The 72,089-nt window shown below is 36.9% G+C and overlaps 1 protein-coding gene across 1 annotated transcript; it reads left to right on the plus strand.

Moving 5' to 3' along the window:
* Nucleotides 1-17,143: 17,143 nt before the first annotated feature.
* On the plus strand, nucleotides 17,144-20,397 carry LOC109439433 (uncharacterized). Its single transcript, XM_074317345.1, is given in 3 exon segments — nucleotides 17,144-17,230; nucleotides 17,636-18,206; nucleotides 18,209-20,397. Coding segments are annotated over 3 exon segments (2,847 nt in total).
* The last annotated feature ends 51,692 nt before the right edge of the window (nucleotides 20,398-72,089 follow it).

Here is a 72,089-nt window from a genome sequence, read left to right on the forward strand (position 1 = left end):
AGGGTGTCAGATGGGAACATGTCTTATTAGGGAGACCACTTCATGCTTGGTAGATGCTTGACCACTGCACTGTACACCTGAAGCTGAAATTGAATAATAGTGTATGTCAACTATAATTTAATATATATAGTCATGGGATATCGAGTATAACACAGGGAATAGAGTCAATGGAATTGTAATAGATATATATGATGTCAGAGGGGCAATAGATTGAGGGAGGGGGGTTATCACTTTGTGAAGGGTGAAACATCTAATTAGCGCATTGTTTTGTACACCTGAAACTAATGAAAAAATAAAAAAAATACATGTGGTAAAGACTAATAAAATTTATAAAAGAAAAAGGACAAATCCACAATTATAGTCAGATATTTCAACAACGCTTTCTCAATCATTGATAGAACAAATAGAAAGAAAAAAAGAAGGGTGGATAATTGAACAAACTATCAACTAATTTGACCCAATTGACATATATTGAACATTCCACTCAATAATAGATATTCTTTTTAATTGCATATGGGACACTTACTAATCAATGATATCAAACACTGTTTTTTTTCCAATTTATTTTTTATTAGTTTCAGGTTTAGAAAACAATGTAATAGTTAGACATTTAAATCCCTTGTAAAGTGATAACCCACCCCCCAAGCTACTACCTCTCTGACAACTTATATAGCTGTTACAATATCATTCACTATCTTCCCTATGTTGTACTCCACATCCTGTGACTATATATATACCTTTATATTTAGTTATAGTTGACATTCAGTATTATTCTAATTCAGCTTCAGGTGTCTAGTGCATTGGACACAGTCTATGAAGTAATCCTCCTGTTAAGTCCAGTGCCCATCTGGCACCTTACATGATCTTTACAACATTGTTAATTATATTCCCCACACTGTATTAACTACCAATTTGTATTTCTTAATACCTTCACCTTTTTCACCCTGCCCTCAACCCCATTCCCTTCTATCACCCTGATAGATCTAGTACCTATCTGGCACCATACCTAGTTATTACAATATTATTGACTATATTCCATATGCTATACCCTATATCCCCATGACTACTGTGTAACAACAAATTTGTATTTCTTAATCCCTTCTCCTTTCACCCAACTTTAACTCCATCCCATCTTAAAGAAGTCCCTCTAGGATTCCTTGTAATACCTGTTTGGTGGTGATGAACTCCTTTAGCTTTTTCTTGTCTGGGAAGCTCTTTATCTGTCCTTCAATTCTAAATGATAGCTTTGCTGGGTAGAGTAATCTTGGTTATAGGTCCTTGTTTTTCATCACTTTGAATATTTCCTGACACTCCCTTCTTGCCTGCAAAATTTCTGTTGAGAAATCAGCTGCTAGTCTTATGGGGGCTCCCTTGTAGGTAAATAACTGCATTTCTTTTGCTGCTTTTAAGATTCTCTCTTTGTCTTTAACATTTGGCATTTTAATTATGATGTGTCTTGGTGTTGGCCCCTTTGGGTTCTTCTTGTTTGGGACTCTCTGTGCTACCTAGGCTTGTATATCTATTTCCTTTTCCAGGTTAGGGAAGTTTTCTGTCATTATTTTTTCAAATAGGTTTCCAATTCCTTGCTCTCTCTCTTCTCCTTCTGGTACCCCTATAAAGTGAATGTTGGTACGCTTGATATTGTCCCAGAGGGCACTTAAACTCGCCTCAGTTTTTTGGATTCTTTTTTCTTTTTGCTATTCTGGTTGGGTGTTTTCTCATACCTTACCTTTTACATCATTGGTTGGATCCTCTGCTTCATCTAATCTACTGTTGATTCCTTGTAATACAGTTTTCATTTCTGTTATTGTATCCTTGATTTCTGACTGGTTCTTTTTCATGGTTTCCACCTCTATTTTTATGCTTCTTATCTCTCTGTTGTTGAAGTTCTCCCTGAGATGAGTAAGCATTCCTATAAGCAGTGTTTGGAACTCTGCATCTGATAGATTGCTTATCTCTACTTCACTTAGTTTTTTTTCTGGAGCTTTGTTTTGTTCTTTTATTTGGGACATGTTTCTTTGTCTCCCCATTTTGGCTGCCTCCCTGTGTTTGTTTCTATGTATTAGGTAGGGATGCTATGTCTTCTGGTCTTAGTAGAGTGACCTAATGTAGTAGGTGTGCTGTGAGGTTCAGTGGCACAGTATTTCTTGTCACCTGAGCCACACACTCCAAGTGTGTCCCGTGTGTGGGTTGTGTGTGTTCTCCTCTTGTAGTTGAGCCTTGGTTAATAATTGCACATAAATAGGAGGGACTGACCCTTGGGCTCACTCATTGTGAGTACTGGCCTTGACTACAATGGAAGAGTTTTTGGGCAGAGGCTGATCCTACAGAGCAGGATCTGCCTCAGCAGGACTCTGGTGGCTGCCCAATCTGCCCCTTGGGTGTGTCATACTTGGAGGAGCCTGGGTAATGCTCCAACTCATTTTGAATCTGGCCAATGGGGGCGCCAGCCCTAGGACCACCTTGGAAGGGATACGTTGTAGGTCAAGTGAGCCATAGCCCGTGCCCCACCTGGGGCCACCTGGCAGGAGCCACAAAGAAATCCACAGATGGCTGCTGCCCGTTTTGTGCTTGAAAGCGCCTTGAGAGGCCAAGCCACAAACCAAGGCCTGCTGCCACTAGTGCCGGCTTAGGGCTGCTCAGCCAAAGGTACAGGACACACTCAAGCCAGATGCTGCTCGTTTGGGTTCTGTGAACTTTTGAGCCACCCTAGGAAAGTCTGCAGCTTGAGCCAAGGCAGGCGGTCTGCAGGAAAAAGACTGGGTGTGCCTGAAAGTTGGGCCGGGCTGGGTTTTGAATCGCCAGGGCATGGCAAACGTGAGTGGCCACCTGTGTCTGCATGCTGAGATGTGGGAGGGCTCAGCAAAGAAAAAATGGCCTCCACCAGCTCCTCTGTCCAGGAGAAAGCCGTCTCTCCAGCCCCCGTCCTAAGCCAAACAACTCAATTCCCCACCATTTGTGCCTGTCGCCTTTCCAGCTGCTTCCCCAGTACCGGAGCTCAGAGCGAGTGATTCTGTTGGTGGACTAGTCTGCACGCAATCCCTTTAAGAGGAGTGCCTGAAAGTGCAGCCACACTCAGTCTCAGTCACAATCTCTGCTGGTTTTCACAACCAGAAATTATGGGGACTTCTCTCCCCAGCACTGGAATCCTGGGCTGGGGTGGGGATGGGACCTCTTGCTTCTCTGGGGGGTGGGGAAGGGCCCTCCACAGCTGAAATATCCCTCCCGATTTTTAATGGTCACACAGTGGTGTGGGACCACCTCGTTCTGCGTCTCTGCGCTTCCTAGTACCAGTCTAGAGGTAGCTTCTCCTGCGCGTCCTTAGTTGAAAGGCTTCAGTTCAGCTTGATTTTAGGCAATTCTCAATAATGGTTGTTTTGTAGACTAGTTGTAATTTTGCTGTTGTTGTGAGAGAAGGTAAGCACAGCATTTACATACTGTGCAATCTTGGTTGTCTGTCCCTTCAAACACAGTTTTTTTAAAGATCAATAAAATTAATATAAGCTAGCCAAAATGATCAAAGGAAAAAAAACGAATGATACAGATTACCAATATCCAGAATGAAAGAAGAAACATCATGAGAAATCCTATAGGGATTAAAAATATAATGGGATTATAATTAACAACTTTATGCCAATAAATTTAATAATTTAGATGAAGTAGCCAATGTCTTGAAAAGCACTAATACTACTCTAGATTGGAAAAGAAGAAATGAAAAACCAGCAATGTAATTGAACATTTTAATAGTCCAAAAAAGAAAAGCAATATATTCATATCAAAAACAGAAAAAATTTTTTCAACAAAATTCTTTATCAAATAATAAAAATGCTCAGCAAACTGAAAAAAGATGGAAACTTCCCCAGTATGAAAAAGGACAACTATACAGCTAATACTCTACTAATGGTAAAGACTGAATGCTTTCTCCCTAATTTTGGCAAAAAGGCAAAGATGTCTGTTCTTATCATTTCTATTCAGAGTTGTACGGTATGTTCTTACTAGTACATTAAGGGCAAAGAAAATAAATACAAGGCATCCACTTTGAAAAAGAAGAAAATGCTTTATATTCACAGGCAACATGTGCATCCATGCAGAAAAGCCTGAGATATACATAAAAGCTTGCAGAACTAAAAAAGTGAATTCGACAAAGTTTCAATATAAAGGTCAATATACAAAAATCAACTCTATTTCTGTATGCAATCAACAAACAATTGAAACTAAGAGGGTATGAGGGATCAAATATATGGTGATGGAAGGAGAACTGACTCTGGGTGGTGAACACACAATGTAATACATAGATGATGTATTACAGAACTGTACACCTTAAACCTATGTAACTTTATTAACAATTGTCACCCCAATAAACTTTAATAAAAAGAAGAAAAGACATTAATTAAGACCTAAGTGAATGGATACATAAACCATGCTCATGTTTTGAAATATTAACGTATCAGTTTTCCCCAAACTGATCTATAGATTTAATGCAATCCCAATCAAAGTCCCAGCAAGCCTCTTTGTAAAATTTCACTAGCTGATTCTAAAATTTATATGTAAATACAAATGAACTAAAATTGCCAAAAATACTTTATAAAAGAACATAGAAGACTTACATAATCTGAATATAAGAATTCTTGTAAAGCCATAGTAATTAAGACACTTAATGCTGGCATAATGATAGACATATGTATCAGAATAGGAAGTCCATAAATAGACCCAGACATTCAGTAGTAAAAAGGTAGTATTTTCAACAAATAGTGCTGGGACAGTTGACTAGCTGTAGTGGAAAAGGAAAAATGATTCTTGACCATTACTTCACATCACATACGATTTTAACTCAAAAATTGAACATAAACTTAAATGTAAGACGTAAAACAAACTTCTTTCTGCAATTTTTCTTCTGCAACATAGAAAAAAAATCTATGTGACTTTAGACTTAACAAAGATTTCTTAAATATGATACCAAAAGCAGAAATTATAAAATAAAGATCAATAAATAGGACTTTATCAGAATAGAAAAAAACTTTGCTCTTTAAAAGACATTGCTAGGTCAGTGAGAAGGAAAAATATTTTCAAATTATATATATAACAAAGTTCTTATGCCTAGAACATATAAAGGACTCATAATTTAACAATAATCAGCAAAAATCCAAATCAAAATATGGGCAAAAGATTTGAACTGACACTTCTCCCAAGAAAATTTATGCTGGCAAATAGTACATGAAAAAAAAAAGTTCAACATTTTTAGTTATTTGGGGAATGCCTGTTAAAATCACAACAGCTACCACTACACACTAACCAAAATAGCTAAAATTTTTAAAACTGATCATTCCAAGTTTTGTTAAGGACATGGAGAAAAAGGGACTCTCATAAACTGCTGATAAAAGTGTACAATGGTATAACCATTGGGAAAACAATTTGGCCACTTCTTAATAAGTAAAATATATACTTACCCTATGACTCTGCCATTCCACTCCTCGCTGTCTATCCAGGAGTAATGAAAGCATATGTGTGCCCACACAAAGACTTTTACACAAATGAGCTAATATCTGGAAAATAATAAAAATTATAAACAAATTTTTGTATATCCATGAATTCAAACCTCAGCAATGAAAGAAAATGAACTGTTACTGTATGCAACAACATGGATGAATATTAAAATAATTACACTCGGTGAAAGAAGACAGGCTAAAAAGAAAATACATAGTGTATGATTTCATTTATATGATATTTTAGAAATTGCAAACCAATCTTTAGAGATAGATGTCAGACCATTGGTTGTCTGAGAAGTTTGGAGGAAGGAGGAAAAATGGATTTCAAAGGAGCACAAGGAATGTTTGAAGATGAAAGACGTATGCATTATTTTGATTGTGGTGATGGTTTCGCAGATGCTTACATCTGTCAGACTCATGAAATCAAACACTTTAAATACTACAATTTAATGCACATCAGTCATATCTCAACAAATCAGTAGAAGTAAAGGAAAAAATTAAATCTCACAAAGAAAATTTCTAAGATCCTGTGGATTCCAGTCATAATCCAGAGAGCCATTCAAAAAAAATTTTTTAACACAATTAAAGTTTACTTTGACAGCCTGCCTCAAACCCAGTCCCATTCAAAGGAAACCACTATTGTTAAAATGATATGCATGCTTCTACCCTTTTTAGTCAATCCCTTTACAGACATACATACTCACAAAACTTTTTTACACAAATTAGAACCATTCCTGTATCTATTGTTCTACAAACTTGCTTTTTCACTCAAAATTATGTATCGGAAGACAAAATTGCTGCACTCGTTTTAGCAGATGCATAGTATTAAATCATGTAGATACATTTCACTTAATAATATCCTATTGACAGATTCAGAAAAGAATTTGAAAACATCTTTGCACATATGTCTTTGATCATTGATTTATTTATTTTAAAAAGGCTCTTTTAATACCTATTATCAAAAAAAGTATTAATGTTCATTCAACAAACAATTACATAGGTACTTCTCTGCCCAGTACTGATAAACAGAAAAGAATCATATGTAGACAGTGTCCCGAAGGACATCTCATTTTAGAGGAGGAGATCGACAGATGAACACACTGTCACAATGTAATAAAATAAACACTGATAAAACCAATCCCAGGGTCTGTGACAAAACAGGTAGAGGTATTCAGCCTTGGGGGATCGGAATAAATTACTCTTGTACCTGTCCTTCCTCTCCAAATTACTATACCATTCTTGTTCCTTCCTTTCTGTCTTTCACATTTCCCTAAGGCATACCTAGTCTGACTCTGAGCAGTGGAGCCTCAATTACAGCTGCTGGCCAATGGACAGAAGTTACATTTGGCACAATATCCTATATCCTTCTGGTCCACTGCCTGAGCCCAACCCCACCCACAGAGGACAATAAAGACCTGAGTTCAGAGTCACGCTGAATAGAGAGCTCTGGACTCCATAGAACCCACTGCCAGTCCTGCTGCATTTCAAGAGCCATGAAGTCCCTATTGCTCACTCTTGCAATTTTTTTGCTCCTGGCCCAGTTGGTCTCAGGTAAATAGAATCTTGGGGAAGAAGAAACACAGACCTAGAACAGGGTCCTGCACATGGGGTCCCTTTGATCAGACTGGCCATGGGAGTGGGGGGAGGGCTCTCCCTGGGAGGGGGCCAAGTTTGCCTTACTTCTTCAAAACACCTCTGTTCTAAGAGACCCCAAGGCTCTCACAGTAGAGCAGTGTCTATAACAGGAGCTGAGGGACGATGATGAGAAGCCGAGGACAGAGATGATCCTGACACCCCAAACTTCCCTCTGTCCTATCACTCAGGGCCAGTTCCGTCCAGCCCTGCCTCATTTCACTGTGTGTGGCACCAGGTATTACCTACTGAAGCAGCAATTCTATACTACTGCTTCTCCCAATTTCTTGGTCTTACAGACAAGGGATCCCCCTACACACACACAGTTTTTTCCTTGGATGTGGTGAACCAAACAGGAAAGGCTATTTCTAAATATCTGTATGCCTAAGGTGGAAAAGGGAAGGAACACTGGGAAAAGATTCAGAGCAGCTAGAAGTCCTATGTCATATCTCAGCCCTACTTCTGTAAACATTCCTTTTTTAAAATGAATTCTTTAGTTTATGAAATTAAGACAGGAACACTGCAAGTACTTGGGAAATAGAAAAATTGGCTACAATTTTCTTACCGCTTATATTTTCTAAGTTTTGACCAAGTTATATGCATGTTTCTAAATTTATTTTTTAATGTAAAATTTTATCAGAAAAAATTGAAGATCTTTAAATACTCCTTGAAAATACTGTTTTCAATAGATGCTTGTTACTATATTTTTGTACCAATATTTACTTGGAAGGACCTCTATTGCGTCATTTAAATTATTTTTCCAATATGTCTGTATTATAAATAGTGTTATAATCTAGTTCATAAATCATTGTGCGATTTGTGATACATAAGCAAATTTTAGAAGCTCCATTTCCAGGTTACAGCATATTATTTCTTCTAAGGGAATTGCCATGCATGTTCAAATGGTTAGCCTTAGTTTATTAGTGTTTTCTTACTAATTTGTTTGTTTTACCTGATAAGTATATTAACTTCGATATTTGATATTACTGTAAATATTGTGTGCTGGATTTTAATACCTTTATTGATATATAAATTCATATCTATGTCACAAGGTGATACTTTTTAAGGAAACTGGCATACATTTTGAAATGATTACTCTTAGTATATTAGTGCTTTCTTACTATGTATGTTTTGGTTGGATAAAAAAATAAATGGCTCAACATAGAGCAAAGTGAGGAAGAGCTGAAATATCTCTTTGAGGCCTTCTATGTGTTAAACCATGTGATGGGAGATGTTACATATGTATATAACATATATGTATGTATGTATATAGGCACACCCTGCAGAATTCCTCTCTGATTGATATAGCCTGTCTAAAATGCCTCTTGTATATTTTATTCCTAAAATTACAAAAAAGTGCATATGTCTCAATGTCACATATATAATCAATTTTTATATAGAGAGTTTATAGGTACTTGTCTATAGCTAAACACAGCATTTTGAATAATGCAATATGTAAGGCAAGCATAGAGTTATATTACAAATATAATTTGCAAGATCTCGGAAACATGGAAAGACATTTTGAAAATCCTACCAAGTGTCAACAAAAGCCATGTGTGTTTTGGGTGATGTGAGCAGCATTACAACGATTTAAGCATTTCACATTTTAAAAGGATAACTTGTGTGTACTATTTAGATGTTTTAAGTGTGTTGTTGGTTATATTTTAGGAAATTAGTTGGGGATTTTGTGTTGATATAGTTTTTTTTCCCCATTTAAAAAAGTGAGAAATAGGATTTTGGTGAAAGTTTGCATAAAGAATTCTGATTTCAGGAATGGTAAGTCCACACACATATCCATATATCTTTATATTTATATATACATAAAATCTCATTTATTCCACACAGGTGGTTTTTACTATTCAGACAAATATATCAAAGCAACTGGTAAAGACTTGAATAATCGATGCTCAAAAACTTGCTATTTTTAATTTATTTTGATAAATATCTTTGGCTTAATGATCTACATAATTCCTTTATACAGGAAGTTGGTTTTTGAGAAGGTGTGAAAACAAAAATGGATATTGCAAGAAGAACTGCAGAATTGGAGAGTTTCAGAAATATTTTCCTACATGGAAATGTGACAAATATACGGTGTGCTGTGTTCCGGAAGCCGACATTAAACCCTTAAGTTCCAGTAATAAAATCTCTATGACAACTGTTAAGAAGAAACAACTATCAACTACTAAGAAACTAAAAACTATAGTTATGGTGACCACTGCTTCTATTGTTTAAACATTCCAGCCTCTGTCGCCTGACATAGGATTCCTGGTTCATTAAAGCAAAGGGGCTTATTCTGGGGTCAGTCTTCTCTCAATAACCTCCTTCCTACTGTCTCTACACTCCACAGTGTTTGGAAGGGCATCACATCTCCATAGCACCAGTTCCAGGGTAAGGATGCAAATAACATAGCCAGGCACAGGTGAGGCTTAGTCCTTAACACCCATTAGTGACTGATGGACAGAATTAGTATCATCACTGAAGACACTTTCCAGCCCCACAGGCCCATAATCTAACTGTAGCCGTGATTATCAAACTTTATTTTGCATCAAAACATTTTTAGGGACTGCTAAAACAGAGATTACTGGTCCTCACTTCTGTTTCTGACTCCGTGATAGGGACAGAGAATCAGCATTACTCATAAGCTCCCAGGTGATCCTGGTATTGCTAGTGAAAGAAACACACATTGAGAACCATTGGCCTACAAAAGAGAATGACTGAAGGCCTCCTCCTACAGATAAGCATTCCCTACATATTTTTGAAGTGGTTAGTGAGATAAGAGCATTCCTACAGAGTGCCTTGGTATTCATTTTCTTGTTGGCTTTCTTACAACAACTTTAGGATATAGGTATGGTGACCTCACTTCAGAGAAGAGAAATATTGATTTGTAGCCATTAGAACTGAGACAGACTTAATTGACTATTAAGAGCACCCCTTCAGTGCACTGTGATATTATCCAGTTTTCTTCTCTACCTGGAAATCTATATTCATATAACTTGCCAACCTAGACAGCTCAGAAGGGAGACCAAGAGCTCTGGAGTGTTAACTAAATACTGGGATAGGCACTCATGGTTAGCCACAAGACTTTTCCCTTAAGAGCTCTGTCCACACAAATCAGAGAAGGCAATCAGAATAAAAATCACCTTCATTTATTCTATCTTCCCCAGGAGACAGGTCTCTGCCTTCTTCAAGAAACACACCTATGACCTGTAATTCTCTGGCAGAAGAGATTTGAGGAGTGGGTAGACCAGATGAATAGGACTTCATTGACTTTTATACTCCTGGCTTTCACTGTAGGTATAACTGGTGAACTCTCACAGGAAGGTGGGACGACAGAGGTGGGTCACTTCAGCAGACGAGGAGAGTAGAAAAAAATCACAAGCTTTGGAGTCAGACATATACGAGGTCCCACCATGTATTATTCAGTCTTGGACTTTTGGACTTTGAACAATTGATTTCCCATCTTTGAGCCTTAGTTTCTGAATTGGAAGAATAGAGAAAATATTTACTGCTATTCAGGCTAGTTTGAGGGTTGCTAGAGTAGTACATTCAAATTTACTCACATCGTAGGGACTTAGCTAGCAGGTTGCTGATTCCTGGATGAAGAGCAGAAAGGCACATTTTACAAGAGCCCTGCCCACTGGGCCATGGCTACTCTACAAGGGTAGTGGTGTTATAACCCATGTTTCACTTGGGGGAACCTCATTACTAAGCAGAGAAGAATGTAACAGAGGTTAGGATTATAGGATCTCTTTGAACAGCCAGATGGAGTTATACAGGCTCCTGGTAGAACTCACTGTGCTTTCTTGTCACTAATCACCTTGATCACTACCTTGAAAACATCTCAGGGCTATGAGCACTGTAATTACAAATAAGGAGTATAATCTTAGTGCTGCAGCCTGAAACTTTACCCTCCTGTCTTCTTGTCTCCTTCATCCCATGCTTGAAGTGAGGTGGCAAATAAACTTTCCCTGTTTGAGGCTTTGGGGGAGAAAAGCAACCTTGAGTGTATGAGAAAGCCACAATGGGGCAAACACATTGATGCACTAGCTCATTAAACAAAAGCATATAACACGGTTAAAGCCGATGAAACTGGAGCAAAGCATATATAGGTTCTCCCTTTACTACCTTTATTTAACATGTGGTTTCTTCCAAAATTTCTTCATTGGTAAGACAAGTATTATCACACATCTGCCTCCTAAATAAGTCTCAAAATTAAAATATGTCACATTAAACACCAAGCACAGTCTCTGACACCTATGAAACACTAAGAATATGGGCTTTAAAAAGGTACATGAGGTATAGGTTATTACCATTTAAAATATGAAAAGTCTGAATTTAATGGTAGAGGGAGAAGAATCTTGAACAAGAACAGACAACAGGCAATTTTCTCTGCTCCCAAGGCCTCTTATCACTAACCCATTTCATGCTAATCTTGAAGATATCTTCAAAGCTGACTTCTAAGTTCTTAGTTTTTCATCTTGCATAGCCATACAGTCCTCAAGAATGAGTTCTCTATGCACATTCATCTGTGTACAGTCAGGCTCCAATGTCTTTAAATAAATCTTTACTTTACATTAAATGAGAATATAATTTCAGTGCTCATTGGTATTTGACTCTAATATGATACTCAAAAGTTTCATTCCAAACCTTGTGGTAACCATAAAGTTAAAAATCTATAGTAGAGGGCCGGCCTGGTAGCTCAGGTAGTTGGAGCTCCGTGCTCCTAACTCCAAAAGCTGCCGGTTCAATTCCCACATGGGCCAGTGGGCTCTCAACCACAAGGTTGCCAGTTCAACTCTTCGAGTCCCACAAGGGATGGTGGGCTGCGCCCCCTGCAACGAGCAATGGCGACTGGACCTGGAGCTGAGCTGCGCTCTCCATAACTAAGACTGAAAGGACAACAACTTGAAGCTGAATGGCACCCTCCACAACTAAGATTGAAAGGATAACAACTTGACTTGGAAAAAAGTCCTGGAAGTACACACTGTTCCCCAATAAAGTCCTGTTCCCCTTCCCCAATAAAATCTTTAAAAAAAAAAAAATCTACAGGAGAAAAATATACAAAATATAAAGAGTAAGAAATCAAAGCATACTGCTACAGAAACCATCAAATCTCAAAAGAAGACAAGAGAGGAAGAAAGGAACCAAGGATCTGCAAAATACCAAGAAAGCGATTAACAAAACGGAAATGACAAGTACCTACTTATCAATAATTATTCAGCCTTAAAAAAGGAGGAAATACTGCAATTTGCAACAATATAGGTGAACCTGGGGGCCATTATGCTAAGTGAACTAAGCCAGACACAGAAAGGGAAATAGCACATGATCTCACTTATATTGAGAATCACTTATCTGTGGAATCTAAAAAAAAATTTGAAATCACAGTAACAGAGATTAGAATGGTGGTTACCAGAAGGTGAAAGTGGAGGAGAAGGGAAGATACTGATCAAAGGGTACAAACATTCAGTTGTAAGATTAATATAATAACTGGACCTAATGTACAGCATGATGACAATAGTTAATAATAAGATAGTTTATACTTGAAATTTGCTAATAAAATAGATCTTGAGTGTTCTCACCACACACATAAAATTGTAACTACCATATTTCCACAAAAATAATACCTAGCCAGACAATCAGCTCTAATGTGTCTTTTGGAGCAAAAATCAATATAAGACCAGGTACTATATTATATTATATTATATTATATTATATTATATTATATTATATTATATTATATTATATTGTATTGTATTATATAACCCAGTCTTACATTATAGTAAAATAAGACCAGGTCTTATATTAATTTTTGCTCCAAAAGAGACTAGAGCTGATTGTCCAGCTAGGCCTAATTTTCGGGGAAACGGTATGTGAAGAGATGGCTATGTTAATTAGTTTGATTTTGGTAATAATTTCACAATGTAACATATATCAAAACATCATTTCGTATACCTTAAATATATGCAATGTTTATCAATCATACCTCAATAAAAGTGAAAAAATAAAATATTCTGAACTAAATTATATCAGAGATATAACATATCAACTGAACACTTCTTAAAGGGAAATTTATTGCCATCCAATCTATACATTTAAAAAGGAGATAAATTGAAAATAAATTATTAGATGTTCATGTTGAAACAGTAGAGAAAGATTAGCACATCAAACTCAAATACCACAAATAAGATAAGTAGTAAAGAAAAAGAGAAGAGATCAATAAAACACAAAACAATGCACAAAGAAGTTAATTCAGAATGGCCAATAGACATGCAGGACAAATATATAAAACTACATGAATATATGGTCTTTATTAGACTAAACTATAAGTTGTATGATATTCCTTAGGTCACTCTGTCTTGCTACAATGTCACCAAAGAAAAACAGATCTGCAATCAAAAGTGCACAAAATCCAATCTGTTATTAACTGTTCCTGGCCAAATGCTCTATCCCATTACATTTTATGATGTAACTATTTCATAAGGAGTTATTAATTCTAAGCCATAAATGTATGTGATGAAACATTTTCAAATATCATGGAATGAAATAAAACAAGAAGTAAAAATCTGTTGAAATATCCCCCAAAGGAAAAATTTTCTGAAGTTTGCTATTTCAATAGTTATCTTCATATCCAAATAGTAACCCCATTTCTTTATTTATGAAGTGGAAATTTTACCTAGAACCCCTTGATTTGACTTGTTAGGTTTTAACTTTCCTACATACATCCCCACACCCCCTATTCTTCTTCCCACTTCGTGTTAGTAATGTTATTCTTTAGTTCTCTTACCAGTTGGCTTTATAATATGACCCATATTTCTCTAGTAATCATTTTTGCCTTAAGTGCTATGTTGTTTAATGTTAGAAGTAGATCAGTTTCCTTCAGTTGCTATTAGCATGTTATATCTTTTACCATCTTTTCACTTTCGATCTTTCTCTGTATTTTCTTTACATATATCTGTTGTAAACATCATCTAAATTTTCATCCAGTCTGACTATTAGCTACAAAGTAAATCCATGAGTTTTCCTTATTTCTGAATAATACATGGAACATAGAATATTTCAATTCTACTCAACCCTCTCAATCTATTTCCTGTTTTCAGAATTTTGAGTATGCTTTAAGTGTGTTTTTAAAAATCACAAAAACATTTCTATTTAATCCTGATAGTTCTTAATTTGACTTATCCAATTTTATCACATTCTTTATTGCTTTTTCACCACAGAAAAATATGGTTATTTTTTTCAACTGAAGTATGCCCTTTAGAATTTCCTTTCATCTTTTCAAGAGATCTGCTGATGTCTATATCTCTGGAAATTTTTCTTATTGAAAAGTATCTGAAAAGGCTGTATTTATGTTTTACTCTTAATATGTATTTTGATAGGTATGGATTTTCAGGTTGCATTTACTTTGTAAAATATTTTGAAGAAGTTATTTTACTGGATTATGGCTTCTGTTGTTCCTGGTGAAAAAAAATCACCTGTCAGTGTAACACATAGTCTGTCAAAGGTAAGCATCTTGTTTTTCCCTCCAGCTGTTTTCAGTTTTTCTTTCTTTGGATTTTATTTAGGAGATCACTATTCTTATTTATTATATGCAGTAGTGTTACTTAGAGCATTTGTGGAAAAGTGTAAGATCTACTATCTTTACAAATTCATGTATCTTTTTTACAATTCCTTTCCCCAATTTTCTCTGTCCTCCCCTTTGAAAACCAGATACTATTCAGATGTCTGATTATCAGTTATTAGCTTTCTTCAAATGACACTCTATATCTCGTATATTTTGCTCACACTTTCCACTTGGATTTACATTTGAAATATCACCTCACAATATCTTTAAACATGCATGTTATTTTAGAAGTCGTATTTCTAATTTCCAGAAGTTTGTTTTTCTCCTTGTTCCTTTTACAAAGCATCATATTTTTTTTTTATGGATAGACTATACTCTTGAATCTGTTTAAAAATATGAATTATAGTTTATTTATTTGTCACTGTTTATTGACTTACTCCCAAATAATAGTTCTGATGTGATGTTTTTTCATTTATTTTCTGTCATATTGCAGATTTCTCTCAAGTAGCTGCTCATCCTAGATTTCTAGTTCATAATTACTATACACAATAAGGCTAATTTTAAACCATTTTTAAGTGTGCAAGCTTGACCTTGGTTAGATTTTGATTTACAATGTTTGAACTATGAAGACAGAAAAAATATATATGCTGCAATGCATGGTACTAACGTTTGCTTCTGACATTTTCTCTTCAAGAGAAGTCATGAGCAAAAAGAGGGAGTAACTAAAAAAATGAAAATATGACTTCCAGGAATATTTGTGCCAATTTAGGAGATTAGTAAAGCAAAAGTATAGATGACAACACTGTAGCCTGTGTAGCACAACCAGTTCACAGTATGGAAGAAAGAATGAAGGCTCTAGAGATTAAAGTATAGTTAAGCTACATCCTAATCTAACGCATCTGTAAGATAATAGATGAGGTCAAAACATGACACATATAGTGAACTACATATATAAATACAACATCATACTATTAAATAATAATAACCATTCAATATTTTGTTTGGTGGCATTTTTTTCTGGGACATATATTTGGCTATCTTCTGTTTACTATATGTGTTTCTTGTATTTATCTTACAGTATCCTGCCATGGAAACTAGCTAAATCACTTTCATATACAAACTTTAAAGAGGATTCAATTGTCTTTGTCAATTATTTGCTAGAACAAAACAAAATAGTAACAACAACAAAAAGCCTGGGTGGGATAGAGACCAGGGGTATGAACCAGGAGATAGGTAGCCTGCATGAAAATGTTTTACCTCTGAATACTTTCTCACCGACACTGATAGTGTGTCATGGCCATATACTGTATCCTAGGATGGTAGGCTCTTCCAGGGCAAGCAGGTTTATATTACTGGTCAAAATTCCTCAGCTGACTCAAATTGTCAGTAATGGCACTGGTCACCTGTCAATAAAGCTCTTCTATGTTCTACATCTTTAGCCTTCTCCTTTCATGGTATAAGAGACTGTTAGCATAAGGACTGCCACTTTACGGTTAAGATAGGGTTAACAGCCCTGGCAGCCCTGGGCTCAAATTAGCATGAGAACTGCTACTTTAAAGTCAGAGTAAGATTAACAGCCTTGAGCTTAAAATAACCTAATGGCCTAATTGTTAGTTCCAGGATGTGGGCATAGAGACCAGATGTTTTATCTCCTGATATGGAGGCTTTTGTAGTGTATCTGTAGTAAACTCTTTGAAGCATAGCTCAACCTGAACTCCCTAAGACTTTGAAAAATTACTGACTGCCTTAGCTATGTGAGAATTGTAGTTCATTTTGTACTCCCTAAGACTTTGGAAAATTACTGAGTGCCTTAGAAATGCTATAAAAACCCTTAGCTTTGTAGGCTGGGGGTCCTTGTTAAAACCCGCTGCGTCGGGCAGAGACTGGGACCCCAGCTAGCTGGAAATAAACCTCGCTGTGTGACTTGCATTATCATGTGTGTGTCCTCTGTCTGTCTGAGGGGTGAAAGATTCCAGGACTTAACATTCGGGGGCTCGTCCGGGATCACCCCCCCTCAGGGAAACAGACAACTCCCGATACCGAGGTTTACATAGGGAACTGCGGTAAGAGGTTTGGCCACCTCTGACCGGAGGGAGACTGAAACAGGTCTCTGCCCGGTCCTACTTAGGGGGGGCTGAAACAGGCCCTCGGCCAGAGGCTGAAACAGGTCTCTGCTTGGTTTGGTTTTTATTGAGAATTCTCACAGGAAGGGAAGGAGCGGAAGCTCCAATTCTGGAAGTCGTGGGAGACGTCCCCGACGAAAAGGTGGTCCGCAGTGGACGCCGTTCGGACGGGCCCTGGGTAAGGATCCTGAGTGTGGTGTGATTGAAACGGCGCCTGTGGATGTGGTGTGGTTGACCGGCCGGTGGGTGTTGAAGTGTCCTGTGTGAGGTTGTGTATTTGCTGGCACTGTTTTCGGTCCTTTCTTTCGTCTTTTCCTGGTTTCTCTCTCTTTGTAACCATCATGGGACAGGCTCAAGTAACACCTAAGACTCTGTTCCTGAACCATTTTCCTGAGATCCGCGCCAAAGCTCGTGATTATGACGTGGAAGTGAAAAAAGATAAGTTTAATACCTTCTGCTCTGCAGAGTGGCCTACTTTTAATGTGGGCTGGCCCCCCCAGGGGACTTTTTCTCGGACATCGTTAAGAAGGTCCGAGAGATTGTTAATCGGCACCACCCGGACCAATATCCCTATATTCTGGTATGGCAAGCCTTAGTAGAGAGTCCTCCCTCCTGGCTTAAACCCTTTGTCCCCGATAAGCCGGACGATCCCCTTAAGGTCCTGACTGTTTCGGGACCCTCTTGCCAGCCGGCAGGGCCCACGGCTAGCCCAGAACCCCCGGAAAGCCGGACCAAAAACCCATCCTACAGGAAGGGTCAAGCATATATCCTTCTTTGATATACCTAGATTTTGAAGAGAACCCCCCCGTTATGCGCCTGTGGCGCCCCTCCAGCCTGAGGCCGCCGACGCTTCTGAGCTTCCCCATTCTACGGCTCTCTCTACCCCGGCTCCCCCTGCCCCAGCCCAAGGACCGGCAAGAGGATTAAAGTCTCGTAGACACCGGGAAGAAGCCCCAGAGGAGGAGCCGTCCTCCTCCACCTCCGCAGGGGCGCCAATTCTCCCTGTGCGAGCCCTAGGAAGGACTGGTCCAGATGGGGAGCGTGCATACCAGTATTGGCCCTTTTCAAGCAGTGATTTGTCCAACTGGAAGGCCCAAAACCCTTCCTTTTCTGAGGACCCGAAAGGTTTAACTGACCTGTTCGAGTCTGTCATGCACACGCACAGTCCCACTTGGGATGATTGCCAGCAGCTTCTTAAGACTTTATTCACCACCGAAGAGCGCGAGCGGATCCTCACCGAGGCCAGAAAGAATGTCCCCGGTGACAACGGACGGCCAATGACTCTACCAAACCTGATCGACGAGCGCTTTCCCCTGAACAGACCGGATTGGGATTATGCAAACGCGGAAGGTAGGGAGCGTCTCTGAGTTTACCGCCAGACTCTTATGGCAGGTCTCCGAGCGGCGGCCGCCGACCCACCAATCTGGCCAAAGTAAAGGCTATAGTGCAAGGGGAAAATGAAAGCCCGGCCGTGTTTTTGGAGAGCCTCTATGATGCTTATAGGCAGTACACCCCATTGGATCCCCTGGCAGAGGAGAACCAGTCGGCTGTAATTATGTCCTTTATAAACCAGGCCGCCCCGGATATAAGAAAGAAATTATATAAACAGGAGGGACTAGGAGAGATGTCTATTCGGGACTTGATGAAAGTAGCGGAAAGAGTTTTCAACACTCGAGAGACTCTCGAAGAAAGGGAAGATAGAATTAGGAAAGAAAATCAGGAATTACAGGAACGAATCAGGAAGGAAGACAGAGAACATCAGAGTAGGGAGAATGGGAGGCAGCAGAGGGAGATGGCCAAGATCTTGTTGGCAGGCGTACAAGGCACAGTCAGGGAAAGACCGAATCCGGCCGGGCCAGCCCGACCGTGGAGACCGCGGCCCCAACAGGATAGGAGACAATGTGCCTACTGTAAAGAATATGGACATTGGAAGAGGGAATGCCCCAAGCTCCAGGGCCAGACGGGGCAAGACGCACGAGTTCTGCTGGCGGGAATGGACAGTAATTAGAGGGGACGGGACTCGGCTCCCCTCCCTGATTCTTGGGTAACTGCATATGAGGAGGGGAAGCCAGTAGGGTTCATGGTAGATACAGGAGCTCAGTACTCAGTTTTGAACAAGCATACGGAGCCCTTATCTCAGAAAACCAGTTTGGTGCAGGGGGCAACTGGGTCTAAGGCTTATCGGTGGACCAGTAAGCACCAAGTGGACTTAGGCCGCCACCAAGTTACCCACTCCTTCCTGGTTATCCCTGAATGCCCTGCCCCCTTATTGGGGTGTAATCTCCTGACTAAGATCAAGGCCCAAATCCATTTTGAGCCGGATAGCATCAAGGTATTAGATGGCCAGGGACAGCCCCTCCATATTTTGACCCTGTCTCTTGCGGATGAACATCGCCTGTTTGCCCTGCAAGACAAACCCTCCAACCTTCCCCCTTCTGGATGGCCCCATGAGATGGACTATTGGGTTAAAACATACCCTCAGACGTGGGCAGAAATAGTGGGTGTAGGTCGAGTGGTCCGCCAAGCACCAGTAGTGGTCGAACTTAAAGCCTCGGCTCAGCCTGTCCGGATCCGCCAGTACCCCATGTCCTCCGAGGCGTGAAAAGGGATTGCCCCACACATTAATCGTCTCCTAGAAGCTGGAATACTAAAACCTTGCCATTCTGCTTGGAACACCCCACTCCTCCCCATTAAGAAACCGGGGGGAAACGATTATAGGCCAGTCCAGGACCTGAGGGAAGTGAATAAGAGGGTTGAAGACATCCACCCCACGGTCCCTAACCCATATACCTTACTAAGTCATTTACCCCCTTCACATATTTGGTATTCTACCTTAGACCTAAAAGATGCAATTTTTAGCATAGCCCTGGCACCTAGCAGCCAACACATTTTTGCCTTCGAATGGCATGATGCCAATTCGGGAACCCCCGGGCAGCTGACCTGGACTAGACTACCGCAAGGCTTCAAGAACTCTCCAACTCTGTTTAATGAAGCCCTAAATCAGGATTTGGACTCGTTTCGCCAGAGCCATACTTCAGTTACGCTCCTGCAGTATGTAGATGACTTGCTCCTGGCGGCCCCCTCCGAAGCCGAATGCCGGCAGGCCACTGGAGACTTCCTCCAAGAGCTGGGGCAGCTGGGCTATCGGGCCAGTGCAAAGAAGGCCCAAATAAGCAAGCAAACAGTCATCTATCTAGGATATAAGCTCCAGGAAGGAACTAGGTGGCTGACAGAGGCCATTAAAGAGACTATTCTTAGACTTCCAGTCCCAACATCAGCCCGAGAGGTCCGCGAGTTTTTAGGGACAACAGGATATTGCCGGCTGTGGATTCTGGGGTATGCTGAAATAGCTAAGCCTCTGTATGAGGCAACCAAGGAGAAGGTCCCTTGGGCCTGGGGGTCAGACCAACAGAAGGCATATGATGAACTCAAGGTCACCCTCTTAAGAGCCCCGGCCCTGGCATTGCCAGACCCCCTGAAGCCCTTCACTCTCTTTGTTGATGAGAGAAAGGGAATAGCGAAAGGGGTACTAATGCAGCGCCTAGGGCTTTGGAAGATCTGACACCTTTCACAAAAATTAACTCAGAACAGATGATATACCTACAAGCAAAATGCAAAGGTACAAAAATCCTAGAAAATAATGTAAGACAAAATCTAGGTGACCGTAGGTTTGGTGATATCTTTTTAGCTATAACACCAAACATGACCAATGAAAGAAAAACTTGATAAGTTGGTCTTCAGTAAAATTAAAAACTGCTGCTCTGTGAAAAACACTGTGGAGAGAATGAAAAAAAATAAGCTATAGACTAGAATAATATACTTGGCAAAACATACATCTGATAAAAAGACTTGTATCCAATATATATAAAAAAACTCTTAAAACTCAACAATAAGAAAACAGAGGAGTGACATCAGCCAGATAGCCAATTAAGATTCCCCCCTCTCATATCCCTTCGAAACAATAGTAATTTGGCATCTATGCATGTTCAAAAGTGCTGTTGTGGTAGCTTAGAATCCAAGTAAGACACTGTGAAACCCTGGTACAATCCAAGACTGAGGACAGCTGTTTTGAATATGCAGGCCCATACTCAGGTGATTGGCTCAATGACTGTGGTCCCAGCTACAAACCAAGAAAAAGCAGTGTACTCCTAGCGACTCAATTATAGCCCTATATGGTTTGATCCTATCACCAGTGCCATGTACCAAGGAGCCAGGAGAATTCATACCCACTGTGCAAAGGGTAATAGGTATACAGCACTCAGTTCTGGCTGTGGACTCAGAAGTGGCTTGAGAATCAGCATCAGCCCCTATTGCCACAGTCTAGGAACCCCAGGATCAAGCCTGCTAAACTCAATCAGACAGTAGACTCTGAAAGGGCCCTGTTCCTGGGTTCCAGCCCATCCTCGATGTCCATGACATGATCCTTGACAGTCCTGCTGTCACAGAGACCAAGCAGGAGACACTCCTGTCTTTGCCCCCTGGAAATCCTGAAAGGGCTTAATACTTATTTCTAGTCCCCCTGCTCACAGCCACAGTCTGAGGGTCCAGGGTCCCAATGGGAAGCACTCCTATTTGCATCCCCAGAGATCTTGAAAAACCCTATACTTAGTTCCAAACCCTCTCACTTACAGTCCATTTAAAGTCCTGCTGGCAGAGACCAGAAGGAGATATGCCTTAGGAGATCCAGAAAGGGCTCTATATTTGGCTTCAGCCATTCCAGCAATGGTCAGGGAGCGGTCCAGCCCCACCAGGATGTGGTGGAAACCATGCTCATCCATGCCTCTAGAGCCAGGTCTGCAGACTTCAGTATTGTCTGTGGAACTTGAAATAACCCTGAGACTCAGTTCCAGCCCCTCTTACCACAGTCCAGGGCTAATACTGTTTAAATAGAGAAACATTCAGGGACCAAGCAGGGCCTTCCCAGGGATCTGGCAGGAGCCACATTCATCAGGGTACCTGATAACAGCCCCACTGAGGATTCAACTGTGGACACTTGTCCAGTGCCACCATACAGAACAAGGTACTGGAGGAAGTCCCATCTACCCAAGACCAAGATAGGAGCCATGCCTGCCTGAGCCTCTGGTAAGAAGCATGCTAACTGTGGGCCCTTCCCACTGCAGAGCCAGTGACAGGCTCAAAATCTACTCCAACTCAGCACAACTGCAATTCAGAGGTAATCCCATCAGCCCCGGGAACTGAGAGTAGGTTTGTACTTGCTGAAACCAGTCTATAAAGACTAAAAGAGGTGTTTGTTCCTTCAAATGCACAGACACCATTACAACATTACATGGATCATGAAGAATCAGGCAAACATGACAACACAAAAGGAAACTAATAAAGTTCCAGTAACTGACCTCAAAGAAATGGGGATCTATGATTTGCCTGACAAAGAGTTCAAAATAATTATTTTAAAGAAATTCAATGAAATGCACAAGAACACAGATAACTGAACAAAATCAGGAAAACAATGCATAAACAAAATGAAAAGTTTAAAAAAGAAATAGATACCATAAAAAACCCCAGAAATCCAGAACAGAAGAATACAATGACAGAACTAAAAACTTCAATAGAGAGCCTCAATAATAGACTTGATAATGCAGACAAAAGAGTCGGCAAACTCAAAGATAGAACATTTGAAATTAGCCATTTTGAGGAACAAAGAGAAAAAAATTAAAAGAGTAAACAAACCCTACATGAATTATGGGACACCATCAACTGAACAAATATTCACATCATGGGAGTTCCAGAAAGAGGTGGACATTTTATTTAAAGAAATAATAGCTGAAAACTTCCAAAATCTGGGGAGACAGATTGATGTCTAAGTACAGGAAGCTCAAAGGAACCCAAACAACATCAGCCCAAAGTAGATTACTGCAAGACACTTTATATCAAACTGCTAAAAGTCAAAGACAAAGAGAGACTTTTCAAGGCAGTATAAGAAAAATTATTAATCAGAACTAAGGGAATCCCCAAAAAACTATCAGTGGATTTCTCTGTAGAAACTGAGAAAGCCAGGAGAAAATGAGATGATATATTCAAAGTGATGGGGGGAAAAAACTGCTAGGAAGGACTATTATAACTAGCAAAACTGCCCTTCAGAAATGAAGGAGAGATAAAGGCATTCTCAGACAAAAAAAAAAAGCTAAGGGAGTTCAAAACCACCAGACACAATGTAATATATCAATGATATATTATAGAACTATACACTTGAAATCTATATAATTTTACTAATCAATGCCACCCAAAAAAATTTAGTAAAAATTAAAACAAAAAGAAATGCTAAAAGGAGTTCTTCAAGTTGAAAGGAAAGGATGCAAAGTAACAACATGAAAAAATTAAATTAAAGTATAAAACTCACTGGTAAAGGTAAACATATAGTCAAATTCAGAATAATACTGTAATGGTAATGTGTAAATCACTTTTTTCTTAGTATCAAAGTTTTAAAAATATCAAACATCACTATAGCTACAATAATTTGTTCATGTCTGAACAATATAAAAAGATGTAAAGTATGACATGAATAGCATAATGCAGGGGGAAAAGAAGTGAAAGTGTAGTTTTTGCATATGATTAAAAGTAAGATACTATCAGTTAAAAAAGACTGTTATATCTACAAGAGAAATCAAGTAAGCCTCATGTTAACCACAAAGAAAAAAATCTATGGTGGATACAAAAAAGATAAAAGAATTAAAGAATACCCACCACAAAAAAGGAAATCACAAAGGTAGACAAAAAGAGAATAAGAAAGGAACTAAGGACCAATAAACACTCAGAAAACAATTAACAAAATGGGAATAGTAAATCTTTATCTATCAATAATTACTTAATATAAATAGAAGAAATTCCCCAAGTATAAGATGCAGAGTGGCTAAATGGACTCATTTTAGCTTTAGGAACACATATAGGCTGAAAATGAATGGATGGGATAAGAAATTCCATGCAAATGGTAACGACTCAAAATCAGTCATAAGAGACAAAAAGATTACTACATAGTGAAAAAAGGATCAACTAATCAAGAGGATATAACAATTGTTAATATATATACACCCAATAGGAGCAACTAAATATTTAAAGCAAATAAACTAACCAAAAAAAACAAGAATGAGGATTCAAACACACAAAATTAAAAATGAAAGACATTACAACTGATACCACAGAAATGAAAAGGATCTGAAGAAACTACTGTGAATAATCACATGCCAATAAATTGGATAACCTTGATTTATCTATTGACAAATAGATAAATCAAAAAACAAAACAAAACAAAAAACAGGGGCAGTCAGATGGCTCAGTTGGTTAGAGTGCAAGCTCTTAACAACAAGGTTGTGGGTTCAATTCCCTCATGGGATGGTGGGCTGCGCTGCCTGCAGCTAAGATGGAAAACGGTGACTGGACTTGGAGCTGAGCTGCGCTCTCCACAACTAGACTGGAGGACAACGACTTGACTTGGAGCTGATGGGCCCTGGAGAAACACACTGTTCCACAACATTCCCAATTAAAAAACAAACAAGCAAAACAAAAAAACATACAACCATCAAGACCAAATCATGAAGAAATAGAAAACTCAAACAACCAATAATGTCTAAGGAGATTGAATCAGTAATCAAAACCCTCCCTATAGAGAAAAACACAGGAACAGATGGTTTTACTGGTGATTTCAACCAAATATTTAAAGAAGAATTAATGTCAATCCTTCTCAAACCCTTCCCAAAAATTAAAGAGGGGATGCTTCATTATATGTAGCCAGCATTAGACATCACAAAAGCCAGACAGAGGCATCACAAAAGAAAGCCAAACAAAAAATACAAAACAAACCAAAAAACTACAAGCAAATATCCCTGATGAATATAGACATAAAAATTCTCAACAAAATACTATCAAATAAAATCCAACAGTACATCGGTGAGGATAAGAAATTAGAACCCTTGCACACTGTTGGTGGGGAAGCAAAATGGTTCAGCCACTATGGAAAACAGTATGAACTCTCCTCAAAACAACAACAAAAAGAAATAGAGCTAGTATATAATCCAGCAATCTCACTTCTGTGTATTTGTCCAAAAGAACTGAAATAAAAATCTCAAAGAGATAATAACGTTCCCTTGTTCATTAAGCAGTATTCACAATAGCTAAGATATAGAAACATTGCCAAGACCAATGCCCATCAACAGATCAATGCATAAAGAAAATGTGATACACACATACAATGGAACCCTATTCAGACTTAAAAAGAAGGAAATTCTACCATATGCAACAACATGGTGAACCCTGAGAATATTAAGCTAAGTGAAATAAGTTAATCACAAAAAGACAAAACTGCATGTTTCCACTTATATGAGGTATCTAAAACAGTAAAAATCATAGAATCAAAGAGTGGAATGGTGGCTACCAAGAGCTGAGCAATGGGGAAATGGAGAGTTATTAATCAGCAGGCATAAAGTTTCAGTTAAGCAAGACAAATAAGTTGTAGAGATCTGCTGAACAACATCACACCTATATAATATTATATTGTATACTTTTGTAACAATACAACAATATTGTATGTACACTTAAACATTTCTTAAGAGAGTAGATCTCATGTTAAGTCTTTTTACCACAATCAAATACTTTCATAAGAAGAAAGCAGAGTTAAATGTTTATTGATATTTTTTGCTTTTTAGTAGTTTCAGGTGTACAAAACTGTAATAGCTATACATTTACGCCCTTCACAAAGTGATCACACCCATCCCCCAACTACCCCACTGACATCGTATATAGCTGTATAGTCACAGGACGTGGAGTACAGCATAGGGAATAGAGTCAATGGAGTTAAATATTTAAATGAAAGAAATCAAATAGTAAAAGTTCCACTTAAAATATTAAAAAATTCTACATGTCAAAAATCATAAATTGTAAAATAGTCTGATATTAGAGTAGGAATAGAAAAGTAGAACTATGAAAATAGATGAGACTCCAGAAACAAGCCCTAGTGAACATACAAATTAATAATGATTAAGGTGGCATTCTTAACTGGTGAGGAAAGAATAGATTGTTTGGCAAACTGACCACTTAATGGTAAATCAATGAAGTCTGATCCATACCTCACATCATATACACAACTTAATCCAATTAGATTAAACATTGAAATGTGAAAAATAAATTTATAGAAGAGCTAGGTCCAAAAATCATACTATATAGAGCTATATACTATACTATGTATAGCTACATTAATAAAGAAATTATGATGTTTGTTTAGGCTACACATATACATCGGAATAGAGAGTACAGAAATAAACCCACATATTCAATAGGAAAAAGATAATATTATCAGCAATGGTGATGGGACAATTGCATAGCCCTAAGTGAAAAACATTACTTGACTCTTACCTCGCATCACTTAAAAATTAACTCAAAAACTAAATATAGATTTAAGTAAAAGAGATAAAACTTCTCTCTACAAGTTTTCTTCTGAAAAACATAAACGTATGTTTTTGGGTTTAACAACAGTTTCTTAACTATAACACAAAAAGTCTCAAACTATAAAATTTACAAATCAATAAATTGAATTTCAGCAAAATAAAAAAAACTATCATTAAAATACACTGTTATGGAAATAAAAAGACAACCCACAGACTGAGAAAAAATATTTGCAAGTCATATACCCAACAAAATTCTTGTATTTAGACTATATAAAAGAAACTGAGAATTCAATAAGGAGAATGAAAACCTAATCAAAATATGAGGAAAATATTTAAAGAGGCACTTCACCAAGTAAGATATATGGGTGGCAAATATTAATTGAAAAGAGGATCGATATATTTCATCACTAGAAATAATGCATATTAAAATCACAATGAAATACCCCTACACACTCACTAAAATGGCCAAGGCTAAAAATAATAATAATAATGATAATAATAATAATTTAAAAACTGTACATGCAAAGTGTTGGTGATTGTATGGAGAAAAATAAACTCTCATATATTGCTGGTGGGAATGCAAAATGGTACAGCTATTTGGAAAACAATTTGGTAGTTTCTTAATAAGTAAAATATATACCACCCCTGTGACTCAGTCATTCCACACCTAGGTGTTTACCAAAGAGTAATGAAAGCATTTGTCCACTCAAAGACTTACACACAAATGATCAATGGCAGCATTATTTGTAACAGCTAGTATCTGGAAGCAATCAAAATGTTCATTAAGCGGTATTTGAATAAATGGCTTGTTATTATATCTATGAAAAAAACAGTCACAATAACAGGAATAAATACATACCACAACAGGGATCAATCTCAAAATAATTACTCTGGATGAAAAAAGCCAGGCAGAAAAGGATGCATACTATATGACTTCATTTCTAGAACATTCCAGAAGATGCAAGCAAAGCTCTAGGGACACAGTGCATCAGGGTTGCCAGGGTATCATGAAGGTGAGGAGAGAAAGGAGTGGCTACCAAAGGGGCACGATGAACTTTTTGAGGGTGAAGGATATATGCATTATTTTGATTCTGATGAAGGTTTCACAAGCGCATAATTTGTCAAACTCATGCAAACTCATCCACTCTAATGGATTTTCATGTACATCAATCGTCTCACTAATTTTAAAAAAGGAAAATGAAAACTCCTCACAAAGAATAAAATCTCTAGGACCTTATGGCTTCCAGTCACAATCCACTGGGCCACTCAAAAAGATACTTTAACAACACAAAATCTCTTTGAATGCCTGCCTCAAACTCATTCAGAAAACAGCTACTATTAGCATGACATCTGCCTTGCACTCTTTTAGTTAATGCACTTACTTACATACAAGACATATGACTCCCTCCCATAAATTAGAATCATTACTAAAGATGTTGCACTACAATGCTGCTTTTGCACTCTTTTTCACAAATGCACAGCATTGAGTCATATGGATGTACTTTTCTTTATGATGCTTTATTGCTGGACTCAAATGAGGACTTAAAGACATCTTTATACCTCTGATTTACTTCTACAATACTTTCTAACTTGCCTGATTATCAACAAAATATTAACTTTTTCATTTAACAAACAATCACTTAGGTACTCCTCTATATCCAGAATTAATATACAAAAAAGAATAATATGCAGTCAGTGCTCAAAAATACATTGTATTTTAGGGGGAGACACATACAGGCAAACAGACTGTCACAGGCAGTAAGATAAATACTTTTAGAACCAACACAAGAGATTGTGGGAAACAGATAGCACAACCCCAGCCTTCGAGAAATCAGCTAAATTCTTCTTGAATCTTTCTCTCTAAATTATCATACACTACAGCAGCGCTTTTTGCACCTTCTCTTACAAGTCTTTCTCTTTCCCCTAAGGCATGCCTAGAACAGGCTTGTTGAGTAGTGATGCCTCAATTAAAGAGCTGCTGGCCAATGGACTGAAGTTACATTTGGCACAATATCCTATATCCTTCTGGTCCACTGCCTGAGCCCAACCCCACTCACAAGGACAATAAAGACCTGAGTTCAGAGTCACGCTGAATAGAGAGTTCTGGACTCCATAGAACCCACTGCCAGTCTGCTGTATTTCAAGAGCCATGAAGTCCCTATTGCTCACTCTTGCAATTTTTTTGCTCCTGGCCCAGTTGGTCTCAGGTAAATAGAATCTTGGGGAAGAAGAAACACAGACCTAGAACAGGGTCCTGCACATGGGGTCCCTATTATCAGACTGGCCATAGGAGTGGGGGGAGAGCTCTCACTGGGAGGGGGCCGAGGTTTACCTTACTTCTTCAAAACACCTCTGTTCTAAGAGACCCCAAGGCTCTCACAGTAGAGCAGTGTCTATAACAGGAGCTGAGGGACGATGATGAGAAGCCGAGGACAGAGATGATCCTGACACCCCAAACTTCCCTCTGTCCTATCACTCAGGGCCAGTTCCGTCCAGCCCTGCCTCATTTCACTGTGTGTGGCACCAGGTATTACCTACTGAAGCAGCAATTCTATACTACTGCTTCTCCCAATTTCTTGGTCTTACAGACAAGGGATCCCCCTACACACACACTGTTTCTTCCTTGGATGTGGTGAACCAAACAGGAAAGGTTATTTCTAAATATCTATAGAACTGTAAGGTGGAAAAGGGAAGAAAAATATTCGGAGTGAATGGGGAGAAAAGATTCAAGACTTAGAAGTCCCATGTCAGATTTCAGCTCTACCTGTGTAAGCATTCCTTCTTTTTAATTAATTCTTTAGTTTATTTTACAAAATTAAAGCAGGAACACTGAAAGAAAGTGGCCACCATTTCATCACTGCTTACATTTTTTAAATTGTGACCAACTGATGTACAAGTTTATAATCTTCCCTTTTTAATTTAAGATTGTATCAGGAATTGTTCAAGGTCTCTAAAAACTCCTTGAAAATATAATTTGCAGTAGGTGCTTATTATTTGTCTTATTTTTGTACCAATATTAACTGAAAAGTCCCTTATTATGTGTCATTTGAATTACTTTTGCACCGTATCAATATTCTGAATAATATTGTACAACCTTGTTAGTATATCATTGTAAGATTCTCTGTTTATATAGGTAAATTTAAGAAGTTCCAGTGCATGGTCAAAGGTGGTAAAGGAAACTAGCATATAATGCCAAATGTTAGTGTGTTACTATTTTTAAACTTTCTATTTCATCTTTCTTGCAAATGTTTTCTAACTTATTAGTTACTTTTTTTAAACTTTATTTACTTATTTAAAAAAAATTTTTTTAATTATTGGGGTGACAATTATTAGTAAAATTACATAGATTTCAGGTGTATAATTCTGTATTACATCATCTATAAATCTCATTGTGTGTTCACCACCCAGAGTCAGTTCCCCTTCCATCACCATATATTTGATCCCCCTTACCCTCATCTCCCACCCCCTACCCCCCTACCCCCTGGTTTATTAGTTACTTCTAAAAAATTTTATTGACCCCCCCATGCAGAATTCTGAGTTTAGGAGTGACAGGCCTATATGTACATAAATATTATGTATGCAAAATTTCATTTCATCCTCAGAGGAGGATTAAACAGCTGATAACAGGTAATAGGAGTGGTAATAGAACTCAAAAATGATTCATTGCTCTATTCACTTTCTCTCTTCTACATCACATTATTCTTTTAATTTGTTGCACTTATCACAATCTGTAGTTATTTTGTTTATTCATTTACTTGTTTATTTCTTCCTTCCCTCCCCAGTATAAGATTTTCAGACCTAGTCTTTCTGTTCATTGTCTATTCCCATCTTCTTGCAGAGTTCTTGACGTAGTAGGCACTCATTATATATTTGTTGGTTGAATAGAGGGATGACGTAAGCAATGTAGAACAAGGTAAGAAAGAGTTCCAACATCTCTTTAGGGCCTTCTACGTGTTACACCATGTGACAAGAGCATTTTTTAATATATTTATATAATACATACACATACACAGCCACATCCTGCAGAATGTTTCCCTAATGAATATATTACTAGAATTATCCAAGTTTAATCCACTCAGGATTACTCATTATTCACCAAGGCTTTTGGTTTTTTATTTCCCAAATTTTGTAGAATGTATTCATAGCTCAATATTATATAGGCATACCTATATATGTATATCTACATATAGATACAAATGAAAAAATTATATTTGTATGTAACAAGACAAAATATAAGACAAATCTAGAGTTACATTTTAAATAGAATTTGTAGGACCTCAGAAACATGTACAGATAATTTGAAAATCTTACCAAGCTTCAACAAAAGCCATGTGTGTTTAGGTAATAGTGAGATACTTTGAGCATTTCAAATTTTAAAACGATACCTTTTTTAACTTCAATTTAGGTGTTAATATGTGTTTCAACGACATTTTCTGAACTTGGTTGGGAGTTTCATACTCATAAGTAATAATGTGTTATATATTTTCCCATGTAAAATAATGGGAAATAGACACCTGGCATGTGTTTATATGCAGAATTTTCCTTTCAGAAAGCCTCATAAATATATAAAAAATCCTGTGTGTATATGTTTATAAAATCTCATTTAACCCGCAGAGCAAGTCTTCATGATTAGAAAAAGTATAAGAAAGCAACTGGTAAGGGACTTGAATAATCAGTGTTCAAAGAACTATTGTGATTTTTATCTTTCATGACATATCTCTGGTCTAAATGATGTACATAATTCCTTTATACAGGTGGCTGGTATGTGAAAAAGTGTGCAAACGGAGGTGGAAATTGCAGGAGCAAGTGCAGAACTGGAGAGATGCACTTAGAGTCTGCTACTTCCATGTGCAACAAGGAAAAACTGTGCTGTATTCTGTCCGGAAAAGAGCTTCACCCTCTTCTCTGTGCTGAGAACTTAAAGACAACATCGGCAGCAGCAACTACGGCGAGCGCGGTGGGGACGACCCGCTGACGAGGAAACGCGTGGTGTTCAGTATTGCTACTGTGATTAGCTCTTGAATATTCCAGCCTCCTCCTGACATTAGATCCCAGGTTCATTAAAGCAAAGGGCCTTACTTTAGTGTCGGTCTTCTCGCTCCTTCCCACTCTCTCTCCTCTCAACAGTGTTTGGAAGGGCACCACATCTCCATAGCACCTGCAGTTCCAGGATAGCGATGCAAATAAGATAGCCAGGCACAGGTGAGGGTTCGTCCAAAATATCCATTAAGGACAAATGGACAGAAGTGGTGTCATCCTTGAAGACATTTTCCAGACCACAGGCCCACTGTCTGCCTGGGCAGTCATTATCAAAATTGACAGTGCGTGGGAGACCCCTGGACGGACAGCTAAAACAGATTTCCAGGCCTCATCTCCAGTTTCTGATTCTGTGGGAGAGCCTGAGAATTTGCATTGCTCACAAGCACCAGCTGATGCTGATGTATCTTGTCCCGGGAACACACTTTGGGAACCACTAGCCTATCATACAAATGACTGAAGGCCCGCTTCTACAGATTGAAGGCATTCCCTATGTATTTTTAAGTGGTTAGTGATACAAAAGCATTCTGACAAAGTGTTTAGAGAGTCATTTTTCTTATTACATTTCCAATAACAACCTCAGAATGTAGGTACTATGACCTCACTTCAGAGAAGAAGCTTCCTGTGTGAGCATTAGAACTGGAACAAATTTCACTGACTACTGCGAGCATTCTGTCACTACACCCCGATGTCCAATTTCCTCCTCTCCCTGGAAATCCTCTATCACAGATTACAATTTAGATAGGATGAGAGATCAATATCTCTATAGTGTTTGACCTGAAGACTGAGATAGACACTCACCTTAAGCTGTAAGATATTTCCCTTAAGAGCCCTTCCAGTAGGAGAATATGGTGCATTACAGTCGTCCGCCTATGCCTCAGGCCCACTTCCTTGGTACTTGGAAGGTTGGGGAGATTAGGAAATATGGTTGCCTTCACTTTCTGGACACCAAAAGTGGCCGTGTTTGTCTTTATTGATCTCCGTTTGCCCACTTATGAAATGATAGGATTGGATTGAATGTCTCTCTCCTCAACCTTGTCATGCTGCTATCCTTCTTATTCTAAAACTATGAGCTTAGCTTATGCCTTGTGGGGCCAACTTCACCTTTGACCTCATTCGAGGCCAAAGATTTAGTGTAGAGACCTAACAGTGGGAGAAAACATTTGTGTCTGCTATAAAACACAAGTCCATGAATGCCATCACAGAACCCTTTTCCTTCTTCTCTTGATCCCACATCGAGCTACTAATAGGTCTGTGTGCATCTCCCAACTCTAATATGTGGCATGACTTCTATTTCCATTGCTAGTGTAAAGATTCAGCCCTCAGGACTTGCCCTGGGGTTATTGCAGTAGCCTTCCCATCGATCGTTCTGCATTCCTTTCACACACATACTCAGTCATCCTCTACACTGATCGCCAGAGGAATTTTACTGACACAAAGCTAATGATTACACTCCTTTCTGGGTTCATGCCACATCATCCCAGCCAACATTTCAGTTCAGCCTTTGTTGTTCATGTTCAGACCCTAGATTATATTTGTACTTTTGTCTCCTATCCCTCTCCCGCAGGACACCCTACACTTCTGCCTCATACACTTTAGTGTGATTGATTTGAACTCACTGGATGGCTTTGGGATTTGAGATTTTATACATGCCTTTCTCTCTCAACTTACCCCATCCAGGAAAATACTTTGTTGTCTTCCAGAGGACGTTGATAACCACACTGTTTCCCCCAAAACAGAACTACCACCACCTCTTATTTTCTATTATGGTGGCATATCCAGAATTTGTCATCTTGTCACATCATATTCTGTGTGTCTACTTATATGACTTCTCTACTGAACATGGAAATTTTATTCAAGGAAAAAACCTTTTTCTAATTCTCCTTCTCCTATCATCCCCTAACTAGATTCTATATTAATACTTGTCCATAAATCAAAGTTGTTGTTGAGGGCCTCAAAGATTTCTGGATGTTGCTGAATTCTCTCTTTCTTATATTCTAGATCTTCTCCAGGACACAGGCCTCTACCTCCTTGAAGAAGCACATCTATGATCTATGTCATTATCTAGCAGAAGAGATTTGAGGAGGGGGTAGACCAGATGAATAGGACTTCATTGACTTTTATACTCATGGCTATCACTGTAGGTATAACTGGTGAACTCTCACAGGAAGGTGGGAGGACAGAGGTGGGTCACTTCAGCAGACGAGGAGAGTAGAAAAAAATCACGAGCTTTGGAGTCAGACATATATGAGGTCCCACCATGTATTATTCAGTCTTGGACTTTGGTACTTTGAACAATTGATTTCCCATCTTTGAGCCTTAGTTTCTGAACTGGAAGAATAGAGAAAATGTTTACTGCCACTCAGGCTACTTTGAAGGTTGCTAGAGTAGTACATTCAAATTTACTCACATTGTAGGGACTTAGCTAGCAGGTTGCTGATTCCTGGATGAAGAGCAGAAAGGCACATTTTACAAGAGCCCTGCCCACTGGGCCATGGCTGCTCTACAAGGGTAGTGGTGTTATAACCCATGTTTCACTTGGGGGAACCTCATTACTATGCAGAGAAGAATGTAACAGAGATTAGGATTATAGGATCTCTTTGAACAGCCAGATGGAGTTATACAGGCTCCTGGTAGAACTCACTGTGCTTTCTTCTCACTAATCACCTTGATCACTACCTTGAAAACATCTCAGGGCTATGAGCACTGTAATTACAAATAAGGAGTATAATCTTAGTGCTGCAGCCTGAAACTTTACCCTCCTGTCTTCTTGTCTCCTTCATCCCATGCTTGAAGTGAGGTGGCAAATAAACTTTCCCTGTTTGAGGCTTTGGGGGAGAAAAGCAACCTTGAGTGTATGAGAAAGCCACAATGGGGCAAACACATTGATGCACTAGCTCATTAAACAAAGCATATAATAACATGGCGAAACCGCGGAAACTGGAGCAAAGCATACATAGGTTCTTGCTTTACTACCTTTACTTATCATATGGTTTCTACCAAAATTTCCTCATTGGTAAGACAAGCATAACCACACACCTACCTCCTAGAATAAGATTCAAAATTAAAATAAGGCACGTCAAACACTGAGCACAGTCTCTGACACCTATGAAATGCTAAGAATGTGGGCTTTAAAAAGGTACATGAGGTATAGGTTATTCCCAATTAAAATATGAAAAGTCTGAATTTAATGTGTGGGGGGAGAAGAATCTAGAACAAGAACAGACAACATTAGGAAAGAATTTTTTTCTGCTCCCAAGGTCAAATACCTCTAACCCATCTCATGCTTATCTTGAAGATACCTTCAAAGCTGACTTCTAACTTCTTAGCTTTTCATCTTGCATAGCCATATAGCCCTCAAAAATGAGTTATCCAAACTATGCACATTCATCTGTGTGCAGTCAGGCTCCAATGTCTTTGAATAAATCTTTGTTTTAAACAAATTAAATAAGAATTCAATTTCAATGTTCATTGGTGTTTGACTCTAATATGATATTCAAAAGTTTGATTCCAAGACTTATGCTAACCATAAAGTAAAAAAATCTAGAGTAGAAATATATATGAACCATAAAGAGAAAGGAATCAAAGCATATCACTACAGAAAACCATCAAATCTCAAAAGAAGACAGCAAGAGAGGAAGAAAAAAAATCAAGGATCTGCGAAATACCCAGAAAGCAATTAACAAAATGGAAATGATAAGTCCTTACTTACCAATAATTATTCAGCCTTAAGAAAGAAGGAAATCCTGCCATTTGCAACAATATAGATGAACCTGGAGGACACTATGCTAAGACAACAAAGCAGACACAGAAAAGGAAGTATCACATGATCTCACTTATATGTGGAATCTTAAAAAAATAAAAAAGTTGAAATCACAGTAACAGAGATTAGAATGGTGGTTACCAGAAGGTGAAAGTGGAGGAAAACAGAAGATACTGATCAAAGGGTACAAAGATTCAGTTGTAAGATTAATATAATAACTGGAGACCTAATGAACAGCATAGTGACTATAATTAATATATTTTATACTTGAAATTTCTTAGTAAAGTAGATCTTGAGTGATGTCACCACACACATAAAATTGTAACTGTGTAAAGAGATGGGTATGTTGATTAGATTGATTTTGGTAATCATTTCACAATGTATACATATATCAAAACATCATGCTGTATACCTTAAATATATGCGATGTTTATTTATCAATCATACCTCAATAAAAGTGAAAAAATAAAATATTCTGAACTAAATTATATCAGAGATATATCAACTGAACAGTTCTTTTCTTTGTTGTTTTTTGTTTGTTTTTTTATTTTTTGGAAATTAATTTTACCTTTAATGTAATTTTTCTTTTTTTTCTTTTCTTTTTTAATTAAAGTTTATTGGGGTGACAATTGTTAGTAAAGTTACACAGATTTCAGGTGTACAATTCTGTAATACATTATATTTCACATTGTGTGTTCACCACCCAGAGTCAGTTCTCTTTCCATCACCATATATTAGACACCGTTTACCCTCTTCTAGAGCCCCCCACTTCCTTCCCCCTCTGGTAACCCCTAAACTATTGTCTATGTCTATGAGTTTTTGTTCCTTCATTTGTTTGTCTTGTTCTTTTGTTGTTTTCAATTTTATATACCACATATCAGTGAAATCATACAGTTCTCAATGGGAACTTTAGGCCATTCAATCTATACATTTAAAAAGGAGATAAATTGAAAATAAATTATTAGAGGTTCATATTGAAACAGTTCAAATACCGCAAATAAGATAAATAGTAAAGAAGAAAAGAAATCCATAAAACACAAAACAATGCACAAAGAAGTTAATTCAGAATGGCCAATGGACATGCAGGACAGATATATAAAACTACATGAATATATGGTCTTTATTAGACTAAACTATAAGTTGTATGATATTCCTTAGGTCACCCTGTCTTGCTACAATGTCACCAAAGAAAAACAGATCTGCAATCAAAAGTGCACAAAATCCAATCTGTTATTAACTGTTCCTAGCCAAATGCTCTATCCCATTACATTTTATGATGTAACTATTTCATAAGGAGTTATTAATTCTAAGCCATAAATGTATGTGATGAAACATTTTCAAATATCATGGAATGAAATAAAACAAGAAGTAAAAATCTGTTGAAATATCCCCCAAAGGAAAAATTTTCTGAAGTTTGCTATTTCAATAGTTCTCTTCATATCCAAACAGTAACCCCATTTCTTTATTTATGAAGTGGAAATTTTACCTAGAACCCCTTGATTTGACTTGTTAGGTTTTAATTTTCTTACTACATCCCCACACCCCTAGTCTTCTTCCCACTTCGTGTTAGTAATGTTGTTCTTTAGTTCTCTGGCTAGTTGGCTTTACAATATTACCCATATTTCTCTAGTAATAATTTTTGCCTTAAGGGCTATGTTGTTTAATGTTAGAAGTAGATCAGTTTCCTATAGTTGGTATTAGCGTGTTATATCTTTTACCATCTTTTCACTTTTGATCTTTCTCTGTATTTTATCTTTACATATATCTGTTGTAAACATCATCTAAATTTTCATCCAGCCTGACTATTAACTATAAAGTAAATCCATGAGTTTTCCTTATTTCTGAATAATACATGGAACATAGAATTCCTCAAGTCTACTCAGCCCTCACAATCTATTTCCTGTTTTCAGAATTTTGAGTATGCTTTAAGTGTGTTTTTAAAAATCACAAAAACATTTCTATTTAATCCTGATAGTTCTTAATTTGACTTATCCAATTTTATCACATTCTTTATTGCTTTTTCACCACAGAAAAATGTGGGCATTTTTTTCAACTAAAGTATGCCCTTTAGAATTTCCTTTCGTCTTTTCATGAGATCTGCTGATGTCTGTATCTCGGAATTTTTCTTATTGAAAAATATCTGAAAAAGCTGTATTTATGTTTTATTCTTAATATATATTTTGATAGGTATGGATTTTCAGATTGCATTTACTCTTTAAAATAGATTTAAGAAGTTATTTCACTGGATTATGGTTTGTGTTGTTCTTGGTGAAAAAAAATCACCTGTCAGTGTAACACATAGTCTGTCAAAGGTAAGCATCTTGTTTTTTCCTCTGGCTGTTTTCAGTTTTCTCGTTCTTTGGATTTTATCTAGGAGATCACTATTCTTATTTATTATATGCAGTAGTGTTACTTAGAGCATTTGTGGAAAAGTATAAGATCTATTATCTTTACAAATTCATGTAACTTTTTAATAATTCCTTTCCTCAATTTTCTCTGTCCTCCCTTTGAAAACCAGATATTATTCAGATGTCTGAATATCAGTTATTAGCTTTCTTCAATTGACACTCTATGTCTCATATATTTTGCTCATACTTTCCACTTGGATTTACACTTGAAATATCACCTCACAATATCTTTAAATGCATGTTATTTTAAAAATCATATTTCTAATTTCCAGAAGTTTGTTCTTTCTCTTGTTCCTTTTACATAGCATCGTATTTTTTTATAGATAGAATATACTCTGGAATCTATTCAAACTATGAATTATGGTTTATTTATTTGTCACTGTTTATTGACTTATTCCCAAATAATAGTTCGATATGATGTTTTTTTCATTTACTTTCAGTCATATTGCAGATTTTTCTCAAGTAGCTGCTCATCCTAGATTTCTAATTCATAATATATACAATAAGGCTAATTTTAAACCATTTTTAAGTGTGCAAGCTTGACCTTGGTTAGATTTTGAATTACAATGTTTAAACTATGAAGACAGAAAATATATATATGCTGCAATGCATGGTACTAAAGTTTGCTCTGACATTCTCTCTTCAAAAGAAGTCATGAGCAAAAAGAGGGAGGAATTAAAAAAATGAAAATATGACTTCCAGGATTTTTTGGCCAAGTCAGGAGATTAGTAAAGGAAAAGTATAGATGACAGCACTGTAGCTTATATAGCAATAACCAGTTCACAGTTTAGAAGAAAGAATGAAGGTTCTAGAGAAAAGTATAGTTAAGATTATCTTCATCTAACATATCTGTAACATAATAGATGAGGTCAAAAGTCAACCAATAGAGTCGGCTACATGTATAAATATAGCATCATACTATTAAATAATAGTAACCATTCAATATTTTATTTTATTTGGTGGCATTTTTTTTCTGGGACATATATTTGGCTATCTTCTGTTTATTATATGTATTTCTTGTATTTATCTTACAGTATCCTGCCATGGAAACTAAGCTAAATCACTCTCATATACAAACTTTAAAGGGGATTCAATTGTCTTTGCCAATTATTTACTAGAACAAAACAAAATAGTAACAACAACAGAAAACCTGGGTGGGATAGAGACCAGGGGTATGAACCAAGAGATAGGTAGCCTGCATGAAAATGTTTTAACTCTGAATACTTTCTCACCAACACTGATAGTGTGCCATGGCCATATACTGTATCCTAGGATGGTAGGATCTTTGAGGAGCCCCTGCATGTTCCAGGGCAAGCAGGTTTATATTACTGGTCAAAATTCCTCAGCTGACTCAAATTGTCAGTAATGGCACTGGTCACCTGTCTACATCTTTAGCCTTCTCCTTTCACGGGTGGTGGTATGAACATGCAGTCCCTCACCTGAGCCTGGCATGTTTCACAATGCTCAGGATATGCCTGCAGGATGCCAGGACAATTAGATCTTGATGTTCTGAGAAAAAGATCATTAGTTTGGCCCTGTAGGCATGCCACCTTTCTTGGAGAACTCGGTGTGCTATTTGACATGGAGGTATAGGCCAACAGGTACACACAGACACACACATACACACAAACACACATGCTGCCGAAGTCATTTAAGGCCACGTTTGGAGCAGTAATGAGGTGTATTGTCCCTTCCAGCCAAAGCTGTATCAGTAGGAACTTCATGGGAAGCCTGAAATCCCACCCTTACCCAATAGTAATGGGAGCTCCTCCCATCACCCATGCCCACAGAGACCAAGTGGAGAATCTGGACTTCCATCCCTACCAAATAGAAATAAGGTTCTGTCAATGACCTGATTTAAAAAAAATTAATGAAGATCCAGGATCTCATGATATAATACCAAAAATGCCTAGGTTTCTATCTAAAAAAATCACTCATAACACTAATAAACAGGAAGATCTCAAATTGAATGAGAAAAGAGAATCAATGAATATCAACACAGAGACAATACAGATGTTTGAATTATGTGTCAAGGTTTTTAAAGTAGCCATTATAGAAATAATTCAACAAACAATAATTAACACACTTGAACAATTTTGAAAAGAAAAAAAAGACTGCAAATAGAGAGGCTCAGAGAAGAAATAAGGGATATGAAGAATCAAATGGAAATTTTAGAACTAAAAATTAAATAGCCAAAATAAATAACTCAATAGATAGGTTCAACAGAAGAATGGAGGAGACAGAGGAAAGAATCAGCAAATTTGAAGATGTAGCAGAAGAAATTACTCAGCCTGAACAATATAGAAAAAAAATCGACTGAAAACAATGAACCAAGCTTCAGTAACCTGTTAGATTATAACCAAAAATATAACATTTATGTTACTGGACTCCCAGGGGGGAAAAAAAAGGAAAAAATTTTGTGGCTGTAAAATGACTCAAGCTGAAAATGGCTAAAAGTCTCTTGGTTTGAAAAAAGACAAATCTACAGATTCAAGAAAATGACTAAAGTATTTAAATGACTAAAGTATTTTGGGGAATAAACCCCTCCCCAAAATATGCACCTCATACAAATCAAATTCACTTTTTGAAAATAAATACAGAGAAAGAAATCTCTAAAACCAAGAGAGAGAACACACTGATACCTATACAAGAAAAACAACACAAAGGACAACAGATTTTTCATAAGAAACTATGGAGACAAGGCAAGAAGGAAGTAGGCCAACATGTTTAAAGTGCTGAAAGAACATAAAGTCTCAATCCAGATATCTATAGCCAAGAAAATATCTTTCGAGAGTGAAGAACAAATAAACACATTTTCAGTTGAAGTCTGAAAACAGAAAAAAAATGGCCACAAGTAGATCTTCCTAAAAGATTGGCTAAAGGAAGTTCTCCATACAGAAAGGAAGTGGAAAAAAAGGAATCTTGGAATATTAGTAAGGTAAGGAAAACAGAACAACAGAAAGAACAAAAATATAGGTAAATACAGGTAACCCCCGTAAAACATGGCACTTCTATAACATGGTTTCGCTCTAACACAGTTCGAGAATTGGGGAAAATCTCGTACAACACGGCATCCTAGAACACGGTTTCAGTCTAACATGGTTTGAGAATTAGAGAAATCCCTGAACAACGCAGAATGTAATAAGAGCTTTTAAGAGCAAAAAATATCTCGTTCGAAATTAGGGAAATCCCCGAACAACATGGAACGCAATAAAAGCTTAGTAGTGATAACGAAGAAAACATTATTTAATACACATTAATATGTTATACTTTTGGTGAAAATTGCTTTAATAAAGATATTTCTCTTAATTATAAAAATATAGTGGTATATTTTTTTAATTTTTGGAACCTAACCCCCGTTTTTGTACTAGTTCTTTGTTTCGTATAACACGGATTCATATAACATGGCTTTTTTTTCTGTATAGGATGATTTTACTTAAAAATCATATTACATATACATTTTTGAAAAAAGGAAAATAACATGCTCAACTGTTGGTGGTTGTTTTCTGGGTAGTAGGAATATAGGTGATTTTTATTTTCTTATTTTTATTTATCCATACTTTTTTTGTACAATGACCACATATTACTTTTATAATAATAAAAGAGTAGTTATAATTATTTTTAAAATTTTTTCTATCCATCCTAGTCTGACCAGTTCAAATTTTGTCCCTTCCTGAAGTCTTCTGTAGCCATCATCCTGGCTGAAGGTAAGTGCTGTCTCCATTGACACTTTAGGACTGTTTGTAAGCTCTTAGCACACCTTATTTTTATTTAAGAAATTGCTACAGAACATGGCATTTTTTAGGAACCTAACAACCGTGTTATATGGAGGTTACCTGTACAACAGACTTTCTACTTTTCAGTTTTCTAAATTATGTTTGACAGTTGAAGCAAAAATTATAACATTCTATTGTAGTTCTCAACATAAGTAGAAAAAATATTTTAGTCAATTATATTTTAAATAGGGAAGGTCAAAGAAACATAGGATAATAAGATTTCTAAACCTCACCTGAATGGGTAAAATTATGCATCAGTAGACTGATTAGTTATGGATATAAATGTAATACTGAAAGCAACCACTGCAAAAGCTATCTAAGGGATATAATCAAAAATACTATAGAGTTATATGAGTTCTTTCTATTTTTTTAACATTAACCCCTTATCAGAGGTATTGTTTGCAAATATCATCTCCCATTTGGTCCATTGCCTTTTTATTTTGTTGATGTTTTTTTTTGTTGTGCAGAAGCTTTTTAGTTTAATAAATTAATAGTCCCATTAATTTATTTTTGCTTTTATTTCCCTTGTGATGAATCAAAATGGAATTCTAAATAATGTCCAAGTAACTCTTAAAATGACAGAAAACACAAACACAGAGAAACAAAAAACAAAGGGAACAAAATAATATAAAATATTTAAACCTTATCATATCACTAATTACATTTTTAAAATTTTTTTAAATTTATTGGGGTGACACTAATTACATTTAAATAGCTACATTTAAATTTATATGATCTAAATACACAAATTAAAACATGGAGATTGTCAGAGTATATTAAACAACAACCCAAATATATGCTATCTATAAGAAACTCACATCAAATACAATGACCTAAGTAGGTGGTAAATAACAGAATGGGAAAAGATATACCATACAAACATTAATCAAAAGATATAAATACTATATTAATATTGGATAAAGTAGACTTCAGAGCAAAGAACATTATCAGGATTATAGAAGTTATTAAATAATGATAAAAGGGCAAATAAACCAAGAAGACAGAACAATCTTAATGTGTATGCTCCAAACAACAAAGCTACAAAATATGTGAAGAAATAATTACAAGAGTTGAAAAGGAAAAATAGACATACACACAACTATATTTGTGGACATCACCACACTTCTCAGCAATTGACAGAATAAGCAAGAAAATAATCAACATCAATAGAGGAATTTTAACAACACCATCAACCACAGGACCCAAGTGGAATTTATAGGGCACTCCACACAACTATAGCAGAGTAAATATTTCTTTCAAGCTCCCATGGACCATATGCCAAGATAGAATATGTCCTAGGCCATAAAACAAGCCTTGGCTAATTTAAAAGAATTGGAAATCATACTGAGTTTGTTCTCTGTGTGATTGACCACAACGGACTCAGACTAGACATCATTAACAAAACTAAAACAGAAAAATCTCCAAACACTTGGAAACTATACAACACTCTTGTAGGTTAAAGAGAAAATCTGAAGGGAAATAAAATACACACTAAATTGAATGAAAATGAAAATTCAACATGCTCAGAATTTGTGCTAAATTAGTGCTGAGGAGGTAATTTAGGACACTAAGTGCTTATATTAGAAAAGAGAAAAAGTGTCTAATAATTAATCTGATCTCTCACCTGAAGAAATGAGAAAAAATAATTGATATAAAGTGATTAATAATGCTCTCAGTATCCTTTTTAATGTTTGTAAGATCTGTAATAATAAGCCTTCTTTAATTCCTGAAACTATAAATTTTTTCTTGGTAAGTCTTGCTAGGGTAATGTTAATCCTATTAATTTGCTGAAAATACCAAATTTCTCTTCTGTTTATTTTCTTTATTATTCTTGTTGTCTATTTCACTGACACTTAGTCATATGTTTATTATTTCCTTTCATTCAGCTTACCTTGGATGTAATTTACTTGCCTCTTTCTTCATTCTTTAGGTGGAAAAATAATATCCTTATTTTAAAGCTCTTCTTTGATGATGTATGCATCTACAGCTACAAATTTCCCTCTAAACACGGTAATAGCTGTATTCCATGTATTTTAACATGTTGTTTATATGTTTAATATTTCACTATCTTTTAGTTGAAAATATATATTAATTATCCTTAGGAATTTACTTTTAACACATGGCTTACTTAGAAATACGTTATTTAATTTACAAATATTTTGTATATTCTTAGCATCATGTGTTTATTGATTTCCAACTTGATTCTGATATTTTTCTAGATATCATTTTAATTTGTTTCTAATGTAATACATTGCAATATTTTAACATTTACAAAAACTTCCTTTTTATAAATGTAAAAACATAAGACCTGAAACAATAAATGGCATAGAAGAAAGCATAGATACTAAGCTTATGGACCTTGGGTTCAAAGAGGATTTTATGAATTTGACCTCAAAGGTAAGAGAAGTAAAAGCTAAAACACATGAATGGGACTATATCAAACTTAAAAGCTTCTGCACAGCAAAAGAAACCATCAACAAAACTAAGAGGCAACCAACTGAATGGGAGAAAATATTTGCAAACAACACCTCTGGAAAGGGACTAATATCCAAAATACATAAGGAACTCAATCAACTCAACAACAAAAAGACAAACAATCCAATTAAAAAATGGACAGAGGACATGAAAAGAAACCACCCAAGAAGACATACAAACGGCCAACAGATATACGAAGAAGTGCTTAACTTCACTAGCTATTAGGGAAATGCAAATCAAAACCATCACTTCACAAATGTTAGAATGCCTGTCATCAATAAGACAAATGGTAACAAGTGTTGGAGAGGCTGTGGAGAAAAAGGAACCCTCATACATTGTTGGTGGGAATGTAGATTGGTGCAGCCGCTATGGAAGGCAGTGTGGAGGTTCCTCAAAAAAATAAGAATAGAATTACCATATGACCCAGCAATCCCTCTCCTGGGTATATACCCCAAAAATCTCAACATCTCAACATATGGATAAAACATCTCAACATATGGATAAAACTTTTATCCATAAAGACATATGTAATCCAATGTTCACTGCAGCATATTTACAGTGGCCAACACATGGAAACAACCAAAGTGTCTTTGATAGATGATTGGATAAAGACCTGGTATATATACACAATGACGACTCTGCCAAAAGAAACTATGAAATAGTGCCATTTTTGGAAACGTAGATGGACCTTGTTATTGTTATTCTAAGCAAAATAAGTTAGACAGAAAAAGTGGAGAACCATATGACTTTACTCATATGTGGGATATAAAACTGAAAGCAACAAAGGAACAAGACAAACAAATAAACAAAAACTCATAGACACAGACAACATTCAGTGGTTACCAGAGGGTAAGAGGTGATGGTAGAGAAGGTAAAGGGGATCAAACACATGGTTATGGAAGGAGAACTATCTCTGGGTGGTGAGCACACAGTATGATGTATAGATGATATATTTTAGAATTGTACACTTCGAACCTATGTAATTATACTAACCATTGTCACCCCAATAAATTTACTTTTAATAAAAGGCCAAAAAAACACACACACACTTCTTTTAAGAGTCAGCATTTGTCTGTCTCTGTGAATATTTCATATGCATGTGAAAAGAATGTGCATTCTGTAGTTGTTGGATGTAGTGTTCTATAAATGTTCATTACATTGAGATGGTTGATAGTATTAGTCAGATTTATTAAGTTCTTACTGAATTTTTTTGTCTAGTTATTCTATCAGTAACTTACAGTGAATGGTAAAATTTCTAACTATGATCATGGATTTGTCTATTTGCTTTTTTTTTTTAATTGGGAAATAGTGTGTTTTTCCAGGACCCATCTGCTCCAAGTCAAGTAGTTGTTTCAATCTAGTTGTGGAGCGTGCAGCTCACTGGCCCATGTGGGAATGGAACCAGAGACCTTGGTGTTATGAGCACTGCTCTCTAACCAACTGCCAACGAGCTGCCCACGTTTTTCTTTTTTTGAGTTCCAAGAAAACTTTATCTGTGGATACTACATTAATTTTATATAATTTTCACATCATGAAATAGTCTTCTTTTGATTTTTTTCAACCACTTAAAAACCATTTTTAACTAGCAGGCTATACAAAAACAGGTACTGGGTTGAATTTGGCCTGTGGTCCATAGTCTGCTGACATGTGCTCTAGGGACCAGCATTGGCCAACAGCATTTTCCAGGAGAGTAAAAATGATCACATGTAACTGGCGAGTACTTGAAATGTGTCTAGTGTGACTGAGGATTTGAATTTTTAATTATATTTCATTTTAATTAATTTAAATGTAAATCCATCCCTGAACAAACTACTTTCTGAGCTATTTTCAATTTAGTCCTGTCCAGTTTTGTTCCACGTATTTTTAAGTTCTGATACCAGCTACTTCATGTCTATCTAATGGATTGACCCTTTCATCATTAGGAAATGGCCTTCATTATCTCTAGTAAACACTCTGTCTTAGAATCAACTATGTCAGATATTAATGTAACCACTCCAGCTTTCTAATGCTTACTGTTTGCATTGGTTAGCCTTTTCCATGCAAGCTGTTTTTCCCCAGTTGTTCTGTGTCTTTGTAGTATATGTTTATGCTCTTTTAGACAAAACATAGTAAGATCATGCTTTCTTCGTGCAATCCAATAATATGTACTTTTCTGTTGAAGTGCTTAATCCATTGAAATTTAATGTAAATAACAGTATTATTGGAATTATGATTACCATTTGCTATTTGTTTTGTCTATATAACACTAGTTTTTGTTTGTTAAGTTTTCTATTTCTTTTTTCCCGCATAACCAATCTCTCTCTCTCTCTCTCTCTCTCATCGTTCCTTCCCTCCCCCATCTCTTTGACACACAAACATACACACACACACAGTTTTTTTAAAGATTCTTATTAAAATATAGCTAACATACAATACTTTATTAGTTTCCGGTGTACACCATAGTTTTTCAACGCTTATATACCGAAAGAAGTGATCACTACGATCAGTGCGGTAACCGTCTGACAGCGAACCACGCTACCACAATATTACTGACTATATTCTCTACACTGTACATTACATCCCCATGACTTACACTGTAAGTTTAAATATACCTAAGAGGGTAAAGGTGGTCAAGTATATACATGGTGAAGGAAGAAGAAATGACTTTGGATAGTGACCACACAATGCGGTATATAGATGATGAATTATAGAATTGTATACTTGAAACCTATGTAACTTTGCTAACCAATGTCACCTTAATAAACGTAATAAATACTTAAACCCACATTACTAGTATTTTTGTGCATTCTCTGCTCATTAAAACAGTATACTTGTTCCTTCCTGCATTTCTGTGTCTCTTTGCTCTCCATTTCCTTCTACCTGAAGAACTCCCTTGAATATTTCTCTTCATGCAGGCTCACTGGTAATGAATTCTCTCACTTTTTGTTGATATAAAAAGGCATAAATTCACACTCACTTTTAATTCTTTATTGAAGAATAATACATGTACAGAGATGTGCAATACCCATTACTTGATATTTCACTAAATTTCAATAAACTAAATGTACCCATGTAACAGAGCCCAGATCAAGAAACAAAGCTCTACTTGCACCTCACAGGTCGTGCTTGCTGTCCTCTCATCACTAACTCCTCAAAGAGAATCGATATCCTGATATCTAACAACATAGCTCAGTTTACCTGTTTTTGTACTTTATATAAGTAGACTAATCACTTTGTTTCTCTTGCTCAATATTATATTTTTTAAAATATTCTTTACAATATTTTTCTTTGAAAAATTATTACTATTGGCTGTAGATTGTTCCTTTCAATTGCTCTATAATTTTGTATATTTTAAATAAAACATGCCACAATATATTAATAGTTGTCCCTTACACTGTTGATGGGGGCTTGGGTAGTTTATATATTTAAGCTGTTATATGTAGCTATTCAAAGCAGTTTAGCATTGACTAATCTTATACAGGTCTTTTGATGAATACAAAGGGTGCCAAAAAAATGTATACACACTTTAAGAAAGGAAAAAACTGTATTAAAATTGTTATAATACATAGCGATAACAAAATATGAATACAAGTCATGTGTTTCGTTTTTCTTAGCACTCCTGGTATACGAGGTCCCACAATTAAATTCATGAACTTGTTACAATGATGTGCTTAACTTTTTTGATATCAGAGGGATTATTCATTATGAATTTGTACCAAGTGGACAAACAGTTAACCAAGTTTACTACTTGGAAAAGGCTGTGTGAAAATATTAGACGACCTGAACTTTTCACCAACAATTCATGGCTCTTGCATCACGACAATGCACCAGCTCACACGGCACTGTCTGTGAGGGAGTTTTTATTTTTCTTATTTGTTTTTATTGTAAAGCTAATTTTGATTGGATTAACCCCCACCCCCACTCCCTGTTATTAACTTGGTTCTCAAGCCTTGGCCTTGGCTCCCTGGAATAACTGGGCTGAGGTCTTGTGTCTGTTGTGAGTTGAACAGAACCAAAGCTGTGAATTGCCCCACCGTGAGGATCCACTGCTTAATGCCACAGAGCCCAGCCCTAGTGAGTTTCAGTTCATGTTCCTTGCTAAGTAAAAGCAACAGACTTTTTTGAATGTACTGTGTACCAAGGCCTGTTTGGGTTACACGGAGGTCAAGAATGACACAGATGTAGTTTCTTCCATGGCAGAGGTCCTGGGAATGGGGGCTGCCTGACCATCTTCTCCTGAATCCTCTAGGTCACCAGAATCTTGGAGAGTCTTAGACGGGGTACTTTCTATGAGGAAGTTTTTAGCCAGTAAATAAATAACTGTATTGGAATAACCTCCCTACTCGCCTGATCTGGCCCCCAATGACTTCTTTCTTTACCCAAAGATAAAGGAAATATTGAAAGGAAGACATTTTGATGACATTCAGGACCTCAAGGGTAATACGAAGAAAACTCTGATGGCCATTCCAGAAAAAGAGTTCCAAAATTGCTTTGATGGGTGGACTAGACACTGGCATCAGTGTAAAGCTCCCCAAGGGAAGTACTCAAAGGTGACCATAGTGATATTCAGCTGTGAGGTATGTAGCACTTTTTCTAGGATGAGTTCGTGAACTTAATTATCAGACCTCATATGTATCCTAAATATTTCTCCTACTTTATGTCTTTTCACTCTTTTACTGTTGTAAGTTTATGACCAAAAATTCTAGATTTTAATAAATTTCAGCTATTTCTCTTTTATGATTTTTACTTTCCAGATCCTACCTAAGATATTGAAAACATTCTCCTCTGCTGTTTTCTATATTCTTTTACTTTTCACATTTATATCTGTGACTGATACCATCTGGTACTGATTTTTTTATAGGTTGTGAAAGATGAGTCAAGGTTAATTTTCTGTTATAGGAATATCCAAATCACCAGGCACCATTTATTGAAAAAGACATTCTTTATTCAGTGCACTGCAGTGTCACCTTTGCAGTAAATAGATGACTGCATAAAATATACATAATTTTGTAACTAGTGTAACTATATCTTTTCTTACTGAAAACTTATATCTTGTTTTGGGCACATAGTATCCAGATTTGTACTTCTCCTTCAAGATTACCTTAGCTATTATTCACTCTTGGAATTTTTACCACTTTTATGATCAAAATGTCAAAGGGAAAAAAAGTTAATGAAATTTAAACAGCTTGGGATTCCATTTATAGATGTATTTAATTTATAAAATTTATAGATTAACAACATTGCAATACTAAATCTAACAATCCTGCAACATGGTACACTCCTTCTTTGATTTCCCTAAATTTTCTTTTAGATTTGTACCTAGATTTTGAGGTTTATAACACTAATATTTTTAAGATTTTCTGATTCTGCTTGTATTTGTGAGTATGTAAAACTTACAATTGATCCAAAATGCATAAGGAAAAACATACAACCCTCAAGACGAAATCATGAAGAAATAGAAAACCCAAACAACCAATAATGTCTAAGGATATTGAATCAGTAATCAAAACCCTTCCAATAGAGACAAACTCAGGAACAGCTGGTTTTACTGGTGATTTCAAACAAACATTTAAAGAAGATTTAATGTCAATCCTTCTCAAACCCTTCCCAAAAATTAAAAAGGGGATCCTTCATTATATGTAGCCAGCATTAGACATCACAAAAGCCAGACAGAGGCATCACAAAAGAAAGCCAAACAAAAAATACAAAACAAACCAAAAAACTACAGGCAAATATCCCTGATGAATATAGACATAAAAATTCTCAACAAAATACTATCAAATAAAATCCACCAGTACATCGGTGAGGATAAGAAATTAGAACCCTTGCACACTGTTGGTGAGGAAGCAAAATGGTTCAGCCACTATGAAAAACAGTATGAACTTTCCTCAAAACAAAAAAAAATTGAAATAGAGCTAGTATATGATCCAGCAATCTCACTTCTGTGTATTTGTCCAAAAAAACTGAAATCAAGATCTCAAAGAGATAATAACGTTCCCTTGTTCATTAAGCAGTATTCACAATAGCTAAGATATAGAAACATTGCCAAGACCAATGCCCATCAACAGATCAATGGATAAAGAAAATGTGATACACACATACAATGGAACCCTATTCAGACTTTAAAAGAAGGAAGTTCTACCATATACAATAACATGGGTGAGCCTTCAGAATATTAAGCTAAGTGAAATAAGCTAATCACAAAGACAAAACTGCATGTTTCCACTTATATGAGGTATCTAAAACAGTAAAAATCATAGAATCAAAGAGTGGAATGGTGGCTACTAAGAGCTGAGCAACGGGGAAATGGAGAGTTATTAATCAGCAGGCATAAAGTTTCAGTTAAGCAAGATGAATGAGTTGTAGAGATCTGCTGAACAACATCACACCTATATAATATTATATTGTATACTTTTGTAACAATACAACAATTTTGTACACTTAAACATTTCTTAAGAGAGTAGATCTCATGTTAAGTCTTTTTACCACAATCAAATACTTTCATAAGAAGAAAGCGGAGTTAAATATTTATTGATATTTTTTGCTTTTTAGTAGTTTCAGGTGTACAAAACAATGTAATAGCTATACATTAACGCCCTTCACAAAGTGATCACACCCCTCCCTCAATCTACCCACTGACATCGTATATAGCTGTATAGTCGCCGGATGTGGAGTACAGCATAGGGAATAGAGTCAATGGAGTTAACTATTTAAATGAAAGAAATCAAATAGTGAAAGTTCCACTTAAAATATTAAAAAATTCTACATGTCAAAAATCATAGATTGTTAAATAGTCTGATATTGGAGTAGGAATAGAAAAGTAGAACTATGAAAACAGATGAGAGAATCCAGAAACAAACCCTAGTGAACGTACAAGTTAATAATGATTAAGACAGCATTTCTAATCGGTGAGGAAAAAATAGATTGTTTGTTTAACAAACTGACCACTTAATGGTAAATCAATGAAGTCAGATCCATACCTCACATCATATGCACAAATTAATCCAATTGGATTAACTATTTAAATGTGAAAAATAAATTTATAGAAGAGCTAGGTCCAAAAAACATAGTATATAAAGCTATATACTATACTATGTATAGCTACATTAATAAAGAAATTATGATGTTTGTTTAGGCTACACATATACATCGGAATAGAGAGTACAGAAATAAACCCACATATTCAATAGGAAAAAGATAATATTATCAGCAATGGTGATGGGACAATTGCATAGCCCCATGTGAAAAACATTACTTGACTCTTACTTCACACCATTTAAAAATTAATTCAAAAACTAAACATAGATTTCAGTAAAAGAGACAAAACTTCTCTCTACACGTTTTCTTCTGAAAAACATAAATATATGTGACTTTGGGTTTAACAACAGTTTCTTAACTGTGACAAAAAGGCTCAAACTATGAAATCAATAAATTGGATTTCAGCAAAATAAAAAATAGTCATTAAAATATACTGTTATGGAAATAAAAAGACAACACACAGACTGAGAAAAAATATTTGCAAATCATGTGCCCAACAAAATTCTTGTGTCTAGAATATATAAAGGAAACTTACAATTCAATAAGGAAAAAGAAGGCCAGCCCGGTGGTTCAGGCGATTGGAGTACCAGTGCTCCTAACGCCAAGGCCTCCAGTTCGATTCCCACATGGGCCAGTGAGCTGCACCCTCTACAGGTAAGATTGTGAACAATGGTTCTCCCTGGAGCTGGGCTGCCATGAGCAACCAGAGGTTGGCGTGAGCTGCCATGGGCTGCTGTGTGCTGCCACTGTCGATGGGCAGCGTGAGTGGTGGGCAGGCTGCTGTGAGCTGCCTGGGCTGCTGACCAACAACTGAAGACGGACAGCCCCTCCACCCCCACAAGGCTCATAATACCAGCATGGGCCAGGGAGCTGTGTCCTACATAACTAGGCTGAGAAACAACAGCTTGAACCGGAGGGGGGTGGTAGGGGAGACGGAAGAAAGGGGAGGGGAAAAAAAGAGAATGAAAACCTAGTAAAAATATGGGGAAATTATTTAAAAAGGCACATCACCAAAGAAGATATATGGGTGGCAAATACTACATGATAAAGAATATCAACATATTTCATCACTGGAAATATGAATATTAAAATCACAATGAAATACCACTACACTCACTAAAATGGCTAAAACTAAAATAATAATAATAATGATAATAATAATAATAATTTAAAAACTGTACATGCAAAGTGTTGGTGATTGTATGGAGAAAAATAAACTCTCATATATTGCTGGTGGGAATGCAAAATGGTACAGCTATTTGGAAAACAATTTGGTAGTTTCTTAATAAGTAAAATATATACCACCCCTGTGACTCAGTCATTCCACACCTAAGTGTTTACCAAAGAGTAATGAAAGCATTTGTCCACTAAAGACTTGCACACAAATGATCAATGGCAGCTTTATTTGTCACAGCTAGTATCTGGAAGCAATCAAAATGTTCATTAAGAGATGTTTGAATGAATGGCTTGTTATATATCTATGAAAAAAGATTGTAGCAATAAGAAGAATAAACTATTAGTACACAGCACAACATGGATGAATCTCAAAATAATTACCCTGGATGAAAAGGCCAGGCAGAAAAGGATGCATACTATATGACTTCATTTCTAGAATGTTCCAGAAGATGCAAGCAAAGCTCTAGGGACACAGTGCATCAGGGTTGCCAGTGTATCATGAAGGTGAGGAGAGAAAGGAGTGGCTACCAAAGGGGCACGATGAACTTTTTGAGGGTGAAGGATATATGCATTATTTTGATTCTGATGAAGGTTTCACAAGCGCATAATTTGTCAAACTCATGCAAACTCATCCACTCTAATGGATTTTCATGTACATCAATCGTCTCACTAATTTTAAAAAAGGAAAATGAAAACTCCTCACAAAGAATAAAATCTCTAGGACCTTATGGCTTCCAGTCACAATCCACTGGGCCACTCAAAAAGATACTTTAACAACACAAAATCTCTTTGAATGCCTGCCTCAAACTCATTCAGAAAACAGCTACTATTAGCATGACATCTGCCTTGCACTCTTTTAGTTAATGCACTTACTTACATACAAGACATATGACTCCCTCCCATAAATTAGAACCATTACTAAAGATGTTGCACTACAATGCTGCTTTTGCACTCTTTTTCACAAATGCACAGCATTGAATCATATGGATGTACTTTTCTTTATGATGCTTTATTGCTGGACTCAAGTGGGAACTTAAAGACATCTTTATACCTCTGAATTACTTCTACAATACTTTCTAACTTGCCAGATTATCAACAAAAGATTAACTTTTTCATTTAACAAACAATCACTTAGGTACTCCTCTATATCCAGAATTAATATACAAAAAAAGAATAATATGTAGTCAGTGCTCAAAAATACATTGTATTTTAGGGGGAGAGACATACAGGCAAACAGACTGTCACAGGCAGTAAGATAAATACTTTTAGAACCAACACAAGAGATTGTGGGAAACAGATAGCACAACCCCAGCCTTCGAGAAATCAGCTAAATTCTTCTTGAATCTTTCTCTCTAAATTATCATACACTACAGCAGCGCTTTTTGCACCTTCTCTTACAAGTCTTTCTCTTTCCCCTAAGGCATGCCTAGAACAGGCCTGTTGAGTAGTGATGCCTCAATTAGAGCTGCTGGCCAATGGACTGAAGTTACATTTGGCACAATATCCTATATCCTTCTGGTCCACTGCCTGAGCCCAACCCCACTCACAAGGACAATAAAGACCTGAGTTCAGAGTCACGCTGAATAGAGAGTTCTGGACTCCATAGAACCCACTGCCAGTCCTGCTGTATTTCAAGAGCCATGAAGTCCCTATTGCTCACTCTTGCAATTTTTTTGCTCCTGGCCCAGTTGGTCTCAGGTAAATAGAATCTTGGGGAAGAAGAAACACAGACCTAGAACAGGGTCCTGCACGTGCGGTCCCTTTGATCAGACTGGCCATGGGAGTGGGGGGAGGGCTCTCACTGGGAGGGGGCCGAGGCTTCCTTACTTCTTCAAAACACCTCTGTTCTAAGAGACCCCAAGGCTCTCACAGTAGAGCAGTGTCTATAACAGGAGCTGAGGGACGATGATGAGAAGCCGAGGACAGAGATGATCCTGACACCCCAAACTTCCCTCTGTCCTATCACTCAGGGCCAGTTCCGTCCAGCCCTGACTCATTTCACTGTGTGTGGCACCAGGTATTACCTACTGAAGCAGCAATTCTATACTACTGCTTCTCCCAATTTCTTGGTCTTACAGACAAGGGATCCCCCTACACACACACTGTTTTTTCCTTGCAGATGGTAAACCGGACAGGTAAGGCTATTTCTAAATATCTATAGAACTGTAAGGTGGAAAAGGGAAGAAGAATATTCGGAGTGAATGGGGAGAAAAGATTCAAGACTTAGAAGTCCCATGTCAGATTTCAGCTCTACCTGTGTAAGCATTCCTTCTTTTTAGTTAATTCTTTAGTTTATTTTACAAAATTAAAACAGGAACACTGAAAGCATTTTAGAAATAAAGTGGCCACCATTTCATCACTGCTTACATTTTTTAAATTGTGACCAACTGATGTACAAGTTTATAATCTTCCCATTTTAATTTAAGATTGTATCAGGAAATTGTTCAAGGTCTCTAAAAACTCCCTGAAAATATAATTTGCAGTAGGTGCTTATTATTTGTCTTATTTTTGTACCAATATTAACTGGAGAGTCCCTTATTATGTGCCATTTGAATTATTTTTCCACTGTATCAATAATATGAATAACGTTGTAAAACCTTGTTAATATATCATTGTAAGTTTCTCTGTTTATGTAGGTAAATTTTAGAAATTCCAGTGCATGGTCAAAGGTGGTAAAGGAAACTATCATACATTGCCAAGTGTGACTGTTAGTGTGCTACTATTTTTAAACTTTTTATTTCATATTTCTTGTAAATATTTTCTAACTTATTGGTTACTTCTAAATAATTTTATTGATTTATTTGAGGCACAAAATTTTTATTTTCATGTTGGCAAACCTATTGGTATTTCATTTGAATTCGCCCATTAACTAGAAAGTTCTTTTCCATGTTAAGAACAGTTTATTCACCATGCTTATGGTTGTTGTTCTTTTAATTCTGTTTTTCATATTGGACTCAATCCCGTATTTTGAATATGGCACAAAGTGAGAAATAAACTTTTTAAAGGGAGAATTTCCTAACAGTTGGAGCATGATTTAACACCTGCCTCTAGAGATAATATTAAATGTTCTCTAGAATGTGCAGAACTGTTCAAATTGATGGTGGAAAAGAAGAAATTAATAATAGTAAGAGGATTGCCTCAGAAGATGTTTCAGGTCTACTGCATCCTTGAAATTCTGTGAGTTGAGATGACATGATTTCTCCCTCTGCCTCTGGAACATTGATGATATATATCACGTATTTGCCCCCTTTTCAAACAGAGGATTCATGAAAACCTTTCAGTTCCCTTTCTAGACAAACAGAAGCAATTCCGGATTATTCTGTAAGATTATCCAAGTCTAACCCCAAATCTAGAGGCATTAGAAAGGCCGCCCTTAGAAAGGATATTTAGAAGAAGAATCAACAAAACGCCAGGGCCCACAGAACTCAGGATGGAAAAGAAGGAATCTTGATCAGAGGTTTCCATCCACATAGCCCAGCTGAAGAAAAATATTTGAATGTTATCTCCGTAAAGATGTTTGGGATAGTGAGAAAGAAGGGGACTGTGGAGGGAGAGACTGCAGAGGAAGCTGAAGGCCGAGGACCACTATGGAGAGCCCTTGCAGATACCAAAGAAGAAACAGAGGAGATAGAGTAAGAAAAACCATGAAAACAAAGAAGTCAACACTCTTTCTATTCCCCAAAAATATCAGGTTCTTCTGCTCATGGCCTTTTCATATGCTAGTCCTTCTTCTTTGCACCCTCTTCTAGATCTTCACACAGCTGGATCCTTCTCATCCTGTATGTCTAGGGTTGAATGTCATTTCCTGAGGGATCATTACCTTCGTGACCCCATGCAGAATTCTGAGTTTAGGAGTGAGAGGCCCATACATAGATCTATAGATCTCTTCTACATCACATTATTCTTTTAATGTGCTGCACTTATCACAATCTGTAGTTATTTTGTTTATTCATTTACTTGTTTATTTTCTTCCTCCCCTCCCCAGTAAGATTTTCAAACCTAGTCTTTCTGTTCATTGTCTATTCCCATCTTCTTGCAGAGTTCTTGACGTAGTAGGCACTCATTATATATTTGTTGGTTGAATAGAGGGATGAGATAAGCAATGTAGAACAAGGTAAGAAAGAGTTCCAACATCTCTTTAGGGCCTTCTACGTGTTACACCATGCATTTTTTAATTTATTTATATAATACATACACATACACAGCCACATCCTGCAGAATGTTTCCCTAACGAATATATTCCTAGAATTATCCAAGTTTAACCCACTCGGGATTACTCATTATTCACCAAGGCTTTTGGTTCTTTATTTCCCAAATTTTGTAGAATGTATTCATAGCTCAATATTATATAGTCATACCTATATATGTACATCTACATATAGATACAAATGAAAAAATTATATTTATATGTAACAAGACAAAATATAAGACAAATCTAAAGTTACATTTTAAATACAATTTGTAGGACCTCAGAAACATGTACAGATAATTTGAAAATCTCACCAAGCTTCAACAAAAGCCATGTGTGTTTAGGTAATAGTGAGATACTTTGAGCATTTCAAATTTTAAAACGATACCTTTTTTTAACTTCAATTTAGGTGTTAATATGTGTTTCAATTACATTTTCTGAACTTGGTTGGGAGTTTCATACTCATAAGTAAGAATGTGTTATATATTTTCCCATGTAAAATAATGGGAAATAGACACCTGGCATGTGTTTATATACAGAATTTTCCTTTCAGAAAGCCTCATACATACATAAAAAATCCTGTGTGTATATGTTTATAAAAACTCATTTAACCCGCAGAGCAAGTCTTCATGATTAGGAAAAGTATAAGAAAGCAACTGGTAAGGGACTTGAATAATCAGTGTTCAAAGAACTATTGTGATTTTTATCTTTCATGACATATCTCTGGTCTAAATGACATACATAATTCCTTTATACAGGTAATTTATTCATGAAAAAGTGTGCAAACAGATATGGCAATTGCAGGAAGAAGTGCAAACCTGGAGAGGTACACGTACAGCCGCCTACTTCCATGTGCAGCAAGCAAAAAATGTGCTGTATTCTGTCTGGGAAAGAGCTTTATCCTCTCATCTGCGGTAACCACTCAAAGACTGCAACTACAGTAGGAGTTCCAAGAACTATGATGACCAAGATGCGGTTGCCCCAGGGGTCTGCGACACGGGTGGCGGTGCCAACTAAGGCGCCCAAGACCACGGCGGCAGCGACCCAGGCGGCGGCCAGTGCTAACTCTTGAGCCTTCCAGCCTGTCTCCTGACATTAGATCCCAGGTTCATTAAAGCAAAGGGCCTTACTTTAGTGTCGGTCTTCTCGCTCCTTCCCACTCTCTCTCCTCTCAACAGTGTTTGGAAGGGCACCACATCTCCATACGACCTGTGGATCCAGGATAGGGATACAAATAAGATAGCCAGGCACAGGTGAGGGTTCGTCCAAAACACCCATTAAGGACAAATGGACAGAAGTGGTGTCATCCTTGAAGACATTTTCCAGACCACAGGTCCACAGTCTGCCTGGGCAGTCATTATCAAAATTGACAGTGCGTGGGAGACCCCTGGACGGACAGCTGAAACAGATTTCTGGGCCTCGTCTCCAGTTTCTGATTCTGTGGGAGAGCCTGAGAATTTGCATTGCTCACAAGCACCAGCTGATGCTGATGTATCTTGTCCCGGGAACACACTTTGGGAACCACTAGCCTATCATACAAATGACTGAAGGCCCGCTTCTACAGATTGAAGGCATTCCCTATGTATTTTTAAGTGGTTAGTGATACAAAAGCATTCTGACAAAGTGTTTAGAGAGTCATTTTTCTTATTACATTTCCAATAACAACCTCAGAATGTAGGTACTATGACCTCACTTCAGAGAAGAAGCTTCCTGTGTGAGCATTAGAACTGGAACAAATTTCACTGATTACTGCGAGCATTCTGTCACTACACCCCGATGTCCAATTTTCTCCTCTCCCTGGAAATCCTCCATCACAGATTACAACTTAGATAGGATGAGAGATCAGTATCTCTATAGTGTGTGACCTGAAGACTGAGATAGTCTCACCTTAAGCTGTAAGATATTTCCCTTAAGAGCCCTTCCAGTAGGAGAATATGGTGCATTACAGTCGTCCGCCTATGCCTCAGGCCCACTTCCTTGGTACTTGGAAGGTTGGGGAGATTAGGAAATATGGTTGCCTTCACTTTCTGGACACCAATAGTGGCCGTGTTTGTCTTTATTGATCTCCATTTGCCCACTTGTGAAATGATAGGATTGGATCGAATGTCTCTCTCCTCAACCTTGTCATGCTGCTATCCTTCTTATTCTAAAACTGTGAGCTTAGCTTATGCCTTGTGGGGTCAACTTCACCTTTGACCTCATTCGAGGCCAAAGATTTAGTGTAGAGACCTAACAGTGGGAGAAAACATTTGTCTCTGCTATAAAACACAAGTCCATGAATGCCATCACAGAACGCTTTTCCTTCTTCTCTTGATCCCACATCAAGCTACTAATAGGTCTGTGTGCATCTACCAACTCTAATATGTGGCATGACTTCTATTTCCATTGCTAGTGTAAAGATTCAGCCCTCAGGACTTGCCCTGGGGTTATTGCAGTAGCCTTCCCATCGATCGCTCTGCATTCCTTTCACACACATACTCAGTCATCCTCTACATTGATCGCCAGAGGAATTTTACTGACACAAAGCTAATGATTACACTCCTTTCTGGGTTCATTGCCACATCATCCCAGCCAACATTTCAGTTCAGCCTTAGTTGTTCATGTTCAGACCCTAGATTATATTTGTACTTTTGTCTCCTATCCCTCTCCCGCAGGACACCCTACACTTCTGCCTCATACACTTTTGTGTGATTGATTTGAACTCACTGGATGGCTTTGGGATTTGAGATTTTATACATGCCTTTCTCTCTCAACTTACCCCTGCCTGGAAAATACTTTGTTGTCTTCCAGAGGACATTGATAACCACACTGTTTCCCCCAAAACAGAACTACCACCACCTCTTATTTTCTATTATGGTGGCATATCCAGAATTTGTCATCTTGTCACATCATATTCTGTGTGTCTACTTATATGACTTCTCTACTGAACATGGAAATTTTATTCAAGGAAAAAACCTTTTTCTAATTCTCCTTTTCCTATCATCCCCTAACTAGATTCTATATTAATACTTGTCAATAAATCAAAGTTGTTGTTGAGGGCCTCAAAGATTTCTGGATGTTGCTGAATTCTCTCATTCTTATATTCTAGATCTTCTCCAGGACACAGGCCTCTACCTCCTTGAAGAAGCACATCTATGATCTATGTCATTATCTAGCAGAAGAGATTTGAGGAGTGGGTAGACCAGATGAATAGGACTTCACTGACTTTCATACTCATGGCTTTCACTGTAGGTATAACTGGTGAACTCTCACAGGAAGGTGGGAGGACAGAGGTGGGTCACTTCAGCAGACGAGGAGAGTAGAAAAATATCATGAGCTCCAGAGTCAAACATATACGAGGTCCCACCATGTATTATTCAGTCTTGGACTGTGAAAAATTGATTTCCCATATTTGAGCCTCAGTTTCTGAACTGGAAGAATAGAGAAAATATTTACTGCTATTCAGGCTAGTTTGAGGGTTGCTAGAGTAGTACATTCAAATTTACTCACATCGTAGGGACTTAGCTAGCAGGTTGCTGATTCCTGGATGAAGAGCAGAAAGACACATTTCACGAGAGCCCTACCTCTAGGATGTGGCTGCTCTACAAGGGTAATGTTTCACTTGGGGAACTTCATTACTAAGCAGAGAAGAATGTAACAGAGATTAGGATTATAGGATCTCTTTGAACAGCCAGATGGAGTTATACAGGCTCCTGGTAGAACTCACTGTGCTTTCTTCTCACTAATCACCTTGATCATTACCTTGAAAACATCTCAGGGCTATGAGCACTGTAATTACAAATAAGGAGTATAAGCTTAGTGCTGCAGACTGAAACTTTACCCTCCTGTCTTCTTGTCTCCTTCATCCCATGCTTGAACTCAGGTGGCAAATAACCTTTCCTTGTTTGGGGGTTTGAGCGTGAAAGGGACCTTCATTGTATGCGAACCCACAATGGGCCAAGCACATTGATGCACAATCACATTAAACAAAAGCCAAGGTTAGAGACAAGGAAACTGGAGTAAAACATATCTAGGGTTAAGCTAGTTTTCTCCTTACTACTTTTACTAATTCTGTGCCCTCTACATCAATTTTTCGTTGGTAAGACAGGTATAATCATCCATCTATCTCCTAAAAGCACTCTAAAAATTAAAAAAGCTAAGCTATATAGAACATCACAGTCTCTGGAAACCATGAAACTCTAAGACATATAAGCTCAGTGAGATATTAAGTTATCCCCACTTAAAATATGAAAATTCTGAGACTCATAGAGGAAGTGGATCTGACACAAACATTTATCAAAAGCAGTTCTGCCTGCTTCCAAGGCCACATCACCTCTAACCCATCTCATGCTAATCCTGAAGATATTTTCAAAGCTGACTTCTACCTCTTTAGTTTGTCATTTTGCATAGCTGTATAGTACTCAAGAATGAGCACTACACATAGACACAGACAATAGTTTAGTGGTTACCAGAGGATAAGGGGGGTGGAGGTGGGGAGTGGGAGATGAAGGTAAGGGGGATCAAATATATGGTGATGGAAGGAGAACTGACTCTGGGTGATGAACACACAATGGGATTTATAGATGATGTAATACAGAATTGTACACCTGAAATCTATGTAATTTTACTAACAATTGTCACCCCAATAAATTTAATAAAATAAAATAAATAAAAAAATAAAAAAGAATGAGCACTACAAACAGTGCAGAATGATCTGGATTCCAGAAGGAGCAGAGAGAGAGACGGAGACAGAAAGTTTATTTAAAGAAATAATAGCTAAGAAGCTCCCAAACCTGGGAAGGATTTGGACATCAAGTTCATGAAGCTTACAGATCACTCTATTATCTCCATGGAAAAAGACCTTCTTCAAGATATGTTCCAATGAAACTATCAAAAATCAAATATAAAGAAAGAATCCTAAAAGCAGCCAGGGGTCAGAAGAGTGTAACTTACAAAGGAAACCCCATTAGGCTATCAGGAGATTTCTCAGAAGAAATCTTTATAGGTTAGGAGACAGTGAAATAACATATTAAATGTTGAAAGATAAGAATTGCCAGCCGATAATACTCTATCCAGCAAAGTTATCCTTCAGGTATGAAGGAGAAATAAAGACTTTCCTACACAAACAAAAGCTGAGGGAGTTCATCACCACTAGACCTGTCTTGCAAGAAATGCTGATGAGCGTTCTTCAAGCTGAAATGAAAAGATGCCTATCAATAACATGAAAACATATGAAACTATATAACACACTGGTAAACGCAAAAAAATATATAGTCAGGTTTAGAAAACTCCAATTCTATGATAGGATGGTGTATTAACCACTTAACTATAGTATAAAGGTTAAAGGAAAAGAGTATTAAAAAACTATAGCTGCTATAATCTGTGAATGCATCCACAACATAAAAGGAGGTAAATTGTGACAAAAATATAAAAGGGGAGAAGAAAAAGGGTGGAACCTTTATAAGCAGACAAAGATAAGTTGCTATCAGCATAAAATGGACTGTTTTGTCTATGAGAGGTTTCATGTAAGCCCCATGGTAACCACAAAGCAAAAATCTAAGGTAGATTCACAAAAGATTTTTTTTTTAAAGGGAAGCAGAGCATACCACCACAGAAAAATCATCAAGTTACAAAAGTAAGCAGAAACAGAGGGGAAAAGAAACAGTGGAAATACAAAAGAACCAGAAAGCAAAAGATAAGGTGGCAGTAGCAAGCCTTACATTACAACAACTACTCTAAATGTGAATGGATTGAATTCACCAATCAAAGGCACAGAGTGGCTGGATGGATTTTAAAACAAAGAATTGTCGGAGAAGATGGAATTGGGGAGATGTTGTAGAGTATAAACTTACTAGTGCAACTAGTAGGTAAATAAACCCAGAAGACCGAATGCACAGTAATGTGATTACAGACATTAACATTGTATTATAGACCTCAAACTTGCTGAGACTGCATCTTTGTTATTCCCACCAATGAAAAAGGAATGATAATTATGTGATATGATAGAAGCATTAGTGCTACAATAGCAATCATACGAGGTCTGACAGTTAAGTTCGCGAACTAATCCTAGAAAAAGTGCCACATACCTCATGGATATATATCATTATGGTCACTTTTGAAGCACTCCCCTTGGGAAGCTATGCACCAATGCCAGTGCCTAATGCACCCTTCAAAGCAATTTTGGAACTCTTTTTCTGGAATGGCCATCAGAGCTGTCATCATATTACCCTTGATGTCCCGAATGTCAACAAAATATCTTCCTTTCAATATTTCCTTTATCTTTGGGTAAAGAAAGCCCTATACACTTCTCCTAAGTGCTCAGACTTAAGTTATTGTCCTTATTTGATGCTTATAGGTAACTCTGCAGCAAGTCACCTATAAAGGAAACTCATGTCCACAAGAAGGCTATCAATAATAAAACCATTTCTTGCTTTTTGAGATACCTCCATGCTGATTTCCATAGTGGCTGCACCAATCTGCAATCCCACCAACAGTGCACCACCACCTCACCAGCACTTGTTGCTTGTTGATTTATTGATGATGGCCATTCTGACCAGAGTGATGTGGTATCTCATTGTGGTTTTTATTTGCATTTCTCTCATGATTAGTGAGGTTGAGCATTTTTTCATATGTCTGTTGGCCATCTGTATGTCCTCTTTAGAAAAATGTCTCTTGTCAGTAACCACAAGATGGCCACGGGGTTACGAAAGTCAATTTGGGGAATGTAATCAATAATGTTGTAAAGATTTTGTAGGGTATCCGATGGACACTTGTCTCATTAGGGAGACCACCTCAGGGATGATGTAGATGCCTGATCACTGCACTGTACACCTGAAGCTAAAGCTGAACAATAATGAACACCAACTATAATTTTATATATATATATATATATATATATATATATATATATATATACACATATGTGTGTGTATATATATACATATATATATGGTTACAAGAAGCGGAGTACAGCATTAGGAATAGAGACAGTAGAAATGTAATGGCTGTGTGCGATGTCAGAGGGATAGTGGATGGGGGAGGGGTGTGTCACTGTGTGAGGGATATAAATGATAAATGTCTAACTATTACATTGTTTTGTGCACCTGAAACTAATTTAAAAATGTTATTAAAAAAATGTCTCTTCATGTCCTTGCCCATTTTTTAGTTGTGTTGTTTGTTTTTTTGGTCTTGAGTTGAATGAGTTTTTTATAAACTTGGACATTAACCCCTTATCAGATGTATCTATCATTGATAAATATTTTCTCCCATTCAGTAGGATGCCTTTTTGTTTTATTGATGGTTTCAATTCCACTCTTAGGTATCTATCCAGAGAAATCCAAAACACTAATTCGAAAAAATATATGCACCCCTATGTTTATTGCAGCACTATTCACAATAGCCAAGACATGGAAACAACCGAAATGCCCATCAGTAGTCAACTGGATTAAGAAACGGTGGTACATTTATACAATGGAGTATTACTCGGCCATAAGGAGAGTGAAATCTTACCATTTGCAACGATATGGATGGACCTAGAGAACATTATGTTAAGTGAAATAAGTCAGATGTAGAAAGACAACTACCATATGATCTCATTTATATATGGAATCTAAAGAACAGAATAAATGAGCAAAGTAATCAGAAACATTCTCAGAGATATAGAGGAAAAACTGATGGTTGCTAGAAGGGGGAGGGTGGGAATGAGGGAGAAGGTGAGGGGATAAGAAAGCACAAATTTGTAGCCACAATATTGCCACAAGGATACAAAAAACAGTTTGGTGAACATAATAATGTTGTAAAGATTTTGTGGAGTGTCAGATGGGCACTTGTCTTATTAGGGAGACCACTTCATGGACGGTGTAGATGTCTGACCTCTGTCCTATACACCTGAAGCTAAAGCTGAATAATACTGAATGTCAAATGTAATTTAATATATATATATATATATATATATATATATATATATATATATATGGTCACAGGATGTGGAGTACAGCATATTGGGGGAGGGGGGGTTATCACTTTGTAAGGGGTGTAAATGTCTAACTATTACATTGTTTTGTACACCTAAAACTAATAATAATAATAGTAATAATAAAACCAATTCCTTGACTAGGGCTTAACACCATGTAAAGGCTCATGGCAAAGGTGAAGAGAGGTAATCTTTGGGACCTCAGAGGTAACTTCTCTTAAATTTACATTTGACTCCAATAAAGATTTCTTCTGTCAATTTCTTTTGATGTAAAAATATTCCAGTGAAAAACTACTGTATTACTTGAATGACAGAGGTAGTTCTCATTCAAGCAAACTGGCTTATTTATTTATTTTTTATCTTTTTGGTACGCATATCAATGGTTCACAGGGTTGAACTTTTTGAAAAATGCAATCAGTGCTCTAAGGGTAATCTAGGTAGATATCTCCCCCTAGTGGAGACTTTTGATTTAGTGACAGTCAGATACCCTAGTTACCCATGACTCTAAACACACACACACACACACACACACACACACACACACACACACACACACACACACAAGCATGCATGCATACATATTTAAATACTAATAGAATAAATAAACTAAAGAAATATTAAATATATTAAAAGAAAATTTTAAAATCAACGTTATTTTCTCAAAGACAAGGCACATCTAGTAAAAAAAAATCTTCTTACATCTCTTTGAAAATTGTGGTAAAACATCTATAACATAAAATTGTCATTTTTAAGTGTACAATTTAGTGGCATTAAATACATTCAGAATGTGCCATCATCACTACCATCTGTTGCAGATCCCTTTCGTGACCTGAAACAGAAACTCTGTCATCATTAAGCAATAACTCCCATTTTCCACTCCCCTCAGGCCTTGGTAACCTCTAATATATTTTTCTCTCCTTCTGAGTTTGCCTATTCTAGATGCTTTATATCAATGAAATAATATAATTTTTGTGTGTCTGGCTTACTTTGTTTAGCAGAGTATTTTCAAGATTTATCCATGTTTGGAGCATGTAATCAGAACTTCATCTCTTCTTATGGCTGAATAATATTCCCTTGAATGTATTATCACATTTTGTTTATCCATTTTTCTGTTGATGGGCATTTGGGTTATTTCTACCTTTTGGCTATTGTTATTACTGCAGTTGTGCACATTCATGTACAAGTATTTGCCCACACCCCAGTTTTCAATTTTTGGGAGTACATACCTAAATTTTTGGTACATACCAAATAGAATTGCTGGGTCACATGTTTAACTTTCTTTGGAAGTGCCAAACTGTTTTCAATTTGACTGCATAATTTTACATTCCAATCTACAATGTAAGAAGGTTCCAACTTCTCCACATCCTCACCAACATTTATTTTCCTTTTTAAAAATTTTAACCATACTAATAGGTGTAAAGAGTTATCACATTTTGGTTTTGATTTGCATTTGTTATATCTTCATGATGAATTCACTCTTTTATTAATAGATAATGTCCCACTTTGTCTCACAATAGTTTTTGACTTAAAGTCTATTTTATCTTACATTAATACAGCCACCACAGGTCTCTTTTGGTTATTATTTGTATGGAATATCTTTTTCCATCTTCTCAATTCCCACCTACTTGTGTCATTGGGTCTAAAGTGAGTCTCCTTAGGAATAAATTTAACCAAGGAAGTAAAAGACCTGTACTCAGAATATTATAAGACATTGAAGAAAGAAATTAAAGAAGACACAAATAAATGGAAGCATATACCATGCTTATGGATAGGAAGAATTAATATAGTTAAATTGTCCAATGATGTTACAGAAATGGTGGCATGAGGTGAGCCTCTTGAAATCTCCCCTGGAATTTACAACAAATTGAACAGCTATAATTACACAAAGGACTTCCTGCACAGCAGACAGGTGAAACTAAGAGACATGCAATACAATCATCTAAAGGTGGGCAAATAGGGCGAGCAGGGGGAGGGGGGAAGGGAGATGCAGCCATGGGGGCCACAGGTTGCAGACCAGAGCTTGGAGCTCCCTTCATTCCAGAGCTACCACAGCGGCAGGAGAGGGAAGATCTCGGACTGCTAGTGCTCCCCTTATGGCCCACAGTCCTGCCTGAGGGATCAGCATACAACACAGCTGAACCCGACACTCATGGCAAAGACCTCAGAGCAAAGACTGAGGGAAGAAGGGTGAAAATGGTGGTTTAAGCCCTCACTGCCGAGGAGAGGATGGAAGACATAGGCACGGAGCCTGGCCAACCCCTCTTCACCCTCCCAGTTCTAGAAGCAGAACGGTAGCAGTGTCAGATCAAAAGAAAAGAGTATTTACAGCTCAGAGGGCTGCAGTTCCACAGCCACAGACTCACAGCCCAGATAGCTCTGATGAAGGGGAAGGAATCTTGGGTGTAAGATAACTGTGCTGGTAGTCACTGCTATTGCTCAGAGCCACCTCTCACAACCCACCCTGCCCCACCCCCATCTACCTGGGTGGATCCCTGTAGGGGAAAACAGAGCTGTGGAAACACACAGGCTCTGAATCTGGTTGCAGGAAGAGCTTTGGGACTCAGAAGCTCTCCACATCCCTCATGGTGGTGGTGCCCTGAGACCCAGGCAACCTGCTCACAGAGGAGAAGCCCACCTTCCAGGGAATCCCCCATTGTATGAGAAGCTGGAACAGTGCAGAGAAAATATAACACTATAGCGTGAAAATGAATAAAAGGCTACAGCAGGAGAGAAAATAAAATATTCCACCAATACCTACTGGAAAGCAAAATAAAGATCTCTTCCTGTCAACCTGTTGCAGAACCCACTCCTATAGATGCCTAGGAAGAGAAATAATAAATCATTAATAACTAAGGTAACAAGGCAGCTCAGAAAGAAAATGAAAAGTCTCCAGAAAATGAACTTAGAGACATGGAAATATGTGACTTAAATGACAGCGAATTCAAGATTGCAGTTCTGAAAAAACTCGACGAGATGCAAGAAAACACAGACAGGCAGTTTAATAAACTCAGAAACACAATCAAAGAACAAAATGAACATTTTACCAAAGAGATTGAAATTTAAAAAAGAAACAAATAGTATTTCTGGAGATTAAGAACGCAATAAAAGAAATGAAGAATGAAATAGCCAGCTTAGATAATAGAGCTGACCAGATGCAAGAAAGAATCAGTGACATCAAAGATAGAAATCTGAAAATGTCACAGATGGAAGAAGAGAGTGACTTGAGAGTTAAAAGAAATAAAAGAACTCTACAATAACTTTCTGACTCCATCAGAAAAAGCAATATAAGAATAATGGGCATATCAGAAGGAGAAGAAAGGGAGAAGAGAACAGAGAGTATATTCAAACAAATAGTTGATGAGAACTTCCCAAACTTATGGAAAGAACTGGATCCTCGAATCCAAAAACCAAATAGAACACCTAATTACCTCAATCCCAGCAGGCCTTCTCCAAAGCACATTGTATTGAAGCTGTCAAAAATTAATGACAAGGAAAGAATCCTCATGGCAGCCAGGGAAAAGAAGACAGTAACCTACAAAGGAAAGCCCATTATATTATCATCAGATTTTTCAGCAGAAACTCAACAAGTGAGGAGGGAGTGGACTCAAATATTCAAACTTTTGAAAGAGGGAAATTATGAGCCAAGAATAATATATCCAGCAAAGACATCCTTTAGACGTGAAGGAGGAATAAAGACCTTTCCAGACATACAGAAGCTGAAGGCATTTTCTAACATATGACCTGCATTACAAGAAATACTGAAGGAGGCTATTCAACCTGAAACAAAAAAGCAAAAGAATACAAAACCATGAGTAGTATTACGAACAGACAGAAGCAAGAAATGGCACCCCTACACCAAATAGGACGCTATACACTTAAACATAACATACAGTATGATGAAGAAAAAAAAAATCTGAAAAAAAAGAGGAAAAAGACAATTTGATAATGCAATGCAGAAATCAACTCACAGCATAAATAGGGATAATTTGTGGCAACAAAAACATAAAGAGGAAGAGAGTAAAGGGGAATGGAGAAAGGAAGTATGTTGAAGAAAATGGAATACTCTTAATATGAAAGTTTCTTTTGCATAAATTTAATGGTAACTACTCAAAAAAATCCAAAACTGAAATATATAACATAAAAAAAGAAGAAACAGAGGGAAAAAATCATAGAACACCACCACAATGAAATAACAGACAGCAACAAAGAGGCAAAGAAACAATGGAGACACTTTCCTACACTTTCCAGAAAACAAAAGACAGAATGATAAGGAATCCTCATATATCAATAATCATCCTAAATATAAATGGACTGAACTCATCAATAAAAAGGCACAGAGTTGCAGATTGGATCAAAAAACTAAACCCAACCATATGCTGCCTCAAAGAGACATATCTCAGCTACAAGGACAAATGTAGACTCAAAGTGAAAGTGTGGAAATTGACATGCCAAGCAAATGGTATTCAGAGAAAAACAGGTGTAGCCACATTGATATCAGATGAAATAGACTTAAGGATAAAAAAGGTAACAAGAGACAAAGGTGGTCATTTCATAATGATAAAGGGGACTGTACAACAAGAAGACATAACAGTCATCAATATTTATGTCCCCAATCAGGGAGCACCAAAATATACAAAGCAACTACTAATAGAACTAAAGGGAGAAGTTGACCAAAACACGATTGTAGTAGGGGACCTAAATACATCATTGACAGCAATGGATAGATCATCCAAACAGAAAATAAATAAATAAAATATCAGCCCTAAATGACACATTAGATGAAATAGACATAATTGACATTTATAGAGCACTTCATCCTAGAACATCAGACTATACATTCTTTTCTAGTGTACATGGCACATTCTCAAGGATAGACCATATATTGGGACATAAAACTAGCCTCAGCAAATTTAGAAGATTGAAATCATACCAAGCATATTATCTGATCACAAGACCTTGAAATTGGGTATCAACTGCAAAAAGAAAGCAGGAAAACCACAAATATGTGGAGATTAAACAACATACTTTTAAAGAACGACTGAATCAAAGAAGAAATAAGAGGAGAGATCAAAAGATACCTAGAAACAAATGAGAATGAAAACACATCCTACCAAAATTATTGGGATGCAGTGAAAGCAGTTTTAAGAGGAAATTTATATCATTACAGGCTTATGTCAAGAAAAAAGAAATATTCCAGCTAAAGAACCTCACATTACACCTTAAAGAACTCGGAAAAGAACAAATGAAACCCAAAGTCAGCAGAAGGAAAGAAATAAAAATTCAGAACAGAACTAAATGAAATAGAGAACAAAAAGACAATAGAAAAAAATAATGCAACAAAGAGCTGGTTCTTTGAAAAGATTAATAAAATTGACAAATTCTTGGCTAGGCTCACTAAGATAAAAAGAAGAAAGACACAAATAAAAAAAATCAGAAATGAAAGAGAGGAAGTTACCACAGAAGGCAGAAGAATATTATAAAGGACTATATGCCACAAAATTCAATAATCTAGAAGAAATGGACAAGTTCTTAGAAACATATAGCCTTCCCAGGCTGAATCACGAACAACTGGAAAATCTAAATAGATCAACCAACAGTAAGAAAATTGAATCAGTCATCTGAAACCTTCCCAAAAGCAAAAGTCTAGTGCCAAGTGGCTTCACTAGTGAATTCTACCAAACATTCATAGAGGATCTAATACCTGTCCTACTCAAATTCTTCCAAAAAATCGAAGAGACAGTACTCTAACTTATTCTATGAGGCCAACATTACCCTGATACCAAAACCTAGTAAGAATAACAAAAAAAAAACTACAAACCAATATCTCTGATGAATACAGATGCAAAAATCCTAAACAAAATTCTAGCAAATCTAATGCAACAATACATTAAAAAGATTAAACATCACGACCAAGTGGGATTCATCCCAGGGGCACAAGGATGCTTCAACATATGCAAATTGATCAATGTGATACACCACATAAACAAAATAAAGGACAAAAATCATATGATTATATCAATAAATGCTGAAAAGCATTTGACAAGATACATCCATTTATGATTAAAACACTTAATAAAATGGGTATAGAAGGAAAATACCTCGACATAATAAAGGCCATATATGACAAAATTTCAGCTAATATCATAATTAAGGGTGAAAACCTGAAGCCCTTTGAGCTCTACATTCAGGAACAAGACAGGGCTGCTCTGTATCACCACTGCTTTTCAACATAGTATTGGAAGTCCTAGCCAGAACAATCTGGCAAGAGAAAGAAATAAAAGGCATCGAATTGGGAATAAAGAAGTTAAATTGTCACTTTTTGCAAATGACATGATGCTATATGTAGAAAACCCTAAAGATTCCACAAAAAAGCTATTAGAAACAATAAACGAACACAGTAATGTTGCCAGCTACAAAATCAACGTACAAAAATCCATTGCATTCCTATATACTAACAATTAAATCTCAGAAAAAGAAATGTTTTAAAAAATTGCTTTTGCAATTGCAACAAATAGAATAAAATACCTAGGAATAAACTTAACCAAGGATGTGAAAGACCTATACACTGAAAACTATAAGACATTTTTAAAAGAAATTGAAGAAGACACAAAGAAATGGAAAGACATTCCGTGTTAATGGACTGGAAAAACCACATAGTTAAAATGGCCATATTACCCAAAGCAATATACAGATTTAATGCAATCCCCATCAAAATCCCAATGGCATTTTTTAAAGAACTAGAACAAAAAAATCAGCAGATTTGTATGGAATCACAAAAGACCACAAATAGCCAAAGCAATCCTAAGAAAAAAGAACAATGCTAGAGGTATCACACTTCCTGACCTCAGCTTGTACTACAAAGCAACAATTACCAAAACAGTGTGGAACTGGCAGAAAAACAGACACACAGACCAATAGAATAGAACCGAAAACCCAGAAATAAACCCACATAAATATGGACAGATAATTTTCGACAAAGGAGCCAAAAACATACAATGGAGAAAAGACAGCCTCTTCAATAAATGATGCTGGGAGAATTGGAAAGACATGTGCAAAAGAATGAAACTAGACTTGTCACTGTGTACCAAAATTAACTCAAAATGGATCAAAGACCTAAACATAAGACCTGAAACAATAAACTGCATAGAAGAAAATATACCTTGTTTCCCTGAAAATAAGACCTAGTCAGACAATCAGCTCTAATGCGTCTTTTGGAACAAAAATTAATATAAGACCCAGTATTATATTATATTATATTATATTATATTATATTATATTATATTATATTATATTATATTATATTATACCCAGTCTTATTTTACTATAAGACCGGGTCTTATATTAATTTTTGCTCCAAAAGACGCATTAGAACTGATTGTATGGCTAGGTCTTATTTTTGGGAAACCATGGTAGGTACTAAACTTATGGACCTTGTGTTCAAAGAGCATTTTATGAATTTGACCCCAAAAGCAAGGGAAGTAAAAGTTAAAATAAATGAATGGGACTATATCAAACTAAAAAGCCTCTGCACAGCAAAAGAAACCATCAACAAAATAAAGAGACAACCAACTGAATAGGAGAAGATTTTTGCAAACAGTGCCTCCGATAAGGGGCTAATATCCAAAATATACAAGGAACTCATGTAACTCAACAACAAAAAAACAAACAATCCAATTTAAAAATGGGCAGATGACCTGAATAGACATGTCTCCAAAGAGGACATACATATGGCCAATAGTCATATGAAAAGAAGCTCAACATCACTAATCACCAGAGAAATGCAAATAAAAACCACAATGAGATATCACCTTACCCCAGTCAGAATGGCTATCATCAACAAGACAAATAGTAACAAGTGTTGGAGAGGCTGTGGAGAAAAAGGAACCTTCATACATTGTTGGTGGGAATGCAGATTGGTGCAGCCGCTATGGAAGGCAGTGTGAAGATTCCTCAAAAAATTAAGAATAGAATTACCATATGACCCAGCAATCCCTCTCCTTGGTATCTACCCAAAAAATCTGAAAACATTTATACATAAAGACTCGTGTGCTCCAATGTTCATTGCAGCTTTATTTACAGTGACCAAGACATGGAAACAAC

The sequence above is a fragment of the Rhinolophus sinicus genome, linkage group LG13 (assembly GCF_036562045.2).
Source record: "Rhinolophus sinicus isolate RSC01 linkage group LG13, ASM3656204v1, whole genome shotgun sequence".
NCBI lineage: Eukaryota > Metazoa > Chordata > Mammalia > Chiroptera > Rhinolophidae > Rhinolophus > Rhinolophus sinicus.